The sequence below is a fragment of the Crocodylus siamensis genome, chromosome 1 (genome assembly GCF_052110815.1).
Source record: "Crocodylus siamensis isolate JL-2025a chromosome 1, ASM5211081v1, whole genome shotgun sequence".
NCBI classification, from domain to species: Eukaryota; Metazoa; Chordata; order Crocodylia; family Crocodylidae; genus Crocodylus; species Crocodylus siamensis.
The window spans coordinates 271,468,588-271,540,245 of record NC_143395.1 but is presented as its reverse complement, the minus strand read 5'-3'; the positions used below and the strand labels follow the sequence as shown (position 1 = coordinate 271,540,245).

At 45.1% G+C, this 71,658-nt stretch overlaps 1 protein-coding gene across 3 annotated transcripts; it reads left to right on the top strand.

The window, feature by feature from the left end:
* Positions 1–19,373: 19,373 nt before the first annotated feature.
* Positions 19,374–66,435, top strand: MBTPS2 (membrane bound transcription factor peptidase, site 2). 3 transcript variants are annotated; one of them, XM_090062342.1, is made up of 12 exons: positions 19,375–20,058; positions 22,992–23,091; positions 25,401–25,549; positions 26,362–26,500; positions 30,656–30,759; positions 40,754–40,881; positions 46,541–46,659; positions 48,617–48,797; positions 53,589–53,683; positions 56,662–56,857; positions 58,751–58,826; positions 63,633–66,435. In XM_090062342.1, the coding sequence occupies exons 3-12, from the start codon at positions 25,440–25,442 to the stop codon at positions 63,853–63,855; spliced, it is 1,371 nt and encodes a 456-aa protein (XP_089918468.1). In that variant the 5' UTR covers positions 19,375–20,058; positions 22,992–23,091; positions 25,401–25,439; the 3' UTR covers positions 63,856–66,435. The 3 variants fall into 3 exon arrangements, with proteins under 3 accessions (XP_089918460.1, XP_089918468.1, XP_089918452.1); XM_090062334.1 differs by lacking the exon at positions 22,992–23,091 and having other exon boundaries at positions 19,374–20,058; positions 46,574–46,659; XM_090062326.1 differs by lacking the exon at positions 22,992–23,091 and having other exon boundaries at positions 19,376–20,058.
* Positions 66,436–71,658: the final 5,223 nt, after the last annotated feature.

The following is a 71,658-nucleotide window of genomic DNA, read 5'->3' as shown; positions in this document are numbered from 1 at the left end:
CTTATTTGGACAGATAACCATCTATTGACAATGCTTCTGCAAAGGTTCAAGTGTTATTTTTTTCTACTTATTTTCATTTTTTTTATTTCAATTCAATTTATTATTAAGGAATCTGGCTAAATGCCATGCTCCTGTAGACAACATAACACATATACACCCATAATATAAATAAGTTTGAACAAGCTGCACCTGGGGAGAGGGAACCAGCTTTATGGTTAGAGGCTGACCCTCTCGGCAGCACAGAGGCAGAGAAGGATCTTGGAGTCAGGATTGACTCCAGGATGAATATGAGTCGCCAATGCGATGAAGCAATAGGCAGAGCCAACCGCACCCTGTCATGCATCAACAGGGGCATCACTAACAGGTCCAGACAGGTCTTGCTCCCCCTCTATGTGGTGCTTGTCAGGCCGCAGCTGGAGTACTGTGTCCAGTTCTGGGCGCCGCACTTCAAGAAAGACGTGGAGAACCTGGAGGGCCACTCGTACAGTTGAGGGCCTCCATGGCCAGTCCTACGAGGAGAGGCTGAGGGACCTGAATCTCTTCAGTCTCCACAAGAGGAGACTGACGGGGGATCCCATGGCTGCCTACAACCTTATCAGGGGCCACCAGTAGGGACTCGGGGAAAGTCTGTTCACCAGGGTCCCCCTTGGATTCACCGGGAACAATGGCCACAAGCTGAGGGAGGATAGGTTTAGGTTGGGTATTAGCAAGAACTACTTCACTGTAAGGGTGGCCAGAGCCTGGAATAGGCTTCCCAGAGAGGTGATGCTCTCATCTTCCCTGGAAATCTTCAAGAGGAGACTGGATAGGCACCTGGCTGGGGTCTTATGACCCCTCCCACCCCCAGTTCTCCTTCCTGCCCATGGCAGGGGGTCGGACTAGATGATCTGTCTAGGTCTCTTCCAACTCATTGATTCTATGATTCTAAGGTTGTTAGGGTGACTGTATTTGGATTTTGGGGAGCACTGGATTTGCAGCTGAAACAAGGCTTTAATCTGTATCTCAGCAAAAGCTGCTGGTCACAAGGCAAAATGATATATTAAAAATAACCTTTCAAATGCTTAGGCAAGTAGTTTCCTAACAATGGGATAGTGTGTAAAATATATGGTGTTAAAAGCACAAGATGCAGCCCACCAGTTTTTGTCAGGAGATAAAGCAGAAGCAAGACCGCGGAGATGAAGGAGTCAGCAAGAAACCAGAAAGAACCAGCAAGTGACTGGAGGAAGCGGAGGTCAAAGTGTTACGCATGCACTCTTAGCAGAGAGACATGTAAATGAAGGGAATGCATAGGCAATTCCATGTTAATTAAGAAAATGGTAAACAGAGGCGGAGTTTGAGATGGGAGGAGAAATGGGTAGAACAAAAAGAGGGACGAAAGTGGAGTGAATGTTAATGAGCATGAACCAAGGAGTATAAAATGTGAAAAGAACTAAAGTTCACAGCAGGTCCCCAATTTGTTGGTTTTTTGGGACCTGGCCCGAAGCTGTCTCCATTCTGAATAAAGCTGTTGCGAGCAATGTGTGCTGGTGTTTGCTCCATGCCTGCTCTGGCTAATGAGTAACAGGACCCACGAGCAATTGGATCGTTGTCTCCCTAGTTGTTGGGTGCCACATAGAGTCGGGGTCTAACAAGGGTGACCAAACTACAAATATTATACTAAAAATACAGCCCACCAACATAAAAACATTAATAATATAAATATAGTAGTAAATCAAGACATGAATCTATAATATTGTTGTACATAGATCCACAATTGAGACAATAAAATCAAGTCTAATGTTAAAATGTATCACTCATATCAGTAATAAAGATATTTAAATCAAATCACTTCAGCCTTGTAAGCGAAAATCGCAAGATGGTTTACTACATTTGGATCTGTTTGCTGTAAAAGCCAGATTAATTTCTCTCTGTTTGAGAAATGTATCAGTTTCTGCAAGTATGGTAAATAGGTTCTCCTTATGTCATTGCACCCGTTGGGCCTCGATCATACGGTCCCTCGCCGCCCGGCCCTGGGACTTGATAACCTTTCGCTCCATCCCTTAAGGGTATGGGGCCCCGATCTCCTGCCTCAGGTGGTCTTCTCCCCTCCTTATCCCGCCTGCCACGACTTTGATGATATCTCAGTGGTGGAGGGGTCCGACCGTCTGATTCCAGCTGCCCCAAGGCGGAGGCGTGATGTTCTTTGCGAGGCTCCAAACTCCCCTGTACCTCACCCTATACCCAGCCTCGACGATGTGCTATTGTTGTTGTCTGCGGCCAACCCTCTCTCTGTGTGGGGTTCCTCCTGGTTCCTGCTGGCTCCTGGAGGAGGGCTGAGTAAACCCAGGCCCCCTTGACTCTTACGCCCATAGTAGCCCTGTCTCACTCTAACTCCAGTGTACAAAAAATTAATAATAATAATAATAATAATAATTAACCTACCGAAAGGATGCAGGCACCACGATTGTATGCCCCTTCTCAACACTCCCTTGGTCACCACCTAGGAGCGCCTAGTAGTAGCATGCTTCCCCCTTTACCAACTACCCATCCCTCTTAGGGATGCCTTCCTAAGCCTGTGGGGTACTCTCATGCGTGTGTGCCCTCCACGTCCCTCAGTAAAGGAACCATCCCTCGACGGGCTCCCGCCTGGGTCCTCTGTCCTGGACGTGAGGGTCTTAGCTGGCCCCTTGATTGGATACCTCTTTTCCTGTAGATCTGCCGGCCTTTGCCTCTGTTGACGAGGTCCCTGCTGTAGGCTCTCTTTGCAGCCCAAGGGTTATATATAGCCGGGATACCTGGGTCTTTCTCCGTCCGACGACAGCGTCTCTACCTGGGCACAGTTCAGGATCCTTTTCCGATCTGTGAGCAGCGTTCCCTGGCTCCTCCGCCTCCTTGGTGGGTCCAGGGACTCTCCTTTCGATGCTCTCTCGCCACCTCTCCTCCCCTTCTGCCTTGTTGTCCCCCCTTCTTATACGTCCGGGTTGGTTCTCCTCCCCCTCTTTCCCAGCTGCTTCCCCTTTAAAAAAAACCGCGGCTAACGAGCCACACGGGTCCCGCCACCACTTCCAGCTCCGCTGCAGTTCCTACAGCCGGTAAGATGTTTTTATTCATCTCTTCTTTCTTTTCACTCTCCCTGAGGTGTACTGTCCCCCAGGGTCCCCCTTTAGTCCTTCGGGGTTCATATCTTTCCCTTGCCCCGGGACAGTCATTATATATAGAACATTCTAATACATAGTGGACAGTGTCTTCTAAAACACCTACTTAAGGTTCATTAGAATTTGCTGCATAATTTTGGGGCAATCTCTGCCTGTTTCAAACCTAATATATAAATATTTGTACTTACATACCGTTATCAGGATCAGAATAAAGGAATTGTTTTATGGATATCTCCCTTCTTAATCAAGGTCACATGGCAATTACAGCAATTAAAATGGGAAAGTAATATTAGGAATATTATTTAGTTGTTTTATAAGGGTAAGCAAGTAGGAACAAGTAGGAGGGCCAGCACTGCATGACCAAACAGCTCAGTTCATCATCAGCATATGGTTTGTATACCATAATGGTTGACGAACCACAATTTGAAAACCACTGCTTTAGTACATGGATGTTATATTGGTATTTCTATAGTTTAGTTTACTCCCAACCTATATTGCTGTGTACTATATATAGTCATTGTGGCCACCGGGCTTCAAATATCCGTTCTCGAGTGACCTCCGCCCTGATGGCAAACATGGGGCGTTCTCTGGGCTCATACCTTGGACCTAGCAGGTGTCTCCTCCTTGACTTGCCTGCTCTGTTCTCGCCTGCCACGATTTGTTGGTTCTTCAGTGGACAGGGTTGGTCATCGGGTTTGCTCGGTGGACTGTGGTTCGCCCGGCGGTCATTCACGGGGCTCCATCACCCCTACACCCCGGCCTCACACCCCCTCGTGTGTGTTGTTCCTCTGTCATCCTCACCCCTCTTGTGGAGTTGCGTCCCCCTGCTTATCACCTGTTACAAGGCCCACATGGGCCCTCTTTGCTCCCCCTATCTCCACCCCTTCTGCTGGGGAACCACAAAGAAAATCTCTGAGGCTCTCCCTTGGCCCCATTCCTCGGGATACTTAATATATCTTCTACTCCTCAACCCCTTCACACAGGGCAACAGAACAGAAAATCATTAACAAAACATTAAACAGGGGACGACTTCCTAGCGTGGTACACCTTGCTCTCTCGCTTCTCTTCCCCTTACTCTAGCTCGGGGATGCTTCCCTTGCTACCCACCATCTCCGTGATCTCCTCCCACTCTGTCATTGACCCGGCCAGGACTGGCCACCCCGATTGTAATGCCCCTGGGGTTTTCCTCGGGGTCCTCCCCTTTGGCGTGGCTCTCCTCTCTCCCTGGTCATCCCAATACTCTCACCTGGGATGTCTTTGAGCCTCTGGCTTGTCTCTGGGTTGTCTGAGTCCGGAGTGCCTGCTGCTCATCCATCTTTCCTCTCCCGCTCCCAGTGGGACACTCTACCTAACGCCGGTTTGGCCCATCCCCGGCTTGTTGGGCTCAGTGGATCTCGGGGGGAGGGTCCCCTCCCCTCTCAGTGGCAACTGTAGCCCCTTTTCCCTGCTGCTCTCTCTTTCTTCCGCGGCGCCGCCATTTTTTATCCCCGCCAGCCGGCGCTCATGGCTGATGTCACCGACCGGCCTTAATTGAATAAGGAAGTGGCTGATGAGCCGCACGGTTCTTTCTTCCGCCCCTGCTGTGCTGCATCTCCTGCTGCCAGTAAGTACTTATTATTATCTCTTCGCTCTCCCTTCCTGGGACAGTCATACTCCTGAAGACAACTTGGAAATCTCAGCAAGTGGAAATAGAATCTAATTATGCCTCTTTCACTCAAATTGAGTAAGATCTATTGCATGGAGAGTGCAACTGCAATAATTTCACTTCAGCTTATTTCAAACTGTCTACTTCTATGGTAATATAAAGTCAGTTGGACTGCACTCATACAGTTACTGCTTACTATAAAAAACTGTGAAGCTGTTATAGGTGGCTGGATAACATGTTACTATCATTGAAGAATCCAAGTGAATATGATTAAGTCAATAACTTCCATAACAGGAGATGGGAAGAAATCAGCTAAAAAAAATTTAAAAAAATAGAAAGTGATATAAAACATTATATGTTATTTTGTTACCCCATATTCAGTGGTCCTTGACAGGCACCATCAGCCAAGTTACAACCTCTGATTCAGCATTCCCCTCCCTTTTCAGCAAAATAATAAAGTACATGTTTACCTTTAGGTGTCATTGACAGCATGATTATGATCATTCTGATCCAACTATTAACACTATCAATGGTTCCCAACCAGTGGATCTCAATCCACCGGTAGATCTCAGAGCCTCTTATGGAAGATCTTGGAGCCTTTTGGAGTCTGAGATGAGGAGCTGAATTCTCATGTGCATGCACATGCGCACCCCAGCCCAGCAGGTCAGTCCATGGGGGAGAGAAGGAGCAGGGGACAGATTGAGGCCCCTGCAATGAGGGACAGTGGCACAGAGGCAGGAGCAAGGGTAAGTTGAGTTGGGCCCCGGCCAGGTAGGACTTACCTGCTGAGGAGTGGCACCTCTAAATAATTTTTTCTCCCTCTGCCTTGATCTCCCCTCCTGCCCACAGACTTACCTGCTGGGTGCAGGGGGAGGGGTGGCGGTGGTACACAGTAGATCTTGGTTTACTTTTAAATGCTAAAGGTGATCTCCTACTTAAAAAGGTTGGAGACAACTGAACTAAATAAAGCAGAGCTTGTTGTGAATCAGTTGTGTCCTGGGCCAGTTCCTTTAATTTGCTCAGATTTATTAACCTGTAAATTTGCTGAAAACTGTTTTTCAAGGATGATGTCACTATTTTGCCTTTGGGGTGCCAGGCAGAGTTTGTTGGGGAGTCCATAATCCAACATTCTTAGAATGTGTGTATTGGTAACTATGCTAGCTCCAAGATCATACCACTCTTCTGTCTCACCACTTTACTCTGAATACCTGGCTCAGCTATCTGAAATGAAAATTTTTTAACCTCTCTTAGACATGTTGCTCTTCTGTGACTGATCCAGACAGGATGATGCTTGGGACACTGCAACTATTTGTGGCTGATCCTGTTGGTATTTGTCACAAGGTGGGGTCCCTAGAGACAGCCGTGATGCCCCTAGGGCCCTGTGACCATGCCAGCTTCGTCCTACAGGCACGTCCTAATCTCACCTGCCACGCTTTGTTGGTTAAGATAGTAGATAGGGAGGCTGCCTTCAAATTGCTACACTGTCATGGTCCTGATGGACCCCATTAAACCCTGAGGGTTTTTAGACCCCTTGCTGGGTCCTGTTCTAAGCAGGTACCTTGCAAGACACCTCAAACCTTATGGGCTAGATGCGTGGCTCCAAAGCCACCCCTTTATCATGCCCCATGCCTCGCAGATGGTATTTATACTGTCTTTTGTGATGATGCTTCAGTTTAGTTCAGCCTCTTGTCGTCACTGGACACTTAGCCTCAGTAACTGCACCCTCTGGTGCTGGGGTCTCCTCACCCCGTCACTGCACCCTTTGGCACTGGCGCTCTACATGGTAGTGTGCCCCAATGAGGCCTCCTCCTCCCCAGTAGCCTTTTCCTGGTCCACCAGATTAAACAACAAAAAAATATGAGCCCCTAGGCTGTAACCTAACAATAACAATACCAATGACACTGGAGGTCACATTCTGCACCTTTAAGAGGGCCAGTTTCTCCTTCAGCAATGACTGCCTCCTATCCCCAGGCACTTTAGGAGCTCCTAGAACCTGTTAGTCTTACCAGCAACCAGACAGGCAGCCGAGCATCTCTGTTATGCATGAACATCTTCCCCTCTGACTGCTGCCAGAGAACTGACCGTCTCCAGCCCCAGCCCTGGGGCTTAGATGTGCTGACCGGGTGCGGGTGCAGGCTAATTGCCTCATTAGCCTGATGCCACGGCAACCTGCACCTGTGGGGTTTCTGCCTGGCTCCTAGGGGCCTTCTTTCTAGGCAGTTTCTGCCCTTAAAGGAACAGGCACACCTTAGGGCCTTGTAACAGTATTGCTTTTCCATATTGGAAGATGCTTCCAAAAACCAATGCCATCCAAAAACTTGAGCTGTCATATGGTAGATATAAGGCATGTCTACACGTGATGCTGTCGCTGTAGTGATGTGCTATGGCAATGTAGTGTCATAGATTTCATAGATTTATGATTTCATAGACATTAGGGCTGGAAGGGACCTCGGGAGATCATCGAGTCCATCCCCCTGCCCAAAGGGCAGGAAGTCAGCTGGGGTCATAGGATCCCAGCAAGATAAGCATCCAATTTACTCTTGAAGGTGTTCAATGTAGGTGCTTGAACCACCTCTGCTGGCAGACTGTTCCAGACCTTGGGGGCTCGGACAGTAAAGAAATTCTTCCTTATGTCCAGCCTGAAACGGTCTTGCAGGAGTTTGTGACGGTTCGACCTCATCATCCCTTGGGGCGCTCTGGTGAACAGACGTTCCCCCAGATCCTGGTGGTCACCCCTGATAAACTTATAGGTGGCCATCAGATAACCCCTGAGCCTGCGCTTTTCCAGGCTAAAGAGTCCCATGGCTCTCAGCCTATCATTGTAAGATCTGTTTTCCTGACCTCTGATCATCCGCGTGGCTCTCCTCTGGACTCTCTCAAGCTTCTCCACATCCTTTTTGAATTGTGGAGCCCAAAACTGGACGCAGTACTCCAGCTGCGGCCTCACCAAGGCCGAGTACAAGGGGAGAATGACGTCCCGGAATTTGCTCGAGAAGCATCTATGGATGCACGCCAGCATTTTGGTCGCTTTACTAGCCGCAGCATCGCATTGGAGGCTCATGTTCACCTTGTGGTCAATGATGACCCTCAAGTCTTTTTCTTCTGTAGTGCTAACCAACGTAGCACTGCCGAGCCTATAAGGGTGCTGCAGGTTTTTCCTCCCAAGGTGGAGAACCTTGCATTTTTCGGTGTTAAACACCATGAGGTTCTCGTCTGCCCATTTGCTGAGCTTGTCCAGGTCAGCCTGGATCACCCGCCTATCTTCTGGCGTGGATGCTTTGCCCCAAAGTTTGGTGTCATCGGCGAACTTGGCCAGTCCACTCCTGACTCCAATGTCCACATCGTTAATGAAGATGTTGAACAGTATGGGTCCCAGGACAGAGCCTTGAGGGACCCCACTGATTACAGGGCACCATGATGAGTGACTGCCATCAATCACAACCCTCTGGGTCCGACCACGAAGCCAATTTCCCAGCCAGCGGATCGTGGTGGAGCCAAGGCCACAACTGGGCAGTTTGGCCAAGAGGTGATCATGGGATACCAGATCAAAAGCTTTTTTGAAGTCAAGATATATGACATCAATCTCTTCTCCCTTGTCCAGATGATAGGTCACCTGGTCATAGAAGGAAATGAGATTGGTCAAACAAGACCTACCCGCAACAAACCCATGCTGGCTGTCCCTTAGAATGTTAGCCTGGGCCAGTCCCTCAAGGATGGCCTCCTTAATAAACTTTTCTAAGATCTTCCCCAGGACAGAAGTCAGGCTAATGGGCCTGTAGTTAGCCGGATCCACTCTCCTCCCTTTTTTGAAGATCGGCACCACATTGGCCTTCTTCCAGTCTTCTGGCACTACACCAGAGCGCCAGGAGTTTTCAAAGATCCGTGCCAGGGGCTGGGCTATGACGCTCGCCAGCTCCTTGAGTACCCTGGGGTGCAGGTTGTCAGGGCCAGCTGACTTGAAGGTATCCAGCTTCTCAAGGTGTTCCTTCACAAGGTCAGCATTAATGGAGGGTAGGGGATCCCCCTCACCCAGATTTCCCTGTCCCATAGCAGGCATGGGCATTCCGTGTGACTGATGAAAGACTGACGCAAAGTACCTATTTAATAGGTTGGCTTTTTCCTGCACGTCAGTTGTCAGTTGCCCCATCTGGTTTAGCAGGGGTCCAACATTGCCCTTGCTTTTCCTCCGGCTCCCCACATATCTGAAAAAGGACTTTTTGTTGTCCTTGATGCCTGAAGCTAGTTGGAGTTCAGTTGCAGCCTTGGCTTTCCTGGTTTGGTCCCTGCAGGACCGGACCAGCGCGGAGTAATCCTCCTTGGAGGTGAATCCCATCCTCCATCCTTTGTAGGCTTTCCTTTTTAGCCACAGTAGGTCCGCTAGGTCTCTGGAGAGCCAGGGGGGCTGCTGTGCCTTCTTGCTGCCTTTCCTCCGTGTTGGAATAGATTTAGCGTGTGCATTGAGGATCGCTTCCTTGAGAAGCAACCGCTCTTCTTGAACTCCCATCTCCCTGGGGTCATGGTACCTGAGGGCCTGACCAACTAGCCTCTTGAGCTTGTCAAAGTCGGCTTTTCTGAAGTCAAGGACTTCTGTGTTGCTGACTGACTTGCCAGCTTTACGGCGGATGGTGAAGGTGATCAGCTTGTGGTCGCTGTCACCCAACTTCCCATCAATCACTAGGTCGCCGATTAGGTCATCCCCCGTAGCCAGTACCAGGTCAAGCAGCGCTTTGCCTCTCATTGGCCCATAGACTTCTTGGGTCAGGTAGAGGTCATCCACGCACGAGAGAAAGCTTTGCGCCCGCTCAGATTTAGCTGAGTGATCTTCCCATGAGATGTCCGGGTAATTGAAGTCACCCATGACAACCAAGGTCCTGGAGCAAGCGGCCTCAGTCAGTTCCCGGGCGAACTCCTGGTCAAGCTCAGGACTTTGAGTGGGAGGTCTGTAGTAGACTCCCACCGTTGTGTCCCCTGTGCCGAATTCCCCACGAATTTTTACCCAGAGTGTCTCTAGCTGTCCATGCCGGTCGCCAACATCAGCTTGCAGGGACATGTAGCTTTCCTTCACATAGAGAGCTACACCCCCTCCCCTTTTGTCAACACGATCCCTCCTGTATAGGGTATAGCCCTCTCTACCCGTGGTCCAGTCATGGGTGGAGTCCCACCAGGTCTCCGTTATCCCAATGACATCATATTTCTTTGCACTGAGCAGGAGGACGAGCTCGTCCTGCTTGTTGCCCAGGCTCCTGGCATTAGCGTACAGGCAGGCAAGTGTGCCCTTGGGGGCTCTTGCCTTGCCCACAGATTGTGCCAGGGCTGGGGCAGGGGTGAGCTCCCTTAAGTGCCCCCTTAAGTGCCTTGGTCCGCTGGCTTTGCAAGGGCCGTTCAGCAGGCCAGCAGGGGCAGTAGTCCCCCCATCCCCCAGCGGGCTTAGTTTAAAGCCCGGTGGAGCAGGTCAGCCAGCCTGGCTGAGAAGAGCCTCCTCCCCAGGGGAGAGAGGTGGAGGCTGTCTCTTCCCAGCAGCTCGCTGCCTCTCTCTCCAAAGAGCGGGCTGTGGTCATGGAAGCCAAAGCCTTCCCGATAACACCAGCGCCGCAGTCTTTGGTTCACTGCGTGGATCCTCCTCTCCCTCCTCAGACCATAGCCCGAGACTGGGAGGATCGAGGAAAACACCACCTGAGCTCCGAGACCCCTAAGCCCCGCTCCCAACTCCCTGTAGCGCCTCATGACCTGGCTGGGGGTGCTCCGAGCCGTGTCATTGGTGCCCACATGAATAAGGAGCATGGGGTAGTGGTCTGTGGGCCAGAGGAGCTGCGGGATCCTCTCCGCAGTGTCTTGGATGCGGGCCCCCGGGCAGCAGCAGACTTCCCAGGCTAAGGGGTCGGGGCAGCAGATTGACCCCTCAGTGCCCCGCAGGATGGAGTCTCCCACAACAAACACCTTACGCTTTGTCTTGGGGAGAGCGGGGCCAGTAGCTGCGGTCGAGCCTGGGTTGCCTGCGGGAGCTGGCAACTGCGTGGGCTCTGCTGGGGCTGCAAGAGGTGCGAACCTGTTGCTAAGCTCCGGCGGGGCAGGGGCCTTGGTGCGGCGGGCCTTGGGGCTCTTGACCAGCTTGGTCCATGCCCCTGACTGGGCAGAGCAGGAGGTCCCAGAGTCCTCCTTAGTTGCGGAGGGAGATGGAGCTCTCCCCTGCGGCTCCCGGGGGAGAAGGGCCTGGCAGTAGGAGTCTATCTCCTGCTCACAGTCCCTGATGGCACGCAGTCTCTGGACTGTGGCCTGGAGCTCCTCCAGCTGGTGCACCAGAGACCCCAGTAGGGAGCAGACCCCGCAAGGGGAGGGGGCCATGCTCCCAGGCCCCAGAGCCTGAAAAAGGGACAGGCAGCCCCCACAGCCAAGAGCCAGGGGCTCCGTCTGCGTGAAGCCCGGAACCATGGGCTCCGTCTGGGTGGCCGTCTCTGAGGTGCCCAGTGGAGGGGCCGCAGAGCCCAAGGGGACCCTCAGGGTGTGGCGTGTGCCCATCCGTGTCATGCCTCTGGTAGGCTGGCTACGGCTCGGGCTGGCTATGGCTGGGGGGGGGTCGCAGGCAGGGTCTCGTGCCCTCCCACGCCCTCCCCTGCGCGAACTCCGCGCTAACTCAAGCACCTGTTTATGCAGCCTGTTCGCGGGGCTCCCTGGGGGGCTGGGCCAAGTAGGGGCCTGGGCAGGGGCTTGACCTGGCCTGGCACCAGGCAGCGGCCTCCTCCCAGCAAGCAAGGAGTTAACCCCTTCCCACCACGAGCCCGCTTACCTCCGGCTGTGCTGGGGGTCGGCAGGGGGCTCGGCGGCTGCTGAGGGGGTGTCTGGGGGGCTTCGGAGGAGTGGGTCCATGGGTGTCTACACATGACCAGCAGCTATTTCACCATAGTGACATGCTTCCTCATTATAGTGCGCTGTTACAGAGAAATAGCTGCTAAAAATAACCATGTGCCGCACGTATAGTGCAGTATGGGTGGTTACTGCACTGTGCTTTAGTACTTCTAAGAGGAAGAACTAAAGCACACAGCAGTAACAATGTCACCATAGGGCAATGTGTAGACATGCCCATGTCACCATAACAGAGGAAGGAGGTAGTAACATAAATGGTAGTTGGAATAACGGTATTTTGCCAGTAATTAAGCATAGGCATAAGTATGTATTAAGCATGTATAAAGCATGTATAAATAGGCTAATAATTAAGCATATGCATAAATGCTTTGCTGAATAAGGATGGACTTCAGCACACATTTAAAAACTTCACTTACTTGAGGGATAATACTGTTCAGAAAATGTTCCTAAATTCCACAGTGCATTACAATGATATTCATCTATTTTAAAATATGGTATATTACTTTATTTCAAAGGCTTTGACTGAGCACTTTCATAATTTCATAGTTTGTAGGGCCGGCAGGGACCTAAGCAGATCATCAAGTCCGACCCCCTGCCATGGCAGGAAAGAGTACTGGGTGTACACCAGCAAGGTGTTTGTCTACCTTGTCTTAAAGACCCCCAAAGTAGGAGCCAGCACCACTTTGCTTGGAAGTTGGTTCCAAACCCTAGCCAGCCTGACAGTTAAGTAGCACCTCCTGATGTCTAATCTGAATCGATCCTCTGCGAGCTTGTGACTGTTATTTCTAGTCACTCCTGGTGGTGGTTGGGGGAACAGGGACTCCCCCAATGCCTGCTGGTCCCCTCTGACTAGTTTGTAACACTAGATTCCCCCCTCAGCCTTCTCTTGTGGAGGCTGAACAGGTTCAGGTCCCGTAGCCTCTCCTTGCAGGGCCTGCCCTGCTGCCCCGATCATGCAAGTGGCCCTCCTCTGGACCCTCTCCATGTTGTCCACATCTCTCTTGAAGTGTGGTGCCCAGAACTGGACGCCGTACTTTAGCTGTGGCCTGACCAGTGTCACATACAGGGGGAGTATCACATCCTTGGACCTGCTTGAGATGCATCTGTGGATGCATGACAAGGTATGGTTGGCCTTCCTGACTGCATCCCCACACTGCCGGCCCATGTTCATCTTGGCATCAATGATAACTGCAAGATCCTTTTCTGCCTCTGCACTGATGAGAAGGGAGTTCCCCAGCCTCTAGGTATGGTGCTGGTTCTTCCTCCCCAGGTGCAGCTCGCACTTGTTAAGCGTTGAATCCCATCCTATTCTCATCCGCCCACCCCTGTAACCTGTCTAGGTCCGATTGCAGCCTATTCCTCCCTTCTAGCGTGCCTACATCCCCCCACATCTTAGTGTCATCAGCAAATTTGAACAGGGTGCTTTTTACCCCCTCATCCAAGTCACTGATGAAGATATTGAACAGTGTGGGCCCAAGGACCGAGCCCTGCGGAACCCCACTGCCCACATCCCTCCAGGTCAAAAAAGACCCATCCACCACCACTCTCTGGATGCAGCCCTCCGGCCAGTTAGCGACCCATTTGGCTGTGTAGGTGTCGACAACATAGTCCCCCCTTTTTTTTTAATGAGGATGGGGTGAGGGACAGTGTCGAAGAACCTGTGTTCCAAAGTCCTGCAACCTCTGTAAATAACTCCACAAAAAGTAAGCCAGTGTCCATCCAATTTATTGCGCTCATCTTAAATTGGAAGTCCTTAATTTGGACATACAGGGCACATCTATACATGCGCATTTACTGCACAGTAATCAAAATTACTGTAAATATGGTGACTTACACCAACTTGAGCATAAATTTGATACCTACATCATACAGGTATCAAATTTACACCCCATTAGTTACTGCATAGTAACACACATGTAGATGTCTTACTGAGAAGTAACACTGTGTTTGTGGACTGACTTGGGACTAATGTTAGTTCTAAGTCAGTCCACACACAGCATTAATGTGCTTTAACATCTGCACGTGTAGATACCAGCCTATTCCCTCTTACTGCACAGTAACTGCACAGTAAATTTAAGCCAGCATAAATGCACGTGTAGACATGCCCACTGGGCACATCTACATGTGCACTTTAATCACATTAGTTTATTTTAATGTGCATTAAAGTGTTACTAAAAACCTTCTTTTTAGTTAATGCACATTAAAATAGGCTAATGTGCATTAAACATCACTGAAAAACCATGGGTATTTATACAAGTGGTGTTGACATGGTGCCAGGGACTTTTAATTAGCAAGCAGTGATAATTAAAAGCACCTGAGAGTCACGAGTATCAGCAGTGCAGCACATCCCTGTGCTGAGAAAATGGCAGAGATGAGCTTTGAACTAAAGCACATCGAACATGTTGTAGTTCAAAGTGCACCGCTGCCATTTTCTCAGCATGGAGGAATGCTGTGCTGCTGATACATGTGATGCGCAGGGCTGCAAGAGCGCGTCAATTTGCATGCTCCAGCAGACTCAGTTAATTGAGTCTGCTTCCCATGTGTGTGTAACAGCCTCATGCTCTTTAGTTAATACACATTAAGGCAGACTAATACACATTTTCCTGGCACCTCACAATGGAAGGCATTTATACACATAGATGTGTCTGCTCTGACAAACCAGAAATCTAGTGCGTCGGAGCAGATGTAATTAATTGAGTCTGTTCCACGTGTGAGGTTGACGCACCTAATGCTGTGTTGCGTACATTTGTATAAATGGCAAAATACATGTCAATGTAGAGAAAATGGCGGCAGTACACTTTTGAACTAAAACACCTTTGATGTGTGCCACCACCATTTTCTCAGTGCTGATGCGCGTTTTGCTGTTTATACAAATGCATGTGCCATAGAACCGGGCACTTTCAAAAGCACCCAGTGCTGTAGTGCAAATGTATACAAACGACCAGAAGTACTAGATTTAATGCACATTAACAAAAATGCGTTAATGCATGTATAGACATGCTCACTAACACTTAAAATGGAAAATATAATAACTATTTTCTATAATAACCTTTTAGAACAGTCTGGTATACTGTGACAATAAGGGATATACCCACTGAAGTCAACAGGAGTTTTGCCTAAGAGGAGAAGATCAGGTTCAGCACTTAGTTTACTCAAAAAGTGATACAAAAAAACAGACAAAACAAAAGAGCAAAACTTGCTTTCTGCATTATAGAAAACAATTCTCTTTTGAAGACTGTGTTTTTGTTTGCAAAGTCCTTCTTTCTATAAACATACTTAAGCTATATTCTTTTTGATTTGTGCAGCCAGTGTTCCATGCTAGTTTCACAAATGATATTCTACACAAAGCGAACATTAAACAGAAGTAAAGTTCATCTGAGTCATTTATGGAGCCAGTTCTGCACATTTATTATAGCAGGCACAGTTATTTACTGTGATTGATGTCAGCAGGATTCCTCATATAAGTAAAATTATTCATGGGCATAACTATTTGCAGGAGATGAGCCTATACATTTAAAGTTATATCCAGTGACTGGCCTTGGAATATATCATTTATATTTAAGCTAGATGCATTTTCTTGCACAAGGTGCTAGAATTTCCTTTTAATCATTAAATGTGTATGCAGTCAAATATAGCTATATGTGGATCATTGCTCAGTGAAGCTGGTGTTCAACAGAGCATGTGCGAAAACTCCAGAGGCTAGATATAATGATCTTGGGTTTTTGTCTATGTACAATTTATGAACTGTTTGATATCAGAGATTGTCTATATTTATGTGTGTCAAATGCAAATTCCATTTTGAATGTGGGACAGGATTTCTACTTTTTTATTGTTTCCATATAGACTCAAATACCAAAGGGTGATGATACAGGGCTGGTAATGATCATCATTATCCCAAATGGCAGCCTATTCAAGTGGAAGTGCGTTGGGAAATGTAGGGAAAACCAGTTTTCTACAGCTCTTCTGCTGAGGCTTAAAGCAGTACAATTTCTTTGGAGGCAGAACAAGGAAACCAAAGACATCTTTTGGCACAGGAATTTGGCTAGGGCTGGAGCCAGTTTCAAAAGGATGCCCTCTACTGCAGTGATTGTCAAGCAGGGTGCAGTAAAATTATTTTAAGAGTGCAAAGGAATATTAGTGTTTTTAGATGTGCAAACACCTACAAGATTCACAAAATAAACCCAGAGATTTCAACTAGGAACCCATAATGTGAAAAACATTTTGAACTGTAGTGGCTTTTCCGAATTCCTTACAACAAAATTGCTCTCGTATTTTTCCATAATCAAAAATTGAGTGAAAGCTTACAAAGGGCATTTTTGAGTGTGTCTTAGGCCTAAAAAGCTTGAGAACCACAGCTCTGGTGAGTGTCTGGGAAGGGGAGAAACAGTCCAGCTCTGCTTCCTCATGCCCCCACCCCTCCTGTCAGCTCTTTTCTGCTCCTCCGTTCTCCCTCCCTGCCACAATGTAAGCCCACGCTGGAAGAACGAGTAGTGCTGAGAGCCCTTGGACCTCTGGTCACTAGCATGAAACCAGAAGATGACGCCATGCTACTACCTCCATACCCACCCCCAAGGCCTGAGATGGAAGGATGGAGCCTCCTTGCAGGAGAAAGCAGTAATGTGTATGTTTTGTCTGTATCTGTGCCTTTATGCTAAAGAAAAAAATATTGTGTTTTGGAATATTTGCAAAATCTGCCAAAATTTTCCTGGCTTTCAGCTGGCATGTAGAAGGCAGGGTAGACTAGGCATCTAGCTCAAGCTTTTGTGGGCTGAAGCTCACTTTATCAGTAGGGATCTCTGTAAATTGTGCTGGAAGTACCTTCCCCAGTGGCTTCTTTCATGTTTTTCATTTCATCACTTGCCTGCTAGTCAGTCCATCTACTCAGCGGCTCCCTTTGTCCAGGTCAACTGGGTCAAGAGCTGTGGCCTGACAATGGGTGGTAAATGAGCAGGCTCCCACCTATGCTGCAACACATCCAGCAGAGTGCAGGCTTGCTGCTCTATCTGGAGGTGTACTTGTCCCTTGGTCACCACTCCCCACCACTGGGGAACTGGCACCAGCTGGGGGTCATGGTGTCTAAGCACCTGCAGGCGTGGGCAGGCCTGCTGCTTTGTCTCTCCCTTTGTGGGAAGATGCTGGTCATCAACTTGTATGTCCTGTCCATGCTCTGGCACCTCTTCAACACCCTGGCCAGGCCCTCAGAACTCCTGGCCAGTCTTCAGAGATGGGCTTTGTGGTTTTCTGTCTGGAACAGCAATGGGTTTCTACAGGTGTCCTGAGCCTCCCGTTGTGGGAAGGCAAGCAAGGCCTGATCTGCTTCTGCAGCCAGGTCCACAGTTTCTGCCTCCAGGCCCTGCAAAAGCTCCTCTATGGTGCTGGTAACCAGGCAACATGGTGTCTGATCCGCTGTGCCTTCCTCTGCTGTCTCCAAGGTTTCTGGTATGGCCGGCAGCTCTTCTACCTGCAAGATCTCCACAAGCAGGACCTGGAGGAGCTGCCAGATTTCTTTCAGGACCTCCTCAGGGCCTGGAGGCTGATCTCTGCCTCCAGGTCCCCAGACATGGTCGCCCAGTTTGCTGACCTCTGCACTGAGCCTCCACTGAAAATCCTGCAGCTGGTGGTTCCGGTGATGGAGGTCCCCTGGGTATACCAGAGGATAGTCCCAGCAAACATCACTCATGTCAGAGACCTCCTGGACTATGCTAGGCAGTGATGGATGGATCCCTCTGCACTGGCCCAGAGCAGGAAGGTGTATGCTGCCTCCTGCATACTCTGGAAGGCAAAAGCTGCCCTACTGCCTTCACCTACATTAATCAGGTCCTGCACAAGGGCATTTCCCTCCGTCCCCCTTCTCCCCAGTATCCCCCAGCCCTCTGGAAGTAGTTGTGGGGCCGCTGATACCTGCCTTGGCAAGCCCCATGGTGCTCCCTGCCCCACCATCTCAGCAACTGGGGAATACCAAGCCAGTCCACCTCTGAACAGCCCATTGCTGCAAGCTCTACATAGTCATGCTCCACACAGTCCACTATTCCATCCTTGACAACAAGTGGTAGGACACCCTAGACAAGGGTCCCCATTGGACTAGTTTGTACTCCACTTTGATCCCATAAGCCATAGGAGACCTCAGCTGGCGGCTCTTACATGGAGCTGTCGCCATGGGCATATATCTGATACCTTTTATGGACACTTACGACACCTGCCCCTTTTGCCAACAGAAGGAGACCCTGGCGCACGCCTACCTTGAGTGTACCAGGTTGCAGCCCCTCTTCCACCTCCTTCAGAAGCACCCCACATCTTTTTTGTTATGGTCTTCCTGCCCCAGCAAGTCCTGGGACCTCCTGGTCAACCTCTTCCTGGCCCTGGCCAAGCTGGCCATCTATAAGACCAGGAAGAAGGCTCTGGTCAAGGGGAACCCAGGTGAGTGTGGGGCTGTCTTCCCGCCACTCCAATGCTCATGTCTCCTGGCACAGTTTCACTTGCTGGCATCCACAGGCTCCCTCAACTCCTTCCATTGGCAGTGGGCACTGGCCGGTGTGATTTGTTTAGTGTCCTCTTCCGAATTCCGTGTTATTAATCTGTGACCTCACTTTCTTTTATGTTGCCCCAAATAATTAGTTATTTGCCCCAGTGGCCTCCTATATTAAGGAATGCTTGTAGATTTTGTGATGGGCCAAACCCATGACTCTTGGCACATCCAGTAGGCCTATGGCACACAGTGAAGCAGAAGAGGTACTGAAGGGAGAGTGAACAGCATATGACAGGGTGGGGGTTTTTTTCCTCCCACTGTTCCTTTGTCACTTGCAGCCTCCAGCATTCAAGATCTATAAAGTTTCCCATGTTCAATAGCTCCTGATGCCCTTTTCCTCCAAGAATTTGTCCAATCCCTTTTTAACCTGGCTAAACTGCCAGCTTCCACCACCTCTGGCAGCAATGGGTTTCCCAGGAGGATGACACCTGGTGTGAACAAGAACTGCCTTCTGTTAGTTTTAGTCTTACCTACTTTACCTGTGGCAGTTCACGCTGTTATGTCTTGTGTTGTGTCAGGGTTGACTGTGTACCCTCGCTAAGAGGTAAGACAATGGATTTGTATAGGATGGTTTGGAGAGGGATGATCCCATCTCAGGCCACAGGTTGCTTTAGATTGCTTCCAGCCCTGCTTCTCTACAATCTCAGGCCTAAAGCAGCTGGACTGAGGGGTCTTGTTGGCAGCGGGAGGCCTCTTCCTAGTGTGGGGGGGGGCACTAGACAAAGCTGGGGGGCTGTGCTATACATCTTCTCCAAACATACTTGTTTTTTCAACAACACCCACTTAAGGTGCCGAGCTTCTGTGGGTAGCAGCGGGGCAGGCTCAGCCGTGTGGGGTGGGTGGCAGGCTTGGACACGGGTGATGCTAGAAAGATGGTTATTGGGGCCCTAAGACAAATGTTGTGGTGGCTATGGCCCCCCCAAGCTCTGATGTACAGAAGGCAGAGGGCAGCCCTGCTGCAGCCTCCTCAGGGGGTAGTCTGAAGTACAGGGGGACTCAAAGGCAGTACCAAGGGGTGAGCACTAGGGTGGCCACCATAAAGGACATTCCGGTTTTCTGCTACTCTGTCCTGTATTGCTACGAAACCCAACATCCTTATGTCCTCTATAAAGGCATTGGGTTTTGTATTTATAGAGGGCAGAGGACAACCGGACTGTCTTCTACGATGGCCACCCTAGCGAGTGCACCGCCCCAAGGGTATTCGTGCTGTGTTGCCACATGGCAGCTGCTCCCGTGAAGCATGCTCAAAACGACAGCCCAAATGAAATGTAGTCACCACATATAAATATAAATGTATTATTCATAATGATTAGAAAGAAGTGATGCAAGATTTGTTCAGGCACCACCAAAGCACATGGCAGACATCTTCCCCTGCTAAGCAGGGGACCAGCCCAGACCACCCGGCTCAACAACACATACCCAAGAAAACCTCGCCCATAGGGCGCCTGCGCTACTTTTTAAATTTACCCGGGATTTTTCCACCAATCAGGAGCCTCGAGGGAAGCGGGGGCGGGATGCCCAGCTTCTTTTGGCTACTGCGCATGGGCGCCTAGCAATGCTGCTTGACCTTGCGGCCGCTCCTGCTCTGGCCGGCAGAAGGCACATGCGCATCTATGACGGTCTCGGCCTGCGAATCCCAGCCCTTCCTTGGCGCGCGGTGAAATGACGTCATAAGAGCCGGAAGCCGTGCCGTCGCTCTCTTCTCTCCTCTCCCCTTCCTGACCGCTGCCGGAAGTCTCCGCTAGGAAAACGGAACTGCTGGAGGAAGGTTCTCGGAGCGCTTCAGTTCCGGGGACAGCTGTGTAGCCGGAGCCGCGATGATTCCGATCCCGGTGGCGGTGTGCGTGCTCGGCGGCTGGTGCATCATCTACCTGGCCGACACGCTGCTGAAGGTGAGGGCCGCAGGTGCCGCTGGCTCCTTCCCCGGCCCGGTCTTCCGTCAGGCGGTTGGTGGCGGCCGTTAGGCGTTCGGAGCCGTTGAGCGGCCGCTGAAGCTTTAGGACGCCCCTCCCCCCGCTGCTGCACAGGGGGAGGGAGCAGGATCCCCCCGCAGATGCGGCTGCTGCGCCCCTCTTTCCAGGTGCCTGACCCAGGTGGAGTCAGGTGCCTTTCATCAGATGCCCTGGACCTGGCTGCAGGGTTACCAGATTTCCAGTGGCAAAGAAGAGGATGCTTATCAGTGATGGGGCCAGTGATATGCCTGTGCCCTGCCCCTCACTCCCACACCACAGCCCTCCCCCCCCCCGCAGCCCTGCTGCTGCCTCTCATTCCTGACCTGCAGTGCCCCCCTCTCCCTGACCATGCCAGTGCCCCTCACTCCCAACTTGCAGCCCGCCTCCCTTCCCCCATCCTTGCTGATACCCCCTCACTCCCAGCCTGTAGTGCCCTGGCATTTTCTGTGGCCTAACCCACAGCCCCCCACTCCCCCTGGTGCCCCAGACTGCCAAGCCACAGCCCTGCCAGCGTTCCTAACTCCTGACCTGCTGCCCCTAGCCTTGCAGTGTCTCCCAGCTGCTACCCCCGGCGAGCACAGGCACCGGCTCCAGTGCTGCCAACCAGGCCACACTGCCCTCGAAGGGGCCCCCAACCCCTTCCCCCACTGGAGGAGTAGATGCCTCCTGTGCTTTCCCTGCCCTGCTGCAGCCTCAGCTCTGTGTGTGCCCTGCCTCCAGTCATCCTTCCCCCAACCCCTGTTCCACCCAGTGCCAAGCAGCTCCTTGACAGGGCAAGCTGGGAGTGCCAGGAAGAACTTCAGAGCTGAGCAGAGGCAGATCAAAATTTCAGACATTTGTTGATATTGTAAAAAACTGCCCAGATGGAGGTGGGAGGACCCAAAAAAGGGACATGTTTGGGAAAACCCAGGCATGTGGTAACCCTAGCTGACTTGTTCCTCTGGCTTTCAAGGCTTTCAGTGGTTGCTGCAGAGGAAGGTGCAGTGGGGCAGTAGCACTCCCCCTTCCGTTTGATTCCTGATCCACCCACACTTTAAGTCGGGGCGGGCAAAATCTGGCCTGCAGGCTGGATCTGGCTGGCAGTGGACTCCATTTCTCAACAGCTCCTGCCTGCATGGCTGGGGATAGTTTCCGTGGAGACCCCAGCAGCAGCTGCTCTATCACAGCACTGGGTTGAGGTTTCCATGGAGACCAGCCCTAGCAGCACTGGCAGGCAGCAGCAGCGCCATCCTCTTCCTGGAGTGGAGGCTATGCTGTGAGCGGAAGTGGGGCAGGCTCAGCTGCCTCTACCTGTGCAAAGTGGGCAGCGGTGGTGGCAGTGCTGCTGGGAGGGGTGGCTATGGCGGGGTGGGGCTACAGGGAACTTTGGGGTATCTGTGTCTGTCCTGGTTCTGGACCACACTGTCACCACTGCAAGGAGCCGGGGCAGAGCCATGATCTGCTGCCTGCACATCTCTGCCCAGGGCATGCAGGCTGCAGATTGTGGCTCTGCCCTGGCTCTGGATCATGCTGTCACCACCACAAGATCCCAGCTGGGCTCCGGAGCATCTCTGCACCCTGCCAGCACTGCTGGGGCCAGTCTCCATGGAAACCCTGGCCTCCGGCTATCACAGTGCAGCTCTTGCTGGGGTCTCGATGGAAACCTGTCCCAATCACGTGAGCAGGGGCTGCTGGGAAATGGAATCCGGCCACTGGCTGGATCCACCGTTTTGCCCACCCCTGCTTTAAATCGACTGCCCCTCAGCAGTAGTAACAGTTTTTCTATTCAAGCTGTGCTAAGTGGTGACAGGAGCAGTTGTCTCCATGGCTCATTATCAATTCATCTTCCTGATTCCTGTTGATGTCTTTGCCTGGCATAGGTGTTAACAACCCTCTCCCCCTCGATGGTCCGCTATACAAACTCTTTTCTTTTGCAGTGCTACAGTCCCTTAGTCCTTCCTGGTGATACCTCTTTTCTATTTCCCAGCCCTGCTGACTGCTTTCAGCTGTAGCTCAAAACTTTAACTCTGCTGGGTTAAAGGCTCAGGCTCAGAAGTGACCAACAGTGCAGTATTGGAGGCAGTGTCAAGGCACTTGAGAAGACTAGATGTTTTGTCAATCTGAATGAGACGCGTACATTTAACTCTAATGACTACTGAATGAATGACTGGGGGCTATTGACCGTATGTCTTTTGACTGTTTTGACCCTTTTTTGCCTAGTTTTTCATTTTTTTAAAAAACTTTTAAGTCATATAATCTAGCAAGTTAGTGACCATTACAATAAAGTTGTATTTGTGCTTGCATTGATGTTCAACTGAATAATATAGTGCTAGGGCCCCCAGCATATTTATAAAGCTTGTAGTGTCCCTTTAAGTGGGGAAAATGTGTTATGTTATAAACTGATAATGCACCACACCCCCCTTCTCAAAATCCTATATCTGCCCATGAGCATCCTCCCTCCACCCCTAACCTGATTCACCTGAGGCTAGAAGCATGGAAAATAAAATGCAATACTGCATCTCACCCACCTTATTTTTTTCAGAGCACAAATCGCAGCCCTAGAGTTGGGATTGGTGGTGCCCACCCCAAAGAAGCCTCGTTTGTTTCAGTGTGACAGCCATTCTGTTGTGATGTGGTGCCATATGCAGGGACAAATAGTAAAGTAAATATGTAGAAGATGTAGAAATCCCTTTGCTGCTTGTTCGAAAAAAAGGAACTTGGTGAAAGCAGTATTTTGCCAAATGTGCTATAGAAAGATATGGCTAAACTCACTATTTATTTGACCAGCTGTAGAACAAACATTGAAAAACAAATTTGAGATTCTGAAGTATGAGATGTTTTTAATTAGAGGGGCTTAGTTACAAGAAATAAAGCTCCCATTGTTTCTACATCAGGTCACAAAAAGAGAAGCCACCAGACTGTTTCATCTTATGACCCACTTAGATGCACTTTTTTGCAAACACTTTTGGGCTCCATCCCTGTACTTGAATCCAGGTGGGTGAACATTTGCAAAAGATCACTGGGACTTTTGACTGTCTGCCTGTGTTCAGTTACTGGATTGGGGAATTGGCCTAGGAGGCCTGTGAACAGCCATCATTTCTCTTCTATCCTTTCATGTTGCTCATCCATCAGCAAAGAACAAAGAAACTCAAAATGTTTGGAGGCAATTGCATAAATGACTCATGAACACAAAGAGGTAGTTAGTCATGTTAGTCTGAAGTCAGAAGGCAGGGTAGATATATACCTTTGTAGACTAACTAAATATGATATATAGCACAAGATTTTGTGAACCCAAGTTCAAGTCATCAGATGCTGTGAAAGGACAACATAGAGCAAAGTATAAAGGGGAGTGAGTGATTAGAATAGAATAGGTGAGAAAGCAAGAGGAAGGGGCACAGGAATGCTGGGAGAGGCATACAAGCAAAGAACCCATAGGAACAAAGGGGTTGTAAAAGCTAATCTGGGGAATAGGATAAGAATTGGTTGTTCCTGTTTAAACTAAACATAGTCTGATTTGTGTATGATTTGTTCTACAATTTCCCATTCAAACTTTAAAAAAAAATTCTGCCTGAGAACAGCAGTGTTGGAGTCAGCAATGAAGTGTCCAGGGAGGCTGAAATATTCTGCCATAAACTTGTGTGTCTTTCTGCAGTTGATGTCAGATTGATTTTTCATTCATTCTTACACTTTTTTGTTCATTTCATCTGATGTTGACAGCAGATGGGCATTGTAAGCAGATGTTGGCATATGTGATGTTGGTCAAGTTGCACATGATTGAACCTTGGATGTTGTATATGCCTTGTTTGGTCCAGTGATGTGGTTTGTGTTAACGTGGGGACACAATAGGCATTTCAGTCCAATGCAAGGCCTGGTACCTCAGTGAGGATGGGAGTTAGTCCATTTGTAGGTGACAGCTGCTGTTTGAGGTGTTGCGGGGAGGACGCTGTCTGTAAGCCAGGATGGGTTTGTCGTCAGTGGCTACTTGAAATGGTCATCCTTCACCAGGTGGGGTTGGACATTATTAATGGTGTCTTGGGTGTTCAAGCTGATGTAGATGGCAACCAGAACCATTTTGTTGTCTTTGTTCTGGGGTTGGTATTGTAGCAGGTTGCAGAGAGGTCTGAATCTGGCCTTGTTGATTTGAGTAGGCACAGTTTTGGGATTGTATTGTAATTAGAAATCCCTGCTCCAGATCTTTAAGGTGTTCATTTTGTCAGTGGGATCAGAGTAGATCTGGTTGTACACAGTGGATCTAGCGGTGTGCTTAGGGTGAAAGCTGGTGGTGTGAAGGTAGCAGTGGCGGTTGGTTGGTTTCCGATACAATGTGGTGGTGAAGTGGTAGTGTCTAGGACTGTGATTCTCCACCAGGGTGCTGCTAGGTGTTTTCAAGTGTGCTGTGGATTGTCACTCAGTGTTATCCCTGCTAGGTATGCAAACATAATTTCCAAGACAAACCCAGAGTTTTCAAACAAGACTCCATCGTGTTAAGAACATACTGCCTTTTGGAGGTCTTTCTGAGTTCTTTTCAACAGAAGAACTGTTCTGTTATTTTTCTGTAGTAAAAAAAAAAGAGTGAAAACTGGGGACTTGCATTTTCCGAAGGGTGCTTCAGGTCTATCAAGGTATGTTTTAAATCTGCTGAGGAGTGCCTTGAGTCTAAAAAACAGTGTTAGTTTGATGGAGGGGTGGAACCTGTTGAAGTCTTGGTGAAATTTATTTAATGTTTAAGAAGATGTCATTGATGTAACTCCTCCAATCCCCATCTTTATATAAAATCATGAGTATTTTTTAACAGAATCTTGTCTGTCAAATTCTGAACCCTATGATTCTTTTTAAAATCGGATAAATATGGAATGAAATCAAAATGCTTATATAATTTCATAGTATTACATATATGCTATGACATTGTATAATAGTTATGTAAAATAAAGATGGCCAAAAAGTTATTCTGGCTTTGTTATTTTCTTGGTACATAAATTTAAAATTGTTTTGTTTTTTAACAGTTTACTGTCTATTGAAAACTTGTAGCTTTTGTCCTTACAGTACATTTACAGAAAGATGATAATTAAAGATTCCAGTGAGTACACAGGAGTTGGGTCACACAATCTTATTACATGGTTTTGTAGTTTCTACAAATTAGGCTTTTACATAAAATCTGTTTTACCTTTATTTTTATGTAGTTTACGTATGAATATGTCTGTGCATACAATTGCATGTAGTACTCTGTTCTTTGTTCTACTGAACATCATAGCATGCACTCTTCCTAAATGCTCCAAACTAAATCTTTATTGCTTTTTTTACAGTCCTCTGGTTCTCTGAAAGCATCCTATGAAGACTGGCTGATGTCATATGGGCTGAGTGTCTCACCTTTTCATGTGCGATGGCAAACAGGTCTCTTCAACCGTCAGTTCTACAATTGGGGACGATGGAAGCCTAGATTTCTTTATCTATGGTATAATTTCAGAATTCTGGTTTGGCCTTTCTGGACAGTCATTAGGAATATCACCATACCCACATCCTGTTAGTTTTAAAATGAATCTCTGATTTATATATTTTGATAGTTTTCTACTAATTATATCTTTGCAGGGTATTAAGTTACCTAATTGCTTAAATCAAGGGTGTCAAACTCGTCTGGGGCCCCAGGCCAGATCCAGACTGTGGGACCCTTTGCAGGCCAGATCCAGTCCAGGGTATGGGGGCAGCCTACAGGTAGCTCATATTGGCAGATGCAGCTTGTGTGCAGGGGGTAAGACTCTTCAGTGTTTGCCACCACAGCCAAGGTGCCAAAATTCCCACTTATGTTTATGCCTACCTTGAACTGTTGTACTTTCAAATTTAATTTTAAATGGCTTCAAATACAAGAAAAATGTATTTAATTCATGTTTCTTAAATCCTTTATTTTAGGAACATGGTCCCCTTTATTTAAAAGCATTTAGTAAATTTCTGTGTTGTGATCAACTCTAAGTAAACTATTCCTGTTCTAGGGGGCACAGAAATAATAATATGATGAAAAATACAACATTCCAATCCCTGCCTCCCAAATGGCTATAATTTTGTATTGCATTGTTATATAACTCCTTTACAGAGAAATACAAATGTTTTCCTTTCTATGGGATTGTTGATTCTTCTGTGATTTTGTCCCAGGTAGGTGGACCAGCATTGAGGATATCTTGCCAGAAATATCTGTTAAGTTAGACTGCATTTCAGCAGTTAACTAACCCAAGGATATACAGTCATTGTTGTATCTCTTGGTTCTTCCTGCAGGTTCAGCATAGGAATGGTATTTGGGATAGCTGCCATGTTTGGTTCTATTATTCTGCTTGGAAAGACATTGATACAGACGTTGACACAAATGTTAAGTGAAGCCCCCACAGCCCAGAATGATCGGATGTTGCAAGTTGTGGTAAGTGGTCTGTCTCTGATTTTGGCTTCTGAGTTGGAAACTGCTGTCTTCAGAGAAGAGAGAGTCTACTTCATTTTAAATCCACCCAGACAGATTTGGACATCTGATGTTCAATTATACCAAACATCCCATGTTCTCAGTCAGTCTTTTTAAAAAAGCAGAGGAAAGAAGGAAAGGCAAAAAATGATATAAAGCATTCAGGAATTAGGAACAGACAGTTGTCCGTATCAAATGCCCAGAAATCATCATAGTGCCCAGAATACAAAACTATTATCAGGATTTACCACCATTGAGGTATTTAGAATCTGTACCATTCAAGATTAATTTGGGTTTGAAATTTTTAAACAAGCATGATTTAGAACGTCTTAGAAAGGGAACAAACAATAAAAAGCTCAGAACATTGGGAGGCAGTGATTAGACTGATAAAGAAATTGCATACACTTCTGAATTTATCAAGGTTTTTCTTTCTGAAACCTAAAATTGTCCCAGAAATATTTGGTGACAGTCCAGGCAAGATTGTTTTAATTTTCTGCATAGTTTTTTGAGGATAGATGTACAGCACTAGAGGAAAACTTTTTTGTTCAGAAAGGAGGAGTTGCAGATTGAGGCCCCTGCGGTGAGGGAGGCAGTGCCAGGGGAGGTGCTGTGCAGCTGGGGCAGGGCGTGGGATGGAGCCACAAGTGGCTGGGGGGGAGCAGGTGGGGTGGGTGGCTTCTGCCGCTGCGCATCCTGGGAGGGCATGGGAGGCATGTGTCCCTGGATCTGTGTGCGGAGCAAGGGCAGGCTCCCTCCGCAGGCTGCGGCCAGGATAGCACTGGGCCCTTCCTGGTTGGGGGCTGGGCCAGACTGTGCTGGGAGGGGGGGATGGAGGAGGCTACAGTGAATTTTTGGGTGGCCGCAGCCCCACACCCAGCGCTGCTGCTGACCCCATACACAGCCCTGGCCTAGCCCTAGCTGGGAAGAGCTCGGCACAGCCCCAGACCTAGCCTGCAGTGGTAGCCCACCTCGCCATGTGCGCAGATCTGGGGGCACACACCCCCCATTCCCTTCTGGGGTGTGCATAGTGGCAGGAGTTCCTTCCGCCCCACCTTGCGGTTCCGTCCTGTGCTCTGCCCTGGCTGTGCAGTGCCTGTCCCTATCTCAGCCCCACTCCTTCCCACACTGTAGGAGCCTCAATCTGCCCTCTCCCACCACTTTCCTCGCTTCTTCCCCCACAACAAACTTACCAGCTGGGCCGCATATCGGCAATTGGATCGGTATCGGCCGATATAGCGTGTTAAAAATCAGCCATCAGTATTGGCCCCAAAAATCTCTATCGTGTGCTCATAGTGTTTTAGTATGTTTTTGGGTAGGCAAACCACATTTTATCTGGAATTAGCCTTTATATGTCTGCCACTAAAAGAAGGAAGGTCTATATAATATTATGAGAGGTGAAGAAACTGACTAGAGGGGAAAAATAAAATGAATCCCGTGGTTATAACTTGTTCTTATGAATTGAAAATGTAAAACTAAAAACTTAGTTTAGATATCTAAAATTGGACTCTTGAATAACAACATGAGGTTGTTTTATATTGATATATTTAAAGCAAGGATAGACTGGCAAAAAGGCACATATCTCAGAAAGGTGGGGGACAAGCCTGCTTTTAAGTAGCCTTGTGGCTCTTTCTGCTCTCTAGCTTGTTCTTTTATCTTTAAGGTGTCATATCATAACATATTCCTACCTTTTGAACAGTTGCTCTAAATTTGGCTGTTGCCATATGCTTTTAGGAACAAAAAACAGAATGCATTTTTTTAAATAGAACTCATAAACACGGTGGACATGCAACCTCAGTAATCCAAACAGGAACAGATGTTTAATATCTAGTTTTTCATTCCTGTTCACCGCTTACTGTTTTCCCTCAGACATACAATACTGAGGCCCAATGTGCTGCCAGAGTTTTCAGAGCATAGAATCTCTTCCGTCTTAATACATTTCCAGTTAGAAGTAGTGAAGTGACCCTTTTGTGGTAGCAGAAGAGTAGAACCTGTTCCAAGAACATGGGAAGGGCGTTCTTCATGTCATCTTTGGAATAGTTGCTAATATACTGGATTCCACTTGATCGTCTTTTATAAGGATTATAAAGAGACTAGCTAATTGCCCATCAAGAATCACCGATTTCAGGGAGTATGTACATGAGACACCCCCCCACACAACCTTCGGGGCCAGCCATGTAAAAAGTCAATCTGCCGCTGCCACCTCCTCCACCCTCTGGTGCGGTGGCTCCTTCTGCACCTCCTCCTCACAGCGGGGCTTCCCCCTGCCCCCTCCTCCCTGCCGGCTGTTGTTGGGGCTGGGTAGTGGGGGCTGCCCCTGCTTCTTTCCCCTCCCTGTTTTTCCCCCCTTCCTTCTGCCTGGCCCTGACAACAGCCGCCACCATGACCCCCCCCTTCACCACCCTGCACCCGCCCAGGCCTCCACAGCCTCCTTCCCTCCCTGCCAGCTGTTGTTGGGGGCCCCTTTCCACTCCTCTTCCTTCCTCTCTCCCTGTCTCCCAGCCCCGACAACAGCCGCCACCATGACCCCCCTTTTGCCTCCCCCCATCCTACCCCGCCCCACTCCCTTCCTCCCTTCCTCAGTGCCTGCTGTCTCCCCTCTCTGCCGGCAGTTCTGGGGAGTGGTGTGGGGGCACTGCCACCACGACTGCTCCACTTCGCCCTCAGTCAGGGAGGTGTGGGGAACCCCACTGCTCAGGTGGTTGGAGCATGTTCGCCACAACCCCAAACTTAAACTTGGACCTGTGCAGCCTGGGCCTGCATAGCCAATCACCGCCTGCCTTCCTAGTGGCACACGTGCAGTTGGCCAAAAGTGTTGCAGGTAAACATGCAGAAAGGCAGACTAAGCCCTTTATTATATTACAATAATAGGAAAAGGGCTGAGCTCCAGAAACACAGAACTGGTTAGTTTTGTAGTTGAGCCTTTGGCTTAAAACTTTAAAGAGGTCAGGATGCCTTACAAGATATGTTTAATTATCTTTGTTTCTTTTGATGCCCTTGTGATGGATCAAAGTCAGGGGTGCATCACTTTGACTTTCAGGGCATCAAAATGATGCCCTGTCCTTAGGCTAATTGTTCTTTACCAGTTACTTGCTTGTTTACTGTTACAGATAGGACAGAAGCAAATGAATATTTAACAAAGGATCCTCTCCTCATGAAAATATTTTGAGTAGGAGTACTCTTAAAATATGGTAGATTCTCTGAAATCTAGCTGAGGGCTAGGGACAACCTGCTAAAGGAAGTGCCAGGGGCTGACTGAGCAGTGGCAGGAAGGGACCTGCATTTGTGGCGTGTGGGGGCACGCACATGTGCATGAGCCCATCTTTAAATGCATTGAAAATTGTATTTTCAAGATGTTATTTCCTTGTATGCATTTGACATGTTTGGAGAGAATGCAACATTTAGAAGACAGACTGAAAATTGCAACACTAGTTCAGAGTAGACGATATTAAAAACTAACAGCTATGGGGTTGGAAGAGACTACCTATGAGAACCTGTCTTTAGGATTTTTTACATATCTATTAGACAAACATTTGGGATGCTTCAGACAGCGGTGGTCTGATCATGGGCAGGGGGGTTGGTGCAGGTGATATATATGTCCCATTCAGCTCTATATTTCTATTATTCTCCTTATTTTAAACCTGATAGCTTTAGCTCAATTGCGTGGTTTCTGAGGGTTTTGACTTTTCATTTTTAAACTCTTGGGAGTTGAGAATACTGTTACTGCAATACAAAAATGGCTATGAAACCTCAGCATTGATTCCTAGAGGATTAGCTACAGAAAGTTGTAAGTTGAAGCTAGCAATATCAGAAAGTAATACAGAGTTTTAAGAGTTTCTCCTGTGATTTGCTTATATGCTGTATGCATATTTTTTGGCATGGAAATGTTTTAAACTTCAATAAAAGTTACCTTCTTTAACTTTAACTACATGGTTAAAGTTCTGTATGTACACTTTAAGAAACATATACAGTAGAAAGGGCAGTGATGTGATCTAAGCATGTGAAAGGCCTAGCTTCTGGTCTTAAACAGCTATGTAACCATGGGAAGTTAAAAGGAAAAATGATCTGACTTTGTATCTCTTGGTATCCTGGTGTGTTTTGTTGTCATGCCTACATGAACAGGTGCCTGGTGTAAATCTGCCCATCAGTCAGCTGACCTATTTCTTCACCGCAATCCTCATCAGTGGTGTCATACATGAAGTTGGCCATGGGGTGGCAGCTATTCGGTAATTCAAACTACTTTTCTCTTACTATGTACCAACAAAGTGCATAATTACACGAGCATGTAATTACAAGTGAATATGATTAGTGATTCTATCATTTATGAAGGTAGTTAATTTATTTATTTTGCTTAAGCACATATTTTAATTATGGAAGTCTCTAGGGGCAAGGATGGGACAGAGATCTTCAATACAGAAAGTCCATTGCAAACATTATGAGCATGACTTTTTTGTATTGCATCGTATATTTTTGTATTACCTTAGATTTACCTTCTGGTTCACCAGGGTCCCCTATTTTTGTGATTCTGCAGTGTACAGAGAATTTGCGCAAAATGGTCATCCAAATCTAATATTTTTTTAAGAAAAGTTTCCAGCTTTATTAGGTGCTACAAAAAGCTTCCTAATGTGAGTTAAATGTAAACTTATGAACTGTTGTACTGATAGGCTGAAGCAGTAGTTAGGAGAGGTGTGAATTGCCCGTTAATCTTGCTGGTGTGGTAATTTGGATGCTTAATGAGATTTTAAATGTTAGTATTAACTATGGTGCTCATTTCAGCAGAAAATTAATCTAATATGGTTAGGCATTGCTACAAAATACTGTGCAAGTCTAACTGAGGTTGCTGAGTGAAGATTGGGTATCATTCATCTTTACGTTTTTCCATGACAGAGAATGAAAGGCCGGCATCCTTTCATAATGCCACAAGCATCAGTGACTCCCTTCCACTAGACTCCCAAATTACTTTTCCTCATTTTCCTGTACGACAAAAATCGTTACTATATCTTGTCCGCTGTCAAAACTGCATTTTTGTCTTTTGCAACGCAGACATGCACGTCAGTATAAACACTGGTGACATATGGACTGTTTAGCAGAAGTAAAAATGTATCTAATGGAATATCTTGAGAAGTAATACAAAAAATATTGTCTCAATTATACTGTTTTCACTGAAAAAAACCTTTATTTCCTTTAAAAAACCTTAGGTTATGATTTACCTGACTTGTGTTATAAAGGAAGGCCTGATATATCTAGGGTATGTCTAGATGAGTGCCCACGTGTATTTCCCCAGGGACAACTAGCAGCACATATTTGTGACGCTGCTTGTTGTCCCTGGGGAGTGTCCCTGCATGTGTGCTCTGGTGCAGGGCAAATAGTTCCTGGTGGGATAGGGGAGCCCCAGCAGCTTTACTGGGGGCCTTCTAGGGCTGCAACAGCAACGATCTGGGCCCCCAGAGCCTGGCTCTGGTTCTGGGCAGCCAGGAAGTGGGTCTGGCTAGCCAGATCCACTTTTGGGTGATGCATGTCGCTGCCCCATGTTCTGCTCTGCTTTTTTTGGTGTCTTTTTTATGATGCGGGGATTTCCTGGTATCTAAATTTGGCTCTGTCCTGCAAATATGCAGTGTGGAGAACCAGATCGTGTGTGGGGGGCACGTTTTGCAGTGCCTCAAAAGCCTTTGAGGTGCCACACAGAACACGTGCACGCTTGTGTGGACACACCACTGTAGTCCTAAGACTAGTGTTTACATCTGATGTTATATAAAGTACAGGGGGCCTTGTCTTTACCCCAGCATCAGGCACTGAACTTTATTTTGAATAATCATTGTACAGCATGTTACTTGGAATGTGAAGTATTAATCAGTGAAATCTTGAATTTATATGGCTTAAGTATGTCTCCTTCTTGGACCTTACTTTTCTCAGGTACACAGGGAAGAGTAGAAATGTCAGCTCTGGTAGGTACAGAAATAGACACAAGTGTCACTTTTTGCTGTTCCAAAAAGGGAGCATTTTGTGGTGCTGCCTCTTGTGTACTACTGCTGACAGCCAGGTTTTGACTGCACACAAACCATTAGCAGGTGGGGAAGCAGGGCTTTCTGCCTCACTTTTTGTCCCTGAGCACTAGGTAAGATTCCTGTTCTACTGGCGTGCAGAATATGGGGAGGAATGATGATCTGCATCTTCTTCCAATATATTTCCTTATTCATTTCATACATGTTACCCTGCTATAATTGTTTACTAGAATCCTAAGACTTTATTTGAGCAGGCATTTAGCAAGCAAGTCTAAGACGGGATATCATGTAGGGAGGTTTTTTTATATCCTCTTTTAATATTCTACCTGCTTTATAAGTTATTTTGTATCTTGTAAGCCACCAAGAGCCTTTTTTTGGGAAGGGTGGCATATTCATCGAATGCCAGTTATCTGAGAGACCTGACTTCATGGCTCAGCCACTGCCTGCTGACCTTGAGTAAGTCATTTCACTTCATTGAGCCTCAGGTTTCCCTAGCTGTAATACAGGGTTAAACATTCAGACCTATGAGCACTGACATGTGTTTGAAGACTTGCTGAAAGGTCTGAGGATTATATTGTTTGTTTTTTACTTGAAAGCAGGATCCTAACTTGTACCTTTGCCTAAAGTTAGCCACTTATTTTAAATAAGTGTTTAATGTTAACTTTTTCTGTGCATCAGTGCATAAGCTAGATGTATACGTAACTAGTATCTTGTAATTTTATAAGCTTACTCAGAATTTCTCATCAGACAATGCAGCTGATCAGACAGAAAATAAGTAATTGGCAACTAAAGTGAGCTGGTGATCTGATTTGACTGCACTCAGTACCTTGGACTAGTTAGCTGTCACTGGACATGTTCAAGCCAAAGGTCAGCAAAAATATGATCTTTATTTGGCCAGCAGGATGTCTGAAAAAGATGGTAGGTAGATAAGGAGATGAATTCTCAATTACTTGAATTCTCAGTTACTTGAATTACTTTGAATTTGAGCTCCACAATTCAAAAAGGATGTGGAGAAGCTTGAGAGCGCAGAGGAGAGCCACGCGCATAATCAGAGGTCAGGAAAACAGACCTTATCACAAGAGGCTGAGAGCTATGGGACTCTTCTGCCTGGAAAATTGCAGGCTCAGGGGTGATCTGGTAGCTACCTACATGTTTGTCGGGGTGACCACCAGGATCTGGGGGAACGTCCGTTTACCAGAGCGCCCCAAGGGATGACAAGATCGAACGGTCACAAACTCCACCACGACCAATTCAGGCTGCACATAAGAAAGAACTTCTTTACTGTCTGAGCCCCCAAGGTTTGGAAAAGACTGCCGCCAGAGGCAGTTCAAGCACCCACTTTGAACGCCCTCAAGACGCATTTGGATGTCTATCTTGCTGGGCTCCTATGATCCTTGCTGACTTCCTGCCCCTGGGGTAGGGGGCTGGACTCGATGATTCTTCAGGGTCCCTTCCAGCCTGAATGTCTATGAAATCTGTTTCTTTGGTTTTCCATTATTGTATTGTTCTCCATGGATCTCATGTCTGTAAGCCATATTTCCTCAGTCTCATGAAATGGCAGTGAAGATTGAGAAAAGGCAGGGTTTGGTCGATATTTGGAAGAGAGATCTCAGAAAAAACAGCCACGTATTTCTCTTGCTGTTTCCTAGGCCATACTCTTCAGGATGAAATTCAACACCAATAGACTCTCGGCTTGTCTAGAGTCTCTAACAGATGTCTCTAACAGATCAGTTTATGATGAAAAATATGGTCAGTGAGATAACAGAAGTGACCCATTAGAATTAGGCTACTGTGAAATCTGTTTCCTGGCAGTAAAGGGCTAGAACAGGAGTCGGCAATGTTTTCAGGCAGCGTGCCAAAAACGCCCTCAACAACTTGCAAGATATTGGTATACCAGTGGTGGGCGAAGCAGCAAGTATTTGATTAAGATTAAGCCAGTTTGGCGGGACAATGATTCGAGTCACCATCTTAATTCAATTCAGCCAAATCGGATTAGAAGATTCAGCGCCAATTAGGATATTCGACCATAGACGAAACAGGCAGCAGTCCCCAGCCATGCTGGACACAGCTGCCTCCAGCTGGTAAGTCTGTTGTGGTGGTGGGAGGGAAGGGGGGAGACAAATCAATACCCCCACAGTGAGGGAGGGATTGGGGCTGGGATAAGCTGCCCAGCCAGTGCAGAAGGTGTGCGACTCAGGGAGGGGGGCTCCCTCCCCTGCATGCCACCATGCACTGGCAATCTGGGAGGGCATGGGAGCAGGCGTGTGCCCCTGAATCTGCGCGGAGCAGGCTGGGCCAGGCTGTGCTCTGGATGGGTGGCGGAAGACAGTGGGAGTGACGGCTCTGCCCTGCCACTGCTTGTCCAGCTGGGGTGGGGGGTGCGGTTTGCGGGTGCAGCAGTGCTGGAAGCTGGGGCTATGCCTTCCTGCTGCTTGCCCAGTCAGGGTGGGGAGGCACGGGACAGTGCTGCTGTACTGCCTCAGACAAGCGGCATGCAGCAGAGGAACCCGCTCCAGGCTCCCCGTGCTTCCAGGACAAGCTGTGGCTTTGCCCCCCTGTGCCCCACCTGGGCAAGCAGCAGCAGGGCATGGGGGCAGGTGCGTGCACCTGGATCAAAGAGGGGCTGGTGTGGCTGCAGTCCTCCCAGAACCCCTGCTCTCCTGCGCTCTGCAGGGTGGGCAGAGCCAGGGCTGTACTCTGGGCTGTGGCTGGAGCTAGCTTCCCAGAGCACAGCTTGCCCCACTTAGATTCGGGGGTACACGCCTGCTCCTATGCCCTCCCGGACCAAAGGTGAGCAGTGGCAGGAGCCCCCTCCCTGAGTCCCCCCCACCCCAGCTGGGCAGCTTGTCCCAGCCCCAATCCCTCCCTCGCTGTGGGGGCATTGATCTGCCCTTCCTTCCCTCCCCCCACCACAACAGACTTACCAGATGGAGGCAGCTGTGTCCAGCATGGTTGAGGACTGCTGCCTGTTTAGGCTATGGTCGAATCTCCGAATCAGCACCAGATCTCTCAGAATTGATTTGGAGGCTTCCGGTTTGATTCAGACCTTTTAATAGGTCTCCTGATTTGATTTGAATTTGGAGATTTGGCCGCCGAATCTCCTCCAAATTGAATCGGCTACCAAAGTTGCGCATAGCCTTAGCGGGCAGTGGGGAGCTGGAAGGGACCCGCTCCTTATTGTGGCAGTGCCCTTTTCCCAGCCCTTTCCTCATCATCCACACCAAAGTGTGCACACCAAGCAAAATGCTTTTGCATGCCAGGCTTTGCAACCTGTGCTGGGGGTTGCCTACACATGGGCTAGAAGCCAAGTTGATGTGTCTAGAGTGAGTCCATGTATCTCAAAGATATTTAAGATTAGGTAATGCTATATGTGGAAAAGCACTGTTATAATCCGGACCAATTTCTTTAAAAAGGAACAGTTGGCAGGTCTTCCATTTAGCATTGAACCAGAATTCTTGCATGTTTTTAGGTGAGTACTGTCCTGTAGAGATGTCAAAGGAAATATAAGAAGTAGAGATTTCTTGCTGTAGGAGGTTCTGTCTTTAGGAGGAAACAAAGCTGAAATCCTTACCATATGTAGCCATCAGAGGCCTTTGGTATTCTCTGTAGAGCTAGGAAAGTTAATATTTGTTTTCTGGCAACATTTCAATTTAAGTAGTTATAGCCTGTCTGTCTAAATGTTCTGCAGCTTGGAGAGCTGTTGTAGCTCTCGTCCAGGGAATATGCAAGAAGCAAGGGTATTTTGGGGGTTTTTTTACCTTTGGTGATATCTTTTTTTGGACCAAACATATAGTTGGGAGAGGTTTCACAGTAGTATAACCAGCCCCAGTGCTGACCTGGGTTGGGGGATGGGCTGCAGGAACAGCAGCAACTGTGCTGCTGGACTCTCTGCCATTGTGCCTCCAGCAGTGCAGCCATCAATGTTGCCCTGCACACTGCTGCTGCTTTCCGAGTGTGTTTGGGTGTCTGGTTATATGTTCTCCGTGCCTGAAAGCTTGTTTTAAATCTCTCCCAAGTATACAAAGTAAGAGATTACACCAAAAAACCCCAAAACTTGCTTCTCATAAATTTTCCCTATGACTTACATTGTGTCCAGGTTTTTTCATTTTTTTGCGCAATTTTTATTGGGTGCAGCTGCAGCCATGAAAATGGTTAGCTATTGTGTCTTTGAGAAGACAGAATTTCCGTGATGGACATATTGATTCCTATGGATACTTGTATAATTCATAAACACTGATAAAGTGTCTTGTGAGGCCTTGGAGTAAAAGGTGCTATAGCTAAGGGTGATATTTTTGTTACCTTAATTATATACTTCATTTAAGATATGCATTAATGGATTTAATTCTGATGAGGGAAGCTATATTAATTGTACAGTATACCTGGCATATTGGGACTGCACTAAAATAGTGCATTTCAGTATCTATCTGTTCGGTATGGAATTCAGATATTAAGCATTCATTTGAGCTTTGCAAAAAGTCCTGGGTGAGTGAGTGAAATGGAAGTATTATATAGGTATCTGAAATTATAGTGGTTTGGGGCTTAAACATGTATTTTATGTGCCTTGTCTGAAGCATCAAGTCAGCTCTTTTCTAACTTCAGTATTCATTGAGACTTTTCTGTGTAAATTATGATGCTCCGTTCTTCTCATACCATGATAAAAAACAAATGGATATTGTCTCTTTTCTGCCTTTTACTGTAACTGTGCATGATCTCCACCCTAGAGTGCTGAGGGAATTGGCAGAGGTCATTAAGGCACCCCTGGCACAGCTTTACAAGCACTCGTGGTGCTCTGGCAAGGTGCCAGAGGATTGGAAAAGGGCCAATGTGGTCCCCATTTTAAAAAAAGGTAGGAAAGAGGACCCAGGAAACTATAGGCCTGTTAGTCTTACCTCAGTCCTGGGGAAGCACTTTGAGAAAATTATCCAGGAGCACATCTGCATGGAACCAGCAGGGGAGATTATGCTTAGAGGCAATCAACATGGGTTCATTAGAGGCGGGTCCTGTCAGACCAACCTGATGGCCTTCTACAACCAGGTTACAAAAGCTTTGGATGCAGGTGTTGCGGTTGATATAGCCTTTCTGGACTTCAGGAAAGCTTTCAACACTGTCTCTCACCCCATTCTCATTAAAAACTAGGAGACTGTGGTGTCGATACCTACACAGTCAGATGGGTCACTAGTTGGCTTGAGGGCTGCACCCAGAGAGTGGTGGTGGATGGGTCTTATTCGACCTGGAGGGATGTGGGCAGTGGGGTTCTGCAGGGTTTAGTCTTCGGGGTCTCACTGTTCAATATCTTCATCGGCAACTTGCACGAGGGGGTGAAAAGCACCTTGTTCAAGTTTGCAGGTGACACTAAGATGTGGGGAGAGGTGAGCACACTAGAAGAGAGGGACAGGCTACAACTAGATCTGGACAGGTTACAGGGTTGGGTGGATGAGAATAGGATAGGTTTCAGTACAGACAAGTGCAAGGTATTGCACCCAGGGCAGAAGGATCAGCAGCATACCTACAGGCTGAGGAACTCCTTTCTCATCAGCAGAGGCAGAAAAGGATCTTGGAGTCACTGTTGATTCCAAGATGAACATGGGCCGCCAATGCGGGGACGTGGTCAGGAAGGCTAACCGCACCTTGTCATGCATCCATAGATGCATCACGAGCAGGTCCAGGGAGGTGATCCTCCCCCTCTATGCAACATTCGTCAGGCTGCAGCTGGAGTACTGCATCTAGTTCTGGGCGCCGCACTTCAGGAGAGATGTAGATAACATGGAGAGGGTCCAGAGGAGGGCCACTCGTGGGGGCAGCAGGGCAGGCCCTGCGAGGAGAGGCTACAGGACCTGAACCTGTTCACCCTTCACAAAAGAAGGCTGAGAGGGGATCTGGTAGCCACCTACAAACTTGCCAAGGGGGACCAGGGGCAATGGGAGAGTCCCTGTTCCCCTGTGTACTACCGGGAGTAACAAGGAATAACGGCCATAAGCTGACTGAGAGTAGATTCAAGCTAGACATCAGGAGGCACTACTTCACAGTCAGGGCAGCTAGGAGCTGGACCCAACTTCCAAGGGAGGTAGTGCTTGCTCCTACCCTGGGGGGTCTTCAGAAGGAGGCTAGACAATCACCTAGCCAGGGTTATTTGACCCCAGCACCCTTTCTTGCCCATGGCAGGGGGTCAGATGTGATGATCTGCTTAGGTCCCTTCCAACCCTACCTGCTATGAAACAATGGCTGGCCACTGCATACCTGTGGCTGCTAAGGTGCTGGAACCAAGGATTCACCTTCTCTTTTAGCCAAACTATGTGCAGATGATAAATTAAGTACAGTACAGTAGCTACTGACACGATAATTACCTTTACTTGTGTTCTGTGGCAAAGGTTCTAAGCATTTGAGTTCAGATTTTGGCTTATGTAAAAATAAGAAAAAAAGAAAAAACCTTGTGTAAATTATTTTAATAAAGAAAAATGGAGTATGCCATAAAATTATAGAGTTACATAAGGTGCATGTTTGGAAGACATGTGACTTTCTCTTTCATTACACTTTTTCTACTGACCTCTCTGTGTCTCGGTTATTGACTTATAATGCTATGTTGGGGTCATTTCCTAAGTTTTCAATCTTATTGAATGTCTGTACATTTTGCAGAATACTGCCGTAGGGAACACATACTTCTGCTTCAGTGTATTTCCAGGTCTTACTCAAGATGATGTTATGAGGTACTGAAGCCTATATATTTGAATCACAGCTTGTCTGATGAGGCATTTGTTTTTGTGAATCTACTGCTTTTGAGATCAGTGCTTGATTTAAGTGTGGCATGGTTGAAATTGCAGGTGGACTTTCAGTTCTGGCATGCTTTGACCTCATGGCTTGGTATTTGGCATTTTGGTATCTAAAAGGAAATGTTGGAAAGTCTGCTGCACTGGTTCACAGCTTTGTTAGACTCGAGATACACACTTGGAAAGTGTCAGCTCTTATTTTTTCACTCATTTTCTGACTACAGAAAAATGCTAGAGCAAATCTGTTGCAAAGGACTCGGACCACAACATGTGAGAGTGTTGTCCACGCTATGGATTCCTATTTGAAATCCCTGGATTTATCTTGTGAGTCATATTTGCACATCTAGCAGTGCTAACATTGCTTGATCTCCTGTGGCACCCTTGAAATTCTCTCAAGCCACCCCAGGGTGCTGTGGTACCCTGGCTGAGAATCACTGATCTACTGTTTACAAAGACAAGCTTGTTTGTGTTAGGAGAGTGCATGAGGGCATTGCAGCAGCTATCGCTAATCCTGTTTTATAGATAGTTCTGGAGATTTATATAATTTCTTACAAATTCTCTTTGTACAGTTTGTATCTATTTTAATATATGTGCATCTTGATCATGTGGCAAGAGCACTTGAAAAATAAATAAAGTGTTGAGACCTGCATACTGTGGTAGATGAGATACAGGACTAGCTGGTTCTAGTATGGTTCAGAATATCAGCAATGATGCATGTGAGGAAAGTATTGCTGGTGTGATGTCCTTAAGAAATTTCTGAGCTTCACATAAGCTCTATCCAGTTATTCCAAAAATATAAATATTTATTTTTTAAAAATACAAAGTAAAAACTTTAAAATTGTATGGCTCTAACCTGTCTTTTTTTCTGCCCCTGAATACTCTTAAGTCTCCTCCTACCTTCTCTCACTCTTCCTTTTATCTTAGTTACATGGATAGATACCACTTGTACTTTTTCAGATAGTCTTGTCCTCCTTTTTGCTTACAAAGTTCACTTAAATGCATTTTAACAAAAAAAGCTTGATTATAAATGCAAGAAAACCTACAGGGATTGGTAGAAAGGAATTTTCATTACTTTTTCTTGCTAGTTCTTGAGAGCAGCTCTGGTTCATTTTATAAATTGAGTTCTAAGTACAATTATTTGTTAAAATAGTTTAGGAAACTTCTCCAAAATAGTAAAACAAAAAAGTTTTCTTGAGAGAGAGATTTAAAGTAGTTTACTTTCCATCTTGCATTTAAAAATATCCAAAGAAGAGAATTGGTGTCATGTGTTCCTTCTTCCCAGGTTACAAGTTCAATGAGTGCTTTTGCTTAGGATTGGATTTTTACATGATTAAATAAAATATAGCTTAATTATCATCTAATTTTCACTGATATGTAAAATTACTATAGGTTTCTACAGTGTTCTAAAGTATAAATATTGCTTTTAGGTTTACAGTCATTTCTTTTTCTTTTAGAGAACAAGTACGGTTTAATGGATTTGGAATTTTTATCTTTATTGTATATCCTGGAGCATTTGTTGACCTCTTCACCACCCATTTGCAACTTATATCTCCAGTCCAGCAGTTAAGAATATTTTGTGCAGGTAATAAGTTGCATTGTTATGTTAAAGCATAATTGATGCACCTGTCATTTTGTGTGTGTCCATTTTGATTCACATTGGAGACATATTTTGTATAGTTTTAGTTTAATACCTGTTGGGCAGATATCCACATACAAAAAAATACCTTGAAAATGGACATCACCCTGCATCCTACTTGATCATCTTTAGTAGAGAGGGATTTCACAAACAGGGAGATTTTTCCTCCCCTCAAAGTAATTCTTCTCCTTTGAGGCTGAGTTGCTGTCGGTTAGTGTAGGGAGAAATTGCAAAGCCATTGTTCAAACTGTTCTGGTCACCTGGACTTGGAACAAGCAATACATTCACTTAAATAAAAAGTTGTTATAACTTGGGAACAACTTAGAAGTAAGGTATGGCAAAATGTCTTTTGAGATCACTTCCAGCAGATACTTCAGCCTAGAACTTGAACTTCAGGGTAGATCATTTAAAAAATAAATGACTAGTTATAAATATTTTAGAAATGGGTGTCAGTTCCCAGTGTTATCAATACATCATAATTTATAACAGAGGTATAAGATCTAACAATTTCAGTTCTCCCCAACCTGAAAAATGACAGTAGCGTTTTTTCCAGAGGGAAAAAAATATTAGAAAGGATCACTGCATGTAATGAACCACAAAATACATTTTGATGTACTTAATCATGCTGAAAAATTTTTTACTCTGTGTGTGGTCCCATTAAAAATTCATTGGAAATGCTCTTGCAGTAAGGTCTTACTCACTATGACAAACAGTGTCTTGTGGGTGTGTTTATTCCTCAAGTATCACAGATTACATATTCCCCCAAAATGACAAGTTTACAATTATTGCCATGTTAAAAATATAGATATGAAAGAAAATCCAGCTGACTGCCTTTTTTCTATTTAATCAGTGACAAGATGCATAATTTTTAGTTTAACCCAAATATGGATTGCTTGTAGAGTTGGATTTAATGGAGCTTTTTCATGGATTTTTCGGGTCGGAAGGGACCTTGAGTCCAACCCCCTGCCCTGGGCAGAAGAGAGCGCTGATGTTTTTGTTTGCTTATTTATTTGAATCTCTTTTTCTTTTCACTTGGACCTACTTATGATAGATAAAAATCTGTCTCTGAGGTGGTTTGTACAGGTATACCTCGGAGATATTGCGGGTTCGGTTCCAGACCACTGCAATAAAGCGAGTCACACGAATTTTTTGGTTTCCCAGTGCATATAAAAGTTATGTTTACACTATACTGTAGTCTATTAAGTGTGCAATAGCATTATGTTTAAAAAAACAATGTACATACCTTAATTAAAAAATACTTTATTGCTAAAAAATGCGAAGTGAGCAAATGCTGTTGGAAGAATGGTGCCAATAGACTTGCTCGAGGCAGGGTTGCCACAAACCTTCAATTTGTAAAAAACCGCAATATCTGCGAAGCGCAATAATAAAACGAGGTATGCCTGTATTTGATCTAATTCTGTTTCATTTTCTTTTAAAAATGATAGTTTATATTCTAAAGTTTAGAAGAAATGATTCTATTAAATATTCTCATTTCATTTGCAGTGCAATGATCTAGACACTAGAGCAGTGATTCTCAGCTGGGTTTTGTGAGCTCCCATTAAGGGTGCCATAGAATCCAGTCCCCGGGTGAGCAGGTAAATTTTCTCCTCCCCTGCCCAGTGCCATGTGCTTACCTGAGCAGTGCCTGCAGCTGATCCTCTGAGGACTTCTGCCACTACTGCCCCATGCTCGCAGCAGTGTGCTCCACAGCTGGCAGGCTCATGGGCATGCAGGTGACTATACACACTATACATCTGACTCGTCCCCTCCACTCCTCCTATGCCCCAAGGGCTGGAAGGAGGGGCTGCGGGGGCAGTTGTGAGTGCATGAGACCCTGCAGTTCATTTTATACATTGAGTTCTAAGTACAATTATTTGTTAAAATTGTTTAGGAAACTTTTCCAAAATATTAAAACAGAAAAGTTTTCTTGAGATGAGGATTTAAAATAATTTAATTTTTATCTTATATTTAAAATCAGCCAAAAAGGAGGATGGTGTCATGTGTCCCTTCTACCCAGGTGACAAATTCAATGAATGCTTGAAAGCATTAGCAAAGCCTGCCTTCATTCAAGGCAGGTGAGCAATAATCAATGTTAAGCAAAGCAAATTGATCTATGTTTGGGATGCTTTAATAAATAAAAAAACTTCCATTATGCACATGTAGGTTTTTTACTATAACTTGCTTCTTAAATTACTGCAGGTCAACATCAAAACCCAGCTAGGCTAGACATAATTGGAAGAGAGAAAACATCAAGATCTATATATGTTTGACCACTCCCAACCATTGCTTTATAGGAAACAAGAAATAGCATTTGTAAGCCTCAAATAGTTATCCGCTATAGACAAAAAAATGCATTTTTATAGTGTCAATTTTATATTTTAAAAAATGAGACTGAAATTGGAATATTTGATGTTGATTATAAGCTTATTATTGTATGACATACTTTACTGATCTTTACTGTTGTCAAAGGAACTGAATGAGCCTACTCCCAATTTTTGAAGACCCAAATTCAAAATGTATATAATAATCTCTTTTCAGATTTTACTATGATTGTCGATGAAGTAAGTAGATACACTGGATATTCCTTTTTCAGTCAGTTTGTACTTTGCAGATTTAAAAAGTATATTGGTTGTACAGCAGATGGCATCATGAGTTCAAGAATATTGACAGGATCTCAAAATAAAAATGAGATTTGAATGACAGCAAAGGAATATCAAGTTAAAGAGACTGTTTTCATCTTAAAAAAAAATCAACTCTTCAGAGAAGTGTACTCATTTGCATTGTTTTTGAGAATCTCTAATATATATTTTTGAAAGAAAGAGACCAGTAGATTTTGTTTGAGTTCTCAGGTGGTTTTGTTATTATCTGAAATCTTTCTTTTTTAAATATATGCAAGAAGCCAGGTATCTAGGGATGTGGTATGAGGTTTACTCTTAAAGGAATGCAAATGTTTTTGTAAAATGGGATTGACAGTTACTCTATGAGACTTATAAAGCTCTCTGTGTTAAGTTCTTTTTTTGCTTGTTGATACTTGGGACGAATAACAATTTAAAGCAGAACCCTATTTTACTTTGTGTGTCTAAATGGCAGTTTTTCAGTTGAATAAACTATATTTTTTGAAATTGTGGGTGGCTGTGTGGTTTGAGAGACAGGGGCACTAGAAACCCAAGTCTGCACTTACTGGGTAGGTGCCCTAAGCACTCAGTTGTTGAGGATAAAACATTAGGTGGACCTTTCTCCTCCTTAAGCTCAGGCATGTGTGGACATAGCTGTGCACCTGCCTGGCTGTTGTGTTGCATAGTGGGATCATCTATATGTGTGCCAGAGTGCACAGTTATTACTGTGCAATCATATAGTACTTGCATACTAAATGACTGCACAGTAACTGACATTACTGCACAGTACCAACACCTCACGGTTTGTGCCTGCTGATGCTATGTCACTGTAGCAACAAGGATTAGCGCTTTAGCACAATTCTTGCCGTGGCACACTAATGCACACTAGAATAGTCCGCTGCACATTAAGATGTAGACACACCCTGTATGTCTGTACTGCAGAGATACCTGCCTTAGCTTAATAAACCATCAAAGGAACTAGAGCCCTGTGGGCTAATTGACTCCTGTGGACTATTTAATCTGTTTCCCACCTGTACTAGTTGAGTAAATAATATGTGTTCTGATTCAGCACCTTTTTGTGACCTTCAGAGTTTATGCTAAAGTCTCTCCTTAGCTCACTCACCTGTTTTACTGAGATCAGAGGTTTCCAGGGTGAGAGAGGATCAAAAGGCAGAGAGAAATACTGGCCTGGGAAAAGTTATGTGAGCTTAGATCCTTCATTTCTAACTTAGACACTTCAAACATGTTCCTGTGGCTATTGATAAAGTGGTGGCAGATACTTGAAAGACACTCTGCTTCCTTTTCCCTTTCTGCTGGTACTGTTTTTAACTAGTTATGGCTCAGCTTGCATGTACAGGGCTGTGAGCTCAGTCAGTAAACTACTATGCCAGTGTACTCTCCTTAGTGTTTATAATGCGTGGAACAGCCAGAAGAGGCCAAACAACATCTGATGTTGCTTGGGCATTTCTGGCTGGCCCCTTCCCTGCCATCTACCTGGAGCCATGTGTGCAGTTGCCACCACCACGGAGTCCAGCTGGGCTCTGGCCCCCAGTGCAGCCATTTGCAGCCTCCTGGCTGCCTGCCACAGCCCACCCAGGCTCTTGGCAGCTGCTGTTTGCCACAGAGCCCAGGCTCCTTGCAGCAGGGCTTGCAGTCTCCCAACCACCTGCTTCAAGCAGCCCTGGCTCCGTGGTTGGTGGCAGCTGCCCAGACCACAGGCCAGCTGTGGCATGCCAAGCAGAATAGCCTTGTGCCATGCTCTTACATGTGCCAGGGGTTGCTGACCCCCAATGTAGCATATATTTCTTCAGATGTTTAAACTTTACATTTTATTATATTAGGAAATGATTAATGATGCCATTTCCTTTTATGAGATGATAGAATTCAATTAAAATATGCAGCATTTAAAATTTATTTTAATTAGTTCCACAAAACTAACTTGAAAGTGCTGGATGCACTCTATTTAAAACTGATCTTTTATTAAACAAGGGAAGTGTTATCCAAAGCTAGTGAACTGAGGTGATTATTTCTGGTTACCATGGTCTTCAAGTTTTTAGAACTCGGGGATCTTATCCTCTTATATTTTTTTTCCAAGAAGAAAACAGGAAAGCAAGACTCATTTGTGATATCTTTTTATTGGGTCAGCTGTACAGTTGGAAGAGCTGTTTTGGGGCACCAGGTTTCTTTCCTCAGGTCCCTGATGATCTCAGTTACAGTTGGTCTTATAAAAGATATTACAAAAAGCCTTGTTTCTAGATGAAAATGAGCATGCCTGCTTTTTGACTTCATAGTCATTTTCTCAACTTTTACATGGAATAATCAATGAGCGGATCTAGTTAAATAAATAGAAATAAAGAAAATATTCCTTTAGAAGTGACTGATATCAGAAGCTGATTTACCACATCAGTTAAGTCCAGTTCCAAGTGCTTATAAAGTAACTTCCACTAATTCAGTCATTTGACTTCCTTTAAAACATTGGCAGCAAGCATGTAGTGTGTGTTGTTTTTATTTAATTTTAAATAGTTTTGATAAATAAGGATTTTAATGTATGTTGTCATATTTTTCACATTTAGCTTTAACCAAATATTTTAAAAAAGAAAATATATTTAATTCAGAAAAATTCCAATTTTTACATCTTTTTATCTAGATATCTCTTTATATCATTTTAATCAAGTAACCTTTTTCTTTCATCTGGTATGTCTATTTGATCAAAGATACTTGGCAGAAATCAGTGTACTGCTCACTGGGTCTATGAAACTGTTATTTAAAGAAAAAGAAATTATTTAAAACTGTACAACTAAGTGAAGTAAATGGGTTCACTTAGGTTTGTAAATGGTGTACATGCCTGAGGTATTGGAAGATTGGGGCTTTTATTCATCAGCCAGAAGGGCGACTATATGTCTAGTTGCTTGCTGTTCGGAATGTTTTCTTTGTTGCTAGTGTCAATATTTGTTTAGACAGCTAATTTTTCAATTATTAATTTTTTTTAGGAGTTTGGCATAATTTTGTTCTTGGTATGGCAGGGCTCGTAGTTCTGTTCCTGCTGCCAGCAATTCTGTTCCCTTTTTACTACACGGGTGTTGGAACACTTGTCACTGAGATCACAGAGGTGAGAGCAGGTCTTAAATTATTTCATTTAACATATTGCATTACCTGAAATAGTGTACTGGCTGCCATTATGAGGGTAAAATTTGATCACTGCATAAAGAGATTAAAAATCCATGTAGTATTTGAAAGGATTATTGCTACAAATCAATCATTGCTTGATTTGAAAGGATCAAGGCTGCCTGAAGAATTTAGGCATATGAATATAATTCATTCATTACATTACAGACTTTTGATTCTTAAGCTTTTCAGTATTGGCCCATAAATGTTATGGGTGGGAATTTCCAAAGTGCTAAAACGACTTTGTTTCAGCCGTGTTGGTCTAAGGACATAGACAGACAAGGTTATTTGTGTGTGTGGGGGGGGGATTCAGTAAAATTTGTGAGTCGCCTAGGCACTTTTGAAAATCCCACCCTGCATGTGACAACTTAAAGGCCATCTACTAATTGGTGAAAAAATATATAACATTTTTGATCATTTTTAAAATTTGAACAACAAAAGAACTACACAGAAATAAAAGTATAAAATAGTATTAGTGTTAAAGGCTATTGATTTACTTTTTATCAGAAGCTATTTTATTTAAAAATAGAAAACAATGTACATTGGCTGCCTATGTACATTTCATTTGGTTTTTAATATTAGAGCCATAATTTTGTAATATTCAGTCTTAACTCTTTGTTTGTGTTGTTTGAATAATTAATCCAGTTATTTTTTATATTGGATTTCAGGATCATAAATTCATTTTTTATATTACACATTTTTTTTAAATTTGTGATAGCATCATACAGGAAAATCCAAATGCAATTTTAAAAAATTATGGCATTCTCACGTGATCTTTGGTTTTATTTGCAATTGAAGTGGAATGGGGAATGGATCTGAGTCTCATTTGTCAAGTATCCGGACATACGATTTTTTGTAGTGCAGACCACCACTAATTGAGCCAAACAACAGTCCCCAAACCTACAGTTCTTGACCTGATATAGCATATTGTGTTGTTTGATCAACCAACATTATTTAGCAAATGCTCACCTGATTTTCTTTGCGTGATATTAATAAGAATATAGTAGAAAAAGTGGAGTATTGTTTGACTCTCTTGATATTTTGGGTGAATTCTCAGATTTATTTCAGTTTTTTTTAATAGAATTGAACAAAACCAATCCAAGATGATGAGAGAGAGAGAGCAGTGATCCTTTTGTATTGTAATATGAGACTGTGCAGGGGATCTTCTACTCTCTTGGTCAACAAAAGCTGGGAGCCAGATAAGGCAGCTTTCTGAGCTTCTGGAAAAGTTGTTTCATCTCATCTCAAGCAGTCAGATTCTCTGATAGGCAGAAATGACAGACATTTGGTATTACTCAGATCAGCGGTGTTCAACCTTTTTTCCCCAGCAGGCCAGATGTACGGTGTCTGGTCTGACCAAGGGGCAAATAGTAGTAGGCAGGGGCAGCTCAGCCTGAGCCCAGTGCTGCAGGGGAGGAAGGGGGCTTTACCCTATCTGCCTTCAGAGCTGTTTTTGGTCTGTGGACCAGAGGTTGAGCACCCCTGCCTTAGATAAAAGATGAGCTGACATACCTTGTATCCTCTGTGGGGCAGGAAGGAGAGGTGTACTTTGACGTAACATCTCCTAGAAGTATTGTTTGAGAATTAGGGGTATTGCCTTCTGTCTCTTGAATCTAAAATGACAGGAAAAACAGTATTCCTTTGTATAAAATGGTTTGCCCAGATTTCAGCTGTCTTTGGAACATTTGGTTTATACATATTTATATCTGTGTGAAGGAAGCCACACTTTATGGAGGCTTTTGGGTTTTTTTTAATGGCCTGGCTAACATTGAAATCAAAATAAATTCTGCTTCTGCAGAAAAGATAGGGTGCCTGAGAATTTTTGTTCATTGGAAGAAACTGATTCTAGCATTATTAAGAGAAGGTATGGCAAGAAATCTATCACTTTTTTTCTTTTGAAGGATTCTCCTGCCAATGGACCAAGAGGACTTTTTGTAGGAGACCTTGTTACGAATCTACAAGACTGCTCAGTTCATAATGTGGAAGACTGGAATTCCTGCTTAGGAGAGCTCTCACAGAAGCCTCAAACAGGCTACTGCATAAATGCAGCAGTACTACAGCAATTAAGCTTCCCAGCTAGAGGTACAACTGTAGATACTTCTAATTATGCAGATTATAGTTGTCTTGTTGCTCAAGGGGTACACTGGGTTTAGTATTTGTTACTAGGCCAGTGTATTGGTTTATCAAATCTAGTCTCTTGTCTTAAGCAGTAGTTAGTATGCAATTCCTTTTTTAAAAAAATATGTTGGGTAGGGAGGAGGAAGAAGAATTAATTCCTGTTACCCTGTAGCTAGTTTAGTTTATGACATGAAGAAACATTTGAATTGCATAACTACAGTTATTACCAGTAATAACATTATCCGGCTCCAATTTTAATCCAGTTACAGTAATCAACTCCATGACCTTCTGAAGTAGTAAATTCCAGATGTTACTTTACTACTATGATTGCTTCAGTGGGAAATCATTAATGCCATGCAAGTTTGTGGGCTGCTTAAATTAACAGTCCTCTGGATTATGATTACAATTTCAGAGCTAACCCATTACATGCTTTGTGTGGTATTTTTACTTTGTCTCTTAAATACTGAAAATTTTTGCGAATAGGCAGTTAGTTTTGTTTCTTGATTCAACACGCTCCTTCTAGAGTCTTATCTTCTATTTCCTTTAGTTTTATTTATACATTAGAGTCCTTGTTAGTATAACAGCTTGGCACTCAATAATGCAGAAGAGAAATTAAGTAAAATGAGGACAGCAAGCCACGGTTTAGTATGAAACTAAAAAAAACAAGCAAAGTAAATCCAATAAACATAGCATTATAGAAAACAGGGTTGGAATTAACCTCAGGAGGTTATCTAGTCCAGCCCCCTGCTCAAGGCAAGATAGTCCCCAACTAGATCATCCCAGCCAAAGCTTTGTCTAGCCGGTTCTTAAAAACCTCCAAGGATGGAGATTCCACAGCATCTCTGGGTAACCTGTTCCAGTGCTTTACTGCCCTCCCAATGAGAAAATTCTAATATCTAACCTAAACTTCCCTTGCTGCAAATGGAGACCATTGCTCCTTGTTCTGTCATGTGCCACCAGTGAGAACAGTCTAGCTCCATCCCCTTTCGAACCCCCCCCCCCTTCAGGTTGTTGAAGGCTGGTATTAAATCTAGACTAAATAACCCCAGTTCCATCAGTGTTTCCTTATAAGCCATGTGCCCCAGCCCCCTCACCATTTTTGTTGCCCTCTGCTGGACTGTCTCCAATTTATCCACATCCTTTTTGTAGTGGGGGGCCCAAAACTGAACATAGTACTCCAGATGTGGCCTCACCAGTACTGAATAGAGGGGGATAATCACTTCCCTTGACCTGCTGGCAACACTCACCAGTGCAGCTCAGTATGCCATTAACATTCTTTGCAACAAGGGCACACTGTTGGCTCATATTCAGCTTATTGTCCACTGTAACCCCCAGCTCCTTTTCTGCAGAGCCGTTGCTCAGCCAGTCAGCCCCCAGCCTATAGTGATACATGGGATTATTCTGTCCCAAGTGTAGGACTTTGCACTTGCACTTGTTGAACCCCATGAGATTTCTTTTAGCCAAATCCTCCAATATGTCTAGGTCACTGAATCCTAGTCCTACCCTCCAGCATATCAACTTCTCCACTCAGCTTGGTGTCATCTGCAGACTAGCTGAGCGTGTACTCTGTGCCATCTTCCAGGTCATTGATGAAGACGTTGAACAAAACTGGCCCAAGGACTGACCCCTGGGGCACTCCATTTGATACTGGCTGCCAACTAGACATTGAACCATTGATTACTACCGTCTGAGCCTGATGCTCCAGCCAGTTTTTCTGTCCGCCTTACAGTCCATTCATCCATCCCATATTTCCTTAGCTTGCCTGTGAGAATGTTGTGGGAGACTGTATCAAAAGCCATGCTAAAATCAAAGTACACTACATCCACGGGTTTCCCTATGTCCACAGACCCAGTCACTTCGTCATAGAAAGCAGTCACATTAGTCAAGCATGACTTGCTCCTGGTGAATCCATGCTGACTCTTCCTAATCACCTTCTCCTTCTCCAAGTGCTTAGAAATGGATTTCTTGAGGATCTGGTTCATGCTTTTTCTAGTCAATTAGGTGAAGATGATTGGTTTGTAGTTTCCTGGGTCCTCCTTTTTTTCTCTTTCTTAAATATGGGCACTATGTTTGCCCTTTTCTAATCATCCAAGATATCTCCTGATCACCATGAGTTTTCAAAGATGATAGCCAGCAGCTGTGCAGTCACATCAGCCAACTCCCTCAGAACCCTTTGGCCGCACAGACTTGTATGCGTCTAGCTTTTCTAAATAGTGCTTAACCTGCTCTTTCACCAATGTTGGCTGCTCACATCCTTCCCACACTGTGCTGCCCAGTGCAGTAGTCTGGGAGCTGCCCTTGCCTGTGAAGACTGAAGTGAAGAAGGCATTGAGCACTTCAGCATTTTCTGCATCCTCTGTCATAAGGTTGCCTCCCCCATTCAGTAGGGGACCCACACTTTTCCTGATCCTCCTCTTGCTACCAACATACTTGTCAAAACTTTCTTGTTACCCTTCCCACTCCTTGCTAGTTGCAGCTCCCATTGCAAATTAGCTTTCCTGACTTCATCCCTGCATGTCCAGACAATGCTCTTATACTCCTGTCTATATATTTTTCCAAGTTTCCACTTTTTATAAGCTTCCTTTTTGTGACTTAGGTTACTGAAGAATTCCTTGCTAAGCCAAGTCGGTCTTCTGCCATACTTGCTAGTCATCCTGTGCATTGGGATGATTTGTTCTTGCGCCTTCAGTAAGGTTTTTTTAAAGTACAGCCAGCTTTCCTAGACTCTTCTCTATCTCAGACTGGCTTCCCAGGGGATCCTGCCCGTGAGTTCCATGAGCGAGTTGAAGTCTGCTTTTCTGAAGTCCAGGGGCCTTACTCCACTACTCTCCATCCTTCCTTTCCTCAGGATCCTGAACTCAATGATCTTGTGGTCACTGCTGCCCAAGTTGCCATTCGTTACTACATTCCCCACCAATTCATCCCGATTTGTGAGCAGCAGGTCAAGAAGCACATGGCCCCTAATTGGCCGCTCCAGCGCTTGCACCTGGAATTTGTCCCCAACACTCTCCAAAAGCTTCTTGGATTGCCTGTGCACTGCTGTATTGCCGTCTCTGCAGATATCAGGATGATTGAAGTCCCCTATATGAACCAGTGCTTATGACTGGGAAACTTTGCATTATGCCCAGTTCTTTCTAGATTAAGTCAAGCAAAATGTGTTAGGGACAGTATTCCAAAGGTGAGGTTTTAGTGCTGAGCAAACCTATCAAGTATAGTGGCATAGAGCCACATAAAATTTTAAAAAATATATTAAATTTATGACATGACAGCAAACTTCCTGCAGCCATTTTAACTGTCCTAACATGATATACAGAAAAAAGTGGAAGTAGCTTTAAATAAACTGCATGTTAGACCCATCAGAGCTTTAAATGTTGTCACCTGTATTTTGCATTACATGTAAAAATACATGGCAAGTCAGATACTTGAGGACATATGTTTTGATATATTTTGCTCCCCCCAAACTGAACATTCTTTCACATTTAAAAGCAAATCCTGAGCCAAAGAGTTATGGGAATTTAGAGGGGGATTTTAGTCAGAAACTAATGACTCAAAATGAAATGGTAAGTCAGTGCCTGAGCCTTAGCTAAATTAATAGTTTGAGTCACTCTGAAAGACTTTTTAATTGGCCTGAGATGGCAAATAAAAACCAACCCTCAGATGTGTATATCTCCCAAAGGTATGGGTATGAGATCTCTGCTGTCAACAGAAGTACAATTTCAGAGGCTAGAAGTTATAAAACTTCATATTTCATAAGTCTCCCAATCTATTTATATTGTATTATCAGTGTCTTAAACTTATTCCAAGCCCAGTTGGTGTGTATTGTGTTAGCAGCCCAGTTGAACCAGTCTGTCTGCATTTTTTCAGCAGTGATCATTATTCCTTTGAAATATAATGAACTTTGTTCAAACTGCAACAGCTGTCGTTCATCAAAATATCAACAGTTCACATATTAGCTTTGTTTCTAAATATTTAGTATTTATAATGTTCTTATTTACAAATGGACCACATCGATGAGAAAAAAATTAAATTGGTGTGAAGCCATAAAGAAACCAATCTTCTAAAGGCCTCCTAAAAAAATTTAAAAAATAAAACTAGCTTATAAAAGAGTTCATGTAATGCTCAGTCACAAGTAAAAAAACCTCTCCTTGGCTAGTCCTAGAGCAGGAGATGCCAACTCTTGCTTATGCAGGCTCCAGCGTCTGAAGCCTTATGTAGATAGAAGTCGGAGAGTGCAGCAGTATGTAGGAGGCTCACAGCTCTTGTTTAAATAAGTGCAAGGGCACTTATTTAACTTCAGTCAGCTAAAAAAATCTGTTATAGTTAAACTGGTGCAGCTCCTTGTATTTTTAGAATGACTCAATATACATTTAGTTTACATTGAAAAATCAGGTGCTAAACGAAGTTTAAGAGTGTCTTAAGTTTGAATTTTGCACAGTTCTAACTTGGTGTTAACTGTAGGCAGATCAAATTGTTTGGTAACTCCTAATATGTAACAGTCTGCCCATAGGGGATTTATTAAGATGAAAAGATATGCATGTGGGAGAAATGGCTGAAATCTGGCAAAGTTCTTAGGATAGCAAAACTTATTTTCAGTTATGGCTGACAGGCTCCCCAAATGAATTTTTATTCATTAAACAGGCTGCAGAAATGTTTGATTTTATTCAGAGACTAATTTTCCTGCTTTGAAATAACGTGCAATTTATTATAAACCTGTCACTTTCTCCCTATATGAAATTAATTGATTGTGTTCTTTAGTCTACAGAAGACTTGATGGCACTATTGAATGCTGTAGTAACAACAGCCTCACAGATGTTTGCTTTTCATACAGCAATAATTTGAATAGCCACCAGGTAAGTTATTACTTAGGCTGATGTTCAGATTGGTAAATCACAAATGCACTTAAAATTGTAAATGTTTAATTGTACTTTCCATGTGAGCACCTCCAAAACATTTGTTAAATATAAATTACATTTCTCAGTACCCATAAGAGTTGGGCAAACAGTAATATTCCTGGTTTTCACTTGAGAAAACCAAGACATGGACTAGTTCTTTGATTTTTCTCAGAGTCACACATTTGAGTGCCTGCTCATCACTAAGCATCTGAAATCAGTGGGACAGCTCAGAGGGCTAAAAATAAGTGTTCTTAAGTGCCATGGTGGAAGAGGGCCTGAAGAGTTCAGCACCCTACAAGATCAAATATTTTTCTTCTTCTCGCCCTTAGTCTTTTTGAAGAGTAAGGGAAAATGTAAAGTGTCTCTTTATGATTAGGCACTCATCTCTCTCAAAATATAGGAATTTGTATTAAAATTAAGTGTTTGGGAAGGTTCCAGGTAAACAACTGTGGAGTATGTCTAGCAGTTCACTCAGCCATAGGAAAGTATAGGTTACAGTAGAGCAGGGGTGGGCAAAGTGGTGGATCTGGCTGGTGGCCGGACTCCATTTCCCAGCAGCCCCTGCCTGCATGGCTGGGGCCAGTTTCCATGGAGAACCCTGCAGAAGCTGGGCTGTGATAGCAGGAGGCTGGGGTTTCCATGGAGACTAGCTCCAGCAGCGTTGGCAGGGCGTCCAGCAGGATGCAGAGCTGCTCCGGAGCCCAGCTGGGATATTGTGGCAGTGACAGCGTGGTCCGAAGCTGGGGCACAGCTACTATGCGTAGCCTGCATGTCTCTGCCCGGGGCAGGGGGGACTTGAGGGGCTATAGCTACTTCAGAATTCCCCCGAGTAATCCCTCCCCTGCACAGATGGTGGCAACCTAGCCTGTCCCTCTCCTGCCCAAAGCACAGCCCGTCTTCATCTTCCCCATCAGGAAGAGGCTGGTGCTGCTGCTGCCTGCCAGCAGTGTTGGGACAAGTCTTCTTGGAAACCCTGGCTCTGTGCTGTCACAGCAGGGCTGCTGCTGGGGTCTCCATGGAAACTGGTCCTAGCTATGTGGGCAAGGGCTGCTGCGAAATGGAGTCCACTGCCAGCCAGATCTGGCCTACAAGCCAGACTTTGCCTGCCTTTGCAGTAGAGCTATGCAGATGGTAGCCTGCTGGCTGTGTGCAGCCCATGAATGGTTAAATTTTGGCCCTCAAGAGCTCACCCAGCCACCACTCCCTGCCATTGCTTTGGCTGAAAGAGCAGCTGGAGTCTCTGGATTCCCCCTCCTAGCTGCTGTTTCCTGCCTCTGCCCCCAAAAATCCCCATAGCCACCCCTCCCAGTGCCACCACCATCTGTCGTGCACAGCTGAGTTCGCCCCACTCCCAGCCCCCACTCTCCCCCTCACAGGGAAGAGGCTGGTGTAGCCCCTGCCATGGGCAGCTTATCCAAAAGGTATGGGGGGTGGGGAGGCAGGGCAGCTCCTCGCCATTGCACGCAATCCCTGGGGAGGCATGGGGGCATGTGCCCCCCCCCAGATTTGTGCCTGGGGTGGAGGCAGGTTGCCCTCTGTAGGCTTAGGGCCACTCTGTCCCTTGCCCCACCATAGGGTCCAATTCACCACCCTGGCTGGGCAGTGCCTACCTCTGCCCCACTCTCTCCCTCACCGTGGGCACCTTGTCCCTTCCCTCCCTCCCTCCATGCCCTGTCCCTCCCCCACAGTGCTTCCCCCCCAACACAGACTTACTGGTAGGATGCTGCTCTCCAAGCTGCTGGGTGGCATTCCTGGCCACTTGAATGCATGTGGCTGTACACATGCACTCAGCATTTATCAGTGTTATTATTGGCTACATCAGCCAAAAACAGCAAATAGCTGATAATGTAAATTTTCCTTTTACTAGTGCTGATCCAATATGTGACCAATATATTGGTTCACTTCTAAAAACTATCAATTTTATTTAATCTTTGGCATCAATAGCCATTAGGTAATAACACACCTGACAGAACTGGATTTTTTCCTCTATTCTTGGATGGAAGATTGCTTCTTTGGGGAAAGACCCCTTCTTGGGTCTATGATGAATGAGGGACTGTTAACAGCTGAGTTGTTTAAGCAGCTTTTAAACTCCTACTTGGTCTGCTAGATCTTTTCTCCCCTGCAGGGTATAGACTGAAATGGAAGTAGTTTGGATTGAGTTTAATGGAAAATGAGTGACACAAGCTCATGTGCCAGGGTTGTCAGCCTTGCTGTTGGCTGAAATCTCCAATCCATCTCCTTTCCTAGGCTTGGGACAGTAGAGAGAGAAATATCCTTTTTTTGCTTGCCTTTAGGAAAATGTTGTAAATCTGGTGTAAAGGATCAGGAAATAAAATCCACTTCCTGACGGCTTCTATTCATGTCTCTGTCTTCCTGACCTGAGCAGAAGGGGGAGATATCATAGTTTCTTTATCTGTAGAATGAGTGGGTGCTGTTGTCAGATTCTAGAAAACTGTGAGGTAGCTCAGAGTGACATCGTAGCAGTCGAAAGTGCCAGAAATGTTGTGTGCTATAGCTTTTTGTTTGTTATAACAACAATTTAAGTTCTTGTGAGTACCTCTGGTGGAAAGGAAATCAAACCCTGTAATGAGGCCCTTACTTCATACTGTAACATGGTCCTGGAATATTTCCAGCCAGCCTGGTCATCACCAGTCATGTGTGCAACCCTGATATACCTACATTTAGATTTTGTGCTTGTGTCAATTCATATTGATACTAATTTTGTGCACATAACCTCCCCCCTCAAAACTGGTAGAATGCAATGCTAAATGTGGATGCATCAGTCACTGTACAGAAGATCTGAAGGGCATTCAGAGATCTCCATCTGCATCAACATGGTCAGGATGTAGCTCTGACATGTAGGATGTAGTAGTTTATATTTTTGATCCATCATAAAACCCCCTAAATTTGATAATAACTTCAGTTTTCCTTTCCAGTACGTCTGTTTGCCAGCACGAAAAGCTATTGAGTCCAGCCAAGTTTGCCGAACCAACACAGATTGCCAGAAGAACTTTGTTCCAAGTTTTTGTGTGATACCTTCTTTAGAAAACCAAACAAAGTTAATCAGGGTGAAACATCCACCTCAGGTTGACATGCTGTTTGTAGGACACCCCATGCATCTTCAGTATACAGGTTTGTGTTACGTATGAGAGAGCTGATTGAATAAGGTATGGGAGGGCTTTTCCATATGGTTGTTCTGTGCAGAATCCATTTGTAGTTCCATTCCTTGTTGCCGACTCTGCAAGTGCATGGAGTAGTTAGAAATAAAAATTAAATAGCCACAAGATACAGAGATAATACAAACCATGTGCCACATTCAGATTATTTTTATTTTAAAAAGCATGAAAAGATCATTTCTCTGATAGATAGCACTTATCCTAGCAGAACCTTTTTGTGAAATTGTACATGTACATTTCCTGATGTAAACTCAAAGGCTTTTGAGTCATTATAAAGTTTTCATGTGAAGTCATGCACCAAGCCCTCAGTTTGTATTGAGACATAAAACAACTGTTGGTTTTAAACCCTGCCTCTGGGGCTAGATTGTTACACATTCTAGGAAGCCTACTCATGCTAGGTGCAGGTATGTAGGAGAAGTTCATTCCCTTCCAGAAACATGCGAGTAGAGGGTAGATCCTTCACATTATTCACCTGCTGGCTAAAGGGCATGGGATAGGTTGTAGGCTGAGGCTGATTTAGGTAAACTAAATTACTGCTGCTTCTCCAGCAGCCACAAGAAAGGAATATAATTTGGTCTCCAGTGTGTGCCTCTGATACATAGCCTGTCAGGACTGATCCTTTGTTGTGGTATGAACTGTCCCTTGTCAGGGCTGTGCTTGAAGTTACAATCTGGTCCTTTGTATGGAGCTTCCTTGAAATCTTTGGGTTTTCTTCTGAAAAACATGTTCAGAAAATAAGCTTATTCAAGAGGAAAGATAAGAATATGGCTAGGTACATTCCTAATTAGAGAGAAACTTAAGCATGGGCTCAAATTTCTAGTTAACCTGCTTATTTCCTTCTGCTGGATACATTTTTATACCAGTATTATTGATTACTTTTTTAAAATGTATTATTTTCTTCTTGTTTAAAGTATATGCTGGTAGTCTGACACAAAATAACTTTTCACGTTGGGATTTTTAATCTTTTTTTGGCCTGATTATGTTGGCATGAATGCCTAATTTTGTATTTGTGACATTCTGTGTACAGCAGCAGAGATTTAAGAATAATGTGGGATAATTATTTTAAGCTCCCTTTCTTTGGTTCTGCAGCTGAACAAACTGAAGGTACTCCAAGAACAATTGTTATTGTTCTGTTTTTCAATATCTTGCTGATTAGAGTAATGGAATTTTAGTGGACATTCCCCACTAAGCTCTTAATTCTGCAAAACAACCTGCTTTTTATTGTCAAGCAGTCCTAAAAGAAGAAAAATCAGGAAGGAGCTATGTTATTGTTGCCCTTTGTGACCTAAAAATTTAGTCATACTCTGGAAAGTTGTTTTGTGAAAAAACAATTTGCAGTGCTTCACTGTGTTTGAAGGGTTGCCATATCAAATAGCCATTTTTTTTTTTCAAACTGAGCCTTTTTCCATCAGAGCCATTACTGGAAAGTGGATTTGGCCTCTTAGTTGGGTAGGGTTCTTTCCTTATTGCATGTAAGTGGCAAAAGTAAAGTTTTATGACCTTCAGCCCTTATCCTGTTTTGTGTGGCATGCATGTTGTGCATTTGTTTTCCCATGCACTGCATAATTCAGGTTAAGGGCCAAAAGTAGATCACTTTATAGTTTGCCCAGGAGTAACTGACTGAAACTTGGTAAATAATTTTGTGGGGGAAAAGGAGTTAGGTATAGAATTATTTCCTTTAGCTGTGTAAATTTAAAAATGGGAAAATAGTTTTAAAAAAATCAATCATTTGGTTCTTGCTTTTCATCATGGCAAGTCTGATTTTTTTTTCCATACAATTCTAAACTGCAAATGGTAGTGTTATATTTTTTATGCAACCTTTTTTTTTTCCATTTTCTTTCTGTTTCAGTGAGCCTCAGCAGTTTTGTACCACGTCACAACTTTCTAAGCATAGATCTGCCTGTGGTGATAGAGACATTTTGCAAGTATCCTTTGAAGTGTGTGTTCTTTTTGAAACAAAAAAGAAATTGTTTAGACTCATCAATCCAGCAAGTTTTTCAGATGGATAGTATTACTAGTTTTATATAGGGCCCGTTCTGTTCTGTGGTGCACTGGGCTGCAATGCTGAAACATAAATATAAGACTTAAGTTATACCTTTCCAAATTAATTTTTTTGCTCATGTGACTAACTGAAAATGCTTTGCAATATTTATCAGAATGGTTTTGGTCAATTTTATTTGGACCCTCTTCTCTTGGCAAATTTTTTAGAGAAGAACTTTGTAGCAAATTTAAATATAATATATATGTAATGTAATATAATATTCATAGTATTACGTATAATATAGCGAGCAAACAGGCGCAGCAAATGGGGGAAGCAGTCTGCAAGCAGTCCACTAGCCAGCTTGCAGGTAAGTTGCCTTCCCCTCTTTGAAGGGGAGCCTTTAAACTTCGTGAGAAGAAGCAGGGGAAAAAGGAGGGACCTTTTGGAGTAGTAAACAGGCTAGCTTCTAGGCAAGTTTGGTAGGAAAGGTCTGCTTGGAAGAAGGGCAGCAAGAGAGAGGTGGCGGATTAAGAAACCCAGGGAAATGCCTGGAGGACATCACAATGCCAGAGGCACTGCCTCCACTTTCACCTGTGAGGTGTCTGTCCAGGCAGGAGCACTCAAGGCTTCAATCCAAGTCCAGGTTTGGCACTGTGGAGACTGCAGCTTGCAGATTCTTTCTGATGATGGCTAGGTTGGGGAATGCCTGTGATATGAGAAGTGCCTCCTGGTGGTGTCCCTTAGGGAGAAGGCAAGAGAGCTAGAGAAGGAGGTGGCAAGGCTCTGAAACATCCTTTACCATGAGGATTTTGATTCAGTGCTGATGGAGACCTCTAGGACGGTGAAGGAAAGGACTGCCAAAGGCAGTGCTAGAGAAGAGAGAGGATATATATTCCCAGGAAGGTGGAAACTGGAAGCTTGTGACCTGGCAGCAAGCAGAAATCTTCATCTCTACCTGCATCTATTTGCCTGGAGAACAGATATGGAGTCCTAGCAACAGAGGAGGAGGAGGAGCATGTTCCATTGGTAGAGGAGGACAGCCCACACCTCACTAAGGTGAGAAGGGTTGAAACCACTGCCACCAAGATAAAACGATGGGTGGTAATGGCTCAAAACTCCCTTCTGCGGGGGACAGAGGGATCCATCTTGTGGCCTGACCTGTTGTCTTAGGAAGTCTGTTGCTTGCCCAGAGCCTGGATCCAAGATGTCATGGGAGCATTACTGAGACTCATTTGGCCCTCTGACTATTACCCCATGTTTCTCATCCATGTGGGCACCAATAACACTGCCAGGGGAGACTCTGAGTAGATCAAAAGTGACTACAGGGGTCTGAGTGCAAGGATGAAGAAGACAGGGGCTCAGGTGGTGGTCTTGATCCTTCCAGTCAAGGGGAAGGGCCTAGGCAGGATCAGTGCATGGCTGTTCAACTGGTGTAGTAGGGCTTTGACTTTGACCATGTGATGTTGTTCCAAGAAGAAGGATTGCTGGGAAGAGTTGGGATCCACCTGACAAAGAAAGGGAAGAGCATCTTGTCAGACAGGCTTGCTAACTTATTGAGGAGGGCTTTAAAATTGGCTTGCGGGTGGATGGAGACCAGAGCCCTGAGAGAAGCAGGGATGCAGGGGACCTGCAAGCAGGAGGGGAAACGTTCTTATTCTTCCTGAGAAAGTAGGGCAATCAACTAATTACATCAGTTGCCTGTACGTGAATGCACGGGGCCTGGGAAACAAGCAGAAGGAATTGGAAGTCCTCACAGTCGCAGATGTGATTGGAATAACAGAGTCTTGGTGTGGTAGCTGTCATGACAGGAGCACCATCATAAATGGGTATAAACTATTCAGAAAGGACAGGCAGGGGAGAAGAGGAAGAGGAGTTGCACTGTATATAAAAGAGCCATGTGATTGATTTTCTCTGATTTAAAACAAATCCTTAATTTCCAGAGTAAAAAAAGTAACCCCAAATCCACATTTTTCTGTGATTAAAATGAAACCCCACTATATATCTAGATCTAGATCTAGATCTATCTAGAAGAACTCCATTTTTAATAATCGAAAATGTGGATTTGGGGTTACTTTTTTTTAATTGGAAAAAACCAGGATCCTTGGGTAATGACCTTGGACTTCAGAAAAGCAGACTTCGACTCACTCAGGGACCTGATAGGCAGGATCCCCCTGGGTAAGCAATTTGAGGGAGAGAGGAGTCCAGGAGAACTGGCTGTACTTTAAAGAATCCTTACAGAGAGCACATGAACAAATGATCCTGATGCACAGAACTACCAATTATGGCAGAACACCAGCATGGCTCAGCAGAGAACTCTTCAGTGAGCTAAAATGCAAAAAGGAAGCTAATAAGAAGTGGAAACTTGCACAAACAACTAGGGAGGAATATAAGAATACTGGTTGGGCATGCAGGGGTGAAATTGGGAAGGCCAAAGCGCAGGTAGAGTTGCAGGTAGCAAGGTGTGTGAAAGGTAACAAGAAGGGTTTCTACAAGTATGTTAACAACAAGAGGAGAATCAGGGAAAGTGTGGGTTTTTTACTAAATGGGGGAGGCAACCTAGAGACAGAGGATGCAGGAAAGGCTGAAGTACTCAATATCTCTTTCACCTTAGTTTTCACAGGCAAGGTCAACTTCCAGACTACTGCACCTGGCAAAACAATTTGGGGAATAGGTGAGCAGCCAACAGTAGCAAAATAACAGGTTAGGGACTATTTAGAGAAGCTGGATGTGTACAAATTCATGGGGCCGGGTGGGATTCATTCAAGAGTGCTGAGGGAGCTGGCCTATGTGATTGCAGAGCCAGTCGCCATCAGTTGGTGATTGGGAGAGATCCTAGATGATTGGAAAAGAGCAAACATAGTACCCACCTTTTAGAAAGGAAAAAAAGAGAATCCAGGCAACCACAGACCTGTCAGCCTCACCTGAGTCCCTGGAAAAATCATGGAGCAGATCCTCTAGGACTCCATTTCTAAGCATTTGGAGCAGAAGGTGATTAAGAACAGTCAGCATGGATTCACCAAGGATAAGTCATGCCTGACCAACCCAATTACGTTCTATGATGAGATGACTGGCTCTGGATGTGGGGAAAGCAGTAAATTTGATATACCTTGACTTCAGCAAGACTTTTCATATGGTATCCCACAACATTCTTGCAGGCAAGCTAAGGAAGTATGAGTTAGATGAATGGGCCGTAAGGCAGATAGAAAACTGGCTGGATCATCAGGCTCAGAGGGTAGTAATCAATGGCTTGATGTCTAGTTGACAGCTGGTATCAAGGGGAGTACCTCAGGGGTCAGTGTTGAGGCCAGTTCTCTTCAATATCTTTATCAATGGTCTGGAAGATGGGATGGAGTACACCCTCAGCAAGTTTGCAGATGACACCAAGCTGGGGGGAGTTAGGAAAAGCTCTCACTAGGAGGGTAGTAAAACACTGGATCAGGTTACCCTCTTGTGGACTCTTCATCCTTGGGGGTTTCTAAAACTCATCTAGACAAAGCCTTGACTGGGATAACCTAGTTGGGAATGGTCCTGCTTTTGAGATTCCTTTCAACCCTAATTTTCTATGATTCTACACTAAACTCTTCTGGCAAAAAAAAAGGATACATTGCTGCCAGTTTCTACATGGAAAAGCTATGAGTGTTGCCTTTTTGGATCAGTACTTTGAGCCAAGTTACACTGTAGGATTTTTCACTCCCTCCTCTCCCCCCCTATAGTTTTTCTCCTTGTGAGAGGAAAAGAAAAACCAAACCACTCAAGAAATGCTGTCCTAAAAACACCTTTGGTGGTGTTGGCTTTAGTTTTTATATACACGTGTATTTTGACAATGGCTACAAACTGAAATCTCTAGGGGCAGATTATTCAGGGGTGAACCTAAGGCCATGAAGGCTGATGTATGAATTCTTGCCAATCTAGCAGCAGCTAAAAGGGTACAGTGACTCACATGTGCTTCTGAGTCATACTTCTTTTCCTGCTTTTAGATGATGAGCTGGGTAGGAACTCGCAGCTGCCTATAGCAGAAGTATTACCAACCACTGACCAACATGCAGTCATCTATATGTATGTGCATTAAGTTTAGTACTTGTAATAACAGGTACTAACTTAGTGCACCATAATTGGTTCTGCCGCGCAGTAGCACCGGCACACATATTTTAGGTAACACTAGTGCACAGTAGATTAATTCTGCTCATCAACGCATTAGCACGGCTTTTGCCATGATGTGCTAATGTGCAGTAGAATTAGTCTATTGTGCTTTGAGCATCTTATGTAGATGCACCCAATGTGACTTTCCTTCACTGGCCAGCGAGAGGGGAGAATAGACCCAGATTCACAGATTGCCTGGCTTTGTCCAGCAGTGGAGCATGTTGAAGAACATCCCCACTTATTTCATACCATGGCATAAGTTTGTAGGCATATACACAGAGTCAGAATCTAGGTCAGAGTCCTCAAACACTGCACAAAGTAGTTGAGGAAAGTAGGCAGCTTTAGTGCAAATTCTTCATCTAATGTGCCAACTTTTAACTCCGTCTTAAGGGGAAGAGAATTTTTCAAGATCAAAACAGTTGATAATTTCCTTTAAGTGGATTCCCCGAGCTGAATCCCAGAATGTAATTTTGTGACTGCATTCTGTATGGTGAAGAACAACTCATATATTCTTTCCTACATGCTAGCAATAAAAAGGGAATATTTTTCTTCCAGAGGTTTATCTTATGGTAGGCTGTTTTCTTTATGAACCTTAACAAATGTCAATTAGATATCTAATTTCACTCTCAGGGGCTTTGGCAGTTATCAACGCAGTACCGTGCTTTGCTTTGGATGGCCAATGGATATTAAACTCTTTTTTGGAAGCCACTCTTAGTTCACTGATCGTAGAGAAACAAAACAGAGAGCTTGTTGGCTTTTTAATTTTGCTTGCTGGCAGTGCACTTTTGGCTGCCAATGTAGCACTGGGACTTTGGATGGTGACAGCACGATAGTATATTGGATAAATTTCTGCACTGGACCATTTCCACAAATTCTACAAGAAAAAATAATGATTTTTTTATTGTCTTTTAAGACTTTTTTTGTATGAGAGGGAAATGATTTTATTTAATTTATTTTGGAAGAAGGATTGATGGTGATTTGGAGAAAAGTCTGCAGAACCTTGTGAGTTTGATCATGGAAACACTGAAAGAAAAAATAAGACCCCATCCCTTTAACTGTAATATTGTTTTTAAAGCACTATGATCATTTTAGAGAAATTGCATCACAGAGATTTACAAGAGAAAAACTAAAGCTTGATTCCAAAATGGGAGAATTTGACACTGAAAACTTGCACACTGGCATGGGGAAAACATGTTAGCTATATTTTATCATTTAAATAATTATGGGACAGTCTCTGTTGGTTGAATGAATATATTTTTGTGGTGGAATTTTTGGTTAATTTGGTGTTGTACCAAGTTTGGAATCTCAAACTGATGTCTGAGCTCATTTTAAATTAGTGAAAATTTGTATAAACTATAGCAACATGTTAATGAAGAGAAGGAGACACCATATGTTGTAGTACCATTCCTTTCCAGCTGGCCTCTAAAACTGAAAACATGTTGTCCTTTCCATGTAGATGGAAAGCACCAATGTCAGATATGTGGGAGGATAACAAAATCCACATGTCTGTGTTCCTTAGCACTACTGAGAATATTTTAGAAAATAATATTTTGTCTGTTAGCAACAGCCTGAAAATAGCTTGATGTTCTAGTCTCCTAGTGAGAATCCTACTAACTGAAATTAAGCCATGTAGAATTATTTAAAAGTGATTTGTAAAGTGTTGGGTTTTTTTCCTGATTCATATAAGGCCAGTAGCCTACACCAGAGTTGCATCTTACTGGGTGTATATATACATATGTTTGATACAGAAGCAGTTCACTTGCAAGTAAATGCTTCTGGGCAGGAGTCCACATGTGCAAAGAAGTGGGAGCAGATTTGCTAATAGCAGCAAACTGCTTCCACCACCTCATGGGGCCCTGCAGTGGGCCCCTGTCGCCACCAGGGGGAGCTCTAGGTTGCCCCTGGGTGCTAGCCCAGGAGTTGGCAGGGAGCACCAGACCAAGAGACACCTGTCTCTTGGCCAGGGCTAGGACAATGCACCCTTCCCCCAGTGGCTGCCTGCTGCTAGGGCAGATACAATGTCCCCCTGCCCTGGCAGCAGGGAGCTCCTGGCCCTGCCTTCCCAGTCGGGAGCAGGGGACTTGGACAGAGCTGTAGGGGAGGGGCAGGTCACAGCCCCTTGTCCCAAGCCTCTGGTGGGCCAGCATGTTGGGGGAGGGGGGGCTTGAAGCTCCCTGCTGCTGGGGCAGGGGGACGTAGTCCCTGCCTGGGCTGCAGTGGTGGAGCCTGCTCCATCAGCAGGCAGTTCTTGGGCACAGGGAGCAAGTTCCTACCCCCTGGTGGCCAGCTGACTGGGAGCAAATTTGCTCCCAGTCAGGCAGCTACATGAGTGCTACAGTGCAGTAAGTAATCGCAAGTAACTTTGCATTTGCAGGTAATAAATTTATTCACAATTAGTAGTTTAACTGTGCAGTAAGCGTGTGCACACAGACTCACACGCTTACTACATAGCAAACTATGCTATTGCACAGTATAATGTCCCATATACATGCACTCACAGGGTAAATCAGAGATGCATAAGCTTTCATAAGCCACAGCTTATATTGTTAGATGCTTGCAGGGAGCAGGTATTCAAACAGAAAGAGTGTTTTAAATACAAAGTGTAGGGAATAGGAAGAAAAGGAGAGGGGGTACTGCTGAGGAAGGCAAAGGTGGGTTGAAGAAAAAACAAATCAGTAAACTCACTGAGGGACATATGGATTATAAAAAATAATCCAGGTAATGGGATAGTCTCTATTGAGACCATACTTAACACAGCCCAGGCTGTGAATGATTTCTTTTTCCACAATTTCATGTTCAAAAAGGTTTTTAAAGGTTGTTTAAGAACAGCCACCCATTCTGAGGTCAGTGGAGGACAAGCCATGGAAGTTCAAGTGCTCTGCCACAGGTTTTTTTGGATTTCTGAACTTGATGTCAGATTGATGTATATTTATTGTAGATCCCTACATGAAAGATCTTTGTCTGCCCAATACAGACCACAGTGGGGTGGTCCCAGGCAGGTGATGGCATTTGACGTTGGGCCTTTTTGCACATTAGTTTTAGGCATCTCAGGGAGCTCTTAACCCCTGGATTGTCCATTTATTAGAATGTGTAAATTAGTTTTAAACACCCTTTAGGTGTCTTAAACTTATGCCATTCCAGGACAGGTTTATTTATGATAGAGTTGCACTGACATATCAGTCCATATTGTATCAGCACCGATAAAAGGAAAATTGACTTTATCGGCAATTGGCTTTTTTTGGCCTATGTGGCTGATAACGTCACTGATAAATGCTGTGTCCACATGCGCAGCCGCAGCATGCATGTGGCCAGGAACACAGCCCAGCAACTTGGAGAGCAGTGTCTGGCTGGTAAGTCTGTGTTGGGAGGAGGAGGGGCATGAGGGAGGGAAGGGGTGGGGAGAGAGGGACTGGGGTGGGGGCAGGTGCTGCCCAGCCTGGGTGGGGTAGGATGTGGGATGAAGCTGTGGATGGCGTGTCTCGGGGGCGGGGGGGGGTAAGAGGGGGGCCGTTCCTGCTGCTGCATGCACCCCAGGGGAGGCATGGAGGGCATGTGCCCCCAGATTTGTGCGTGGGGTGAAAGCGGGCTGCCCACTGGGGTCTTGGGGCCAGGGGCTGCACCAGCCTCTTCCTGGTGGGGGCTTGGCCAGGACTGGGTGTTCGACGCTGGTAGGGACTCGGGGGGGAGGGGGGGGCAGTGTGAGAGTGGCTACGGGGGGAACTATAGTGAATTTTGAGGTGGCTGTAGCCACCTCACAACTACCTCTCCCAGCACCGCTGCCCACCCTGAGTGCAGCCCGGCCTAGCCCCCCCCACTGAGAAGAGGCTGATGCAGCCCCTAGCCCCAAACCTGCAGTAGACAGCCCACCCTCTCCCCACACACAAATCCAGGGGGCACATGCCCCCGTGGCCTTCCTTGGGGGTGCATGCAGCGACAGGAACTGCCCTCCTGCACACCCTGGACAAGCTGCCTATAGCTCCGTCCTGCACTCCTTCCTGGCCCAGCTGGACAGTGCCTGCCCCAGCCCCAATCCCTCCTTCACCATGAGGGCCTTGATCTGCCCCCCCCCATACACACAGACACGCACCCCTTCTCCCCCACAGGCTTACCGGCCAGACATTGCTGTCCAAGCTGCCAGGCTGCATACCATCTATCGGATCGGTATCAGCCAACATGGCTGCTTAATAATTGGCCATCAGTATAAGCCAAAACGATCTTTATCGGTGCACCCCTAATCTCTGAACCATGTAACCTAGCTCGTGTTCCATGAATGTGTGGGCAGTCCCCATAAATAAGCTGCCCAAGTCTTAGTCCTCCAGCATCCCAGGATACAGTGTCCCCTCTCCCCACCTTCTTGTTCGCTGTGGACAAACTTTCCACCTCCTGAACTCTACTGCCCATGAGATGATACTGAATGAAACCAGCTCTTCCTCCTGCCTCTGGGTATGTGATGTGGCTAGGCAGCTGGAAAAGAGCACAGACCAGTTTGGAAGGCAGAGCTGTGGAGGAGCCAGGGGGAGAGCAAGGTAGGGAAGACATATCAGGGTTCCCATAAGCTGGGCCTTCCTGGCAGGAGCAGGGACAGTGTCCCTGTGAGCTGGGACTACCCAATCCCCATCTCAGTTTATTAAAACATGAGGCTTTCTTTAATTTACATTTGATTTCTTAAAAAGAAAAACACATTTATTTTACCCTTTAGTAGCTTCAGTGACTGATGGACTTCATTTTACCATTCAGCCCTCAGCCGCCATTCCCACTTATTGCCTCTTCACCTCCCACTTCACTACCAAGTCCCCTCATTAAATTCTCCCCCTTCCAGCCTGATGCTCCTACCCCCAGCAATGCAACTCTCCAAATTATCCCCACCTACAGCAGGGATAGAAGCCTATCCTGGCTCACAGCCCTCTGTGTGGCAATTCACAGCTGTAGCCCCTAGTCAGGCCGCTGCTCACCAGCCCTCTAAGCTAAGTACAGACAGTGAGAAAGACAAACTTGCAAACAGAATTGATTTAGCCTCAGGCTAAGCTGCAGAGATTAAACTGAGAAACAAGACACAAGCTTACTTTTGATTCAGGAAATGCAGTCACATGCCTGCAGTGGCTCAGGCCAGAAGCCAGGGAGCACTAGAGCACAGCTCTCTGGCTCCTAGCCAGCATGGACTATGTTTGCTTCCTCTTCCTGCTGCCCCTGAGGTCTCTGGGATTTGCAGTGCAGAATCACATCAGCAGGACTCTGCAGGGTTGCTCATCACGTCCTCTTCCTGTTTCCAGGTGCCTTTGGGATTTGTAGTCCACAGTCACAGCCAGCAATAAGTTTTTAGCAGGGCAGGGCAGCTATGTACTCGGGGAAGGGAAGTTTAACTCCCCACCCTTCCTGGCCCCAGACCCCAGCTGGGGTTTGCGTGGGAGGGGGTGGGGGGCAGGCCCTGCCTCCCTCCCCCTGCCCCCCACAACCCTTCTCTGCTACAGCAGACAGCACAGCACAGCACAGGGCTAGAGGGGATGCTGGGAGACTCTGATTTAACTTAAACTAGGAAGGGGTCTGGAACAGAAGTTTCATAAACTGGTTTGACCCAAATCAGTTAAGTCTGATACTAGATTTAACCAGGTTTATCTTAAACCAGTTTCAGCCATTTTAAAACTGGTTTATGTGCACTGAACTTCTGTTCTGTTACAGGTTTATACCAGTTTCTGATTACTTAAACCAGTTTATGCATAACTTCTGTCCCTAGCCTTTGTGGCAGGTCACAGCTGTGTAAGTGGGGGACAGTGAGAGATGGTTTTTAGCTTGAATGTGACTTTTTAAAACTTGAGTTAACACTGATACCAATCAACATTAGAGAAGCTTAAAGTGTAATGAGTAACAAAGCCCTTGGTAGAGGAGCAGGTAATTGAACCCTGGATGTTATATTGTGTGTTGGTCAGTCCAGTGATGATGGAGGCTGATAGGGGAGCATAGCTGGCATTCAGGTCCATTTCAAGGCTAAGTGCCTGGGTGAAAATAGGAGTTAAGTAGTGTGTTCTTGGAAAAATTCATTTGAGGTCTCTGTTCTTGTTAAGTCTGTGTGTATTTAACAATGAAATCATCATTGTTTAGTGTTCATCCTGTGCTGTTGTGTATACAGTAGGGGTGATATATAGCATCTCACTGGCTGTCTCTTGCCCAAGGAGTTGCTTTATTTTGGCTGTATTAATTTTCGTTAAAAATGCTCTGTTGAGATTGATCTGGGGTCTTAACTGATTAGAGAAAAGAATATGAGTATGTGTAAAGTGCATTTTGTTACTGTTTGGCTTTGGTTTCTTTAAATGAACCTAGACCAGATCCTTGTTTTTGCATGTCAGGACACTGGTTACGTGTTTGTGTAGCCGTTGTTCTGAATGGTATTTCAGGGGGAGGAGGAGGCCAAACATTTTTTCAGTATCTTACCGTTCGAAACATTCAGGTACCAACATGGGAGCTTGTCCATTTTGAAAATCTTGGTTTACGTGCCAACACAAAATCTGAATGAATTTGACTTACTTTTATCAGGGAAAATATTTCTGCTTCGTGTGCTCTAGTGTCTAGTTGACCATTGATGTGTCACTGTATTTTCTCATTATTGCCTGTGTGTTTCTAGGAATGATGTAGCACAGAGAAAATAAACTTTTCTTCTAAGATGATGTAAGTAGGTACTGGAACATATCAGGCAAACTAACAAGATGCAAACCTTGTTAACATCCCACAGGTATTGTCGTGGTCTTTGACTCTTAAAGCTCCTTTCTGGGGTGTGATGTAGTAGTCCCTGCCTTCACTTGGACTTCAGTCCTCATTTGGGTCTAGGTCAGGGAGACTGAGTTCTGTGGCTGATCCTATGTGACTATGCCCCTTGCAGGTCTATCAATGTCCTAAAGGGGCTTAAAACAATAAACTAATGGAAATTGCCAGCAGGCTTTCCTTTCTGCAGGGGGCCTCAGACAGGCTTTCAGTAGTTATAAGAAATGCCATCCTGTGTCAGATCCAGTTTCCTTTCCCTCATAGTGGCAAGGAGTGGATGCTAACTCCTTGGATCCAGGGTGATCCATCCCCTGCCTCTCTTGTCCCTACAGCTTCCTGGTTGTCAGGACTGGGCCCTGGGCTATGAATATGTATTCGTTTATTCAAGCAGTTGCTATCTGATCTGTACTCCTCCTTTTCAAGGCCTTTTACTCTTTACAGATGTGGTGGAGTAGGGTTGCTTGAGTTTATAGCAGCTCTGTTTCTTCTTCCTGCTCAGTGTGGAGTCTGTTCCCTGTCATAGGTACATATATTTTGAATTTCTCTTATAGGTGTTTCTCAGGTCATAATTCTAATATATTTTGATTGGCACTAGCCATGACTCAGTAGAACTGACTGACTTTGAAATTGAAGGGAATTGTGTCTTCTTTTGTTTACACGCAGATCTCACTATTTTGTAAGCGTCAAGAGTTGCAGCACTGTTTTCTCTTCCAACGTAGTGACTGCTGTGGCTGCTTCAAAAGTATTCCCTGGGTAAAGTTTTAAACTCAGTTCGATAAATACATAATTTTGTTCACTGTAAATATTGTCCAACAGTCTATGCGAGCTGAGGAGGACAGATATAAAGATTTCCCTATCCTCAGCTAAAAGCTTTGTGCTGGGGTGCTGATGACTGCATTCCTTTGCTCTCAAGGTAATTGGTCACTTAACGTGCCACTTTTGCACTGTATACATAAGAAAATAATTCTAAGTAATCCTACTGCACATGGTGCTCACTGAGGGCAGACTGCCACTTTTTCTCACACTGGGTAAACTTTACTATGTAAAAAGCCCCATCATTTCTAATGGGCCAGAAAAATACATTTTTAAATCTCCAGGGGTGCTTATACATGTGCAGGGAGGCTGCTCTGATGCACTGAAATTACAGTACACTGGAGCAGACTAGTCTGCTGGAGCATGGGAGTTGCTGTGTATCTGCGTCCCATGCTGAAAAATGGTGGTGGGGATGCTTTAATTAAATCTTGTTCAATAAGCTTTAATTAAAGCACTCCCACCGCCATTTTATGGTACTGGGAGGCTAAAGCATATGATGCTCTGGGCACTTTAATTAGAGCAGCTCTCAGAGCCGCTCTAATTAAAGCACCCCCAATACTTCCAAATTAGCCCCAAATTAGCAAAGCACATAACTATGAAGATAAGTAGATACTTAGTCCATCCTCGTTCAGCAAAGGGTGTCTGCTTGTCTAAGAGCATACCTAAGTCTCACTGAAGTCTATGTTTTATAAGGAAAGGTTGGATTTAGTTGTGTTCAGGTGCTTTGAACCAGAACCTAAAGTGGCTTTGACTGCAAAATAAAATCGGTGGTAAGCTTTGCTTGAAAGATAATGTCCAACGTAGCTACTTGTGGGCAAAAGGAACGCATAGCCTTTACCAGGCCATGAACAAATTGTTGCTCATCCTGTTCAGCCTCCTTATGATATGACTATCACAGCAAATAAATGCTTGTAAGGAAGTACCATCTCTAACTGTATACAGAGCTTCCTTTTTTAGATTTTGGTAGCGTCTGTGTAGTGGGAAAAGATGCAGTTAGAAGAAAATGGATTGGGACACTCAAGATTTTATGTGGATTTTTCCTTTAATTCTTGAGCAGTTTGTAACGTATA

Coding starts and splice junctions, on each gene's coding strand:
- MBTPS2 (XM_090062326.1), top strand. CDS start 19,984: ATGATTCCGATCCCGGTGGCGGTGTGCGTGCTCGGCGGCTGGTGCATC. Junction 46,660..48,616: donor TTGTCACTGAGATCACAGAG/GTGAGAGCAGGT, acceptor TTTCTTTTGAAG/GATTCTCCTGCCAATGGACC. Junction 58,827..63,632: donor GTGATAGAGACATTTTGCAA/GTATCCTTTGAA, acceptor AATGTCAATTAG/ATATCTAATTTCACTCTCAG.